General features: G+C 36.1%; 5 protein-coding genes and 1 pseudogene across 24 annotated transcripts; 3 read left to right on the top strand and 3 right to left on the bottom strand.

Annotated features, from left to right (window-relative positions):
• Nucleotides 1–2,766: 2,766 nt before the first annotated feature.
• On the top strand, nucleotides 2,767–4,789 carry LOC147486324 (uncharacterized). The gene is made up of 5 exons (XM_086573710.1): nucleotides 2,767–2,938; nucleotides 3,017–3,394; nucleotides 3,523–3,539; nucleotides 3,630–4,410; nucleotides 4,506–4,789. Exons 1-5 carry the CDS (start codon nucleotides 2,767–2,769, stop codon nucleotides 4,787–4,789), a joined length of 1,632 nt encoding a protein of 543 aa, XP_086429836.1.
• A 5,414-nt stretch (nucleotides 4,790–10,203) lies between these two features.
• LOC147486323 (PIF1 helicase) lies at nucleotides 10,204–11,101 on the top strand. Its single transcript, XM_086570997.1, is given in 3 exon segments — nucleotides 10,204–10,426; nucleotides 10,504–10,713; nucleotides 10,782–11,101. Coding segments are annotated over 3 exon segments (753 nt in total).
• Nucleotides 11,102–18,639: 7,538 nt separating this feature from the next.
• LOC147486322 (uncharacterized) lies at nucleotides 18,640–22,426 on the bottom strand (annotated as a pseudogene).
• Nucleotides 22,427–31,423: 8,997 nt separating this feature from the next.
• On the top strand, nucleotides 31,424–34,840 carry LOC147486321 (valine--tRNA ligase, mitochondrial 1-like). The gene is made up of 2 exons (XM_086571084.1): nucleotides 31,424–31,904; nucleotides 31,992–34,840. The coding sequence occupies exons 1-2, from the start codon at nucleotides 31,497–31,499 to the stop codon at nucleotides 34,707–34,709; spliced, it is 3,126 nt and encodes a 1,041-aa protein (XP_086427210.1). The 5' UTR covers nucleotides 31,424–31,496; the 3' UTR covers nucleotides 34,710–34,840.
• A 441-nt stretch (nucleotides 34,841–35,281) lies between these two features.
• On the bottom strand, nucleotides 35,282–43,264 carry PHS2 (alpha-glucan phosphorylase 2). The gene is made up of 15 exons (XM_086571085.1): nucleotides 42,663–43,264; nucleotides 42,329–42,508; nucleotides 41,828–42,004; nucleotides 41,611–41,696; nucleotides 41,228–41,417; nucleotides 40,764–40,856; nucleotides 39,867–40,051; nucleotides 39,596–39,713; nucleotides 39,384–39,515; nucleotides 38,368–38,586; nucleotides 37,997–38,200; nucleotides 37,460–37,618; nucleotides 36,980–37,243; nucleotides 36,220–36,410; nucleotides 35,282–35,581 (listed from the first exon to the last, which is right to left on the bottom strand). Exons 1-15 carry the CDS (start codon nucleotides 42,870–42,872, stop codon nucleotides 35,455–35,457), a joined length of 2,535 nt encoding a protein of 844 aa, XP_086427211.1. The 5' UTR covers nucleotides 42,873–43,264; the 3' UTR covers nucleotides 35,282–35,454.
• Nucleotides 43,265–49,708: 6,444 nt separating this feature from the next.
• Nucleotides 49,709–56,144, bottom strand: LOC147486319 (uncharacterized). Of its 20 annotated transcripts, none has more exons than XM_086573218.1 (7): nucleotides 55,743–56,144; nucleotides 55,536–55,653; nucleotides 55,398–55,444; nucleotides 53,689–53,889; nucleotides 53,052–53,156; nucleotides 52,601–52,951; nucleotides 49,709–50,034 (listed from the first exon to the last, which is right to left on the bottom strand). In XM_086573218.1, the coding sequence occupies exons 4-7, from the start codon at nucleotides 53,839–53,841 to the stop codon at nucleotides 49,843–49,845; spliced, it is 801 nt and encodes a 266-aa protein (XP_086429344.1). In that variant the 5' UTR covers nucleotides 53,842–53,889; nucleotides 55,398–55,444; nucleotides 55,536–55,653; nucleotides 55,743–56,144; the 3' UTR covers nucleotides 49,709–49,842. The 20 variants fall into 20 exon arrangements, with proteins under 20 accessions (XP_086429344.1, XP_086429343.1, XP_086429342.1 ...); XM_086573217.1 differs by having other exon boundaries at nucleotides 55,536–55,703; nucleotides 55,834–56,144; XM_086573216.1 differs by having other exon boundaries at nucleotides 55,398–55,470; nucleotides 55,834–56,144.
• Nucleotides 56,145–61,256: the final 5,112 nt, after the last annotated feature.

Raw genomic sequence — 61,256 nt, 5'->3', positions numbered from 1 at the left:
AATCAACTTGGGTAGGGAACAAATTCATCCTAAGGCAGCAAGAATGTACGGTAGCTGTTCTTACTGATGAATTTTGCATCCCAAGGCTATAAATGGATAATTATTATGCAAAACTTGAATGTAAAGTGTTCTCACAAACTAATGGATATCAGATTTGCAGGCATAGCCAATACCCAATGATTCAAAAAAGAAAAATCGTGAAACGAGACTAGAGATAGAGAATGAAATCATCCTCCCAATATTGGACAGAACAAGATATAATCCATCTCTATCTGAGTTGGATCATGCACTTCAGATGATTAAAAGATTGGAATGGGAATTTCTCCGCGTAGCGTAGGACTTGAGACAGCCTACATCACACCCCCTCGGACCATTTTGTTGATTTTTTACTAGCATATTCATCAATGCAACATCTGTATGATGAAAATGAGCACACATACGTAAATAGACTAGAGATAGAGAATGAAATCATCCTCCCAATATTGGACAGAACAAGATATAATCCATCTCTATTTTTTTTGTTTTGAAATAGCAATCTAAATTTTGAAATTTTCCGAGTTGGATCATGCACTTCAGATGATTAAAAGATTGGAATGGGCATTTCTCCGCGTAGCGTAGGACTTGAGACAGCCTACATCACACCCTGGACCAGTTTACTAGCATATTCATCAATGCAACATTTGTATGATGAAACCGAGCACACATATTGCATCGAAAAACCCTCAGCAGCTCATTTTTGCTCAACTCCAAGCGCAATCCTCAAAGTACTGAATAAAACTCCTCAAGTTCCTCTACAAATTTGAATCATCAGAAACTAATATTCAATGGAATTTTTTCTGAAGGATTCGATGTCACGGGTTTGATTACCACTCAATTTCATACTACACAGTCACAATGACACACCAGAACCACGGGGAGGTTTGTATAAATTAAGTGGAAGTTTAATGAAGGATCGGATGTCACATGTTCGATAGCCATTGAAGCTCCCAATAAAACACACGTACAAACTTAGACCCCTTTAGTAACACAAATATATATAGGGAGCAAGAGGGGGAGGTACCATTCGTAGGCGTCAGAGTATTTGGTTATAGTCAATTGTCACATCTATTTAACCAAAACGCTGAGTGGTTGCGCATAATATCTGTCACAAGGTATTGTAGAATCTACAGACCAATTGGATCTTCACTCGACTAGATGAATAAAACATGCAAGACCAACCAACTTACATTCCGAGGGAAAGGTGGGTCAAAAGGAACAAATATCAACCGATGGATGCGGGACAAATCAACCTATGCCGCTATTCAGTACTAACGTTTTCAGTATCTTAATGTTAAGATAATTAGTATGAACATCACACAATAGTTTGTCGCTAGGCGAAGCGAAACAAAGCAGATCTTTCAAAGATAACAAGTCCAGTTATCTATGTTTTTTTTCATGCTTAAAAGTTTAAATATAGTTCATAGGAAATGTATAATGTGCATAAATTCAACACTTTTTTTCCGTTCTCAAATTCCACAATACATACATTAAGTTCAAGGATAACCTCCATTACCTTTGCGTCATCAATATCTTGAAGCAAGGTTCGCTCACATGCCAAATTCACCCTTTGGGCTTGATAAAAAATAGCTCCTTCTTTCCTATTTGATAACAGAATAGTATTTAATTGAATCAATTAGTAACGACTATATGACATTGCATGTTTATATCAATTATTACAGGTTCCAAAACACACGTACAAACTTAACTTCTTATTTTTTAAAACTCTACGAATCCTAATAAAACAAAATTCCTAAAACCTAATAAACCAAAAACTCCACTTATTATTTCTTAAAACTGTCAAACCTAGCAGCTGAGTTAGATTTTGAATTCCTAAAACCTACTAAACCAAAAACTCAACTTCTTATATCAAACTCAACTTTCTAAAAACTCTCAATTGTATAGCTTCAATGGTATCAAAAGGAACACCAAAGCGTGCTTCAACCCGATGGTAGAGCATTAAAAATAGAGCAAAACCTAGAGCAAAGAAGAAGGACAAGAATAAAATCAAAGGAAAAATAGGTATTGTTTCAATCTTAATACCTATATTCACTCTGTGGGGGGGAAAGGTATGCAGCAGTAAGGTATTTCAAGCACAAACATGCCTAGAATTTAACATGTTGTTGCCTTTTGAGTCTGCGAAAACCTTTGAAGTCTTTGGATAAGCACACACAATGATAATAACAATAATAATCACAACTACTAATATATTATGAAAGTAAATGTCGAAAAAGCGATTAGCTTGCTATTTTTCAATATAAACTATTAGATTGTTTTATTTTATTTTTATTTAGTTTTCCGGTATGAAAGTTTTAAGTTTAAATCAACTGAATTGGAAATGGAATGATTTTATAATAATTATTATGCTATACAGTATACCAAATCTTTGCGTTTTTATGAGGTATATTCTGTTCTCTGTGGTTGTGGTTAAAATGACCTACACCTCCACTCTTTCAAGTGGACTTTTCCCTGTGGTTGTGAAGTTGTCATGGTACCCAATACCTCATGATATCAGTTCATATACCCTCTCCTCTTTGTTGAGTTATGTTGTACACTAGCATAAATATTGCAGTAGAAAAACACTAATTGATTGATTTTGCAGGCACTTATCCAGTTTTAAGCAAAGTAGAATGTAAACTTAATCGATCTAATCGAATGAGTTATTTAGCGGAAAAAAGGAAAAGGCCTCTTGGTGTTGAGTGTATGCAAAATCAGGAAATAAATGAATTAATGAAAACAATTTCCAAACAAAAAAGAGCTGACCTGAATAAGAAGAGGAAAAAATCCGTTGTTGCTGAGTTTAATGAGTCTGTATCATTAGACGAAGATTATTATTCACAAATGATGAGTAGTGAATCAGATGGTGATGAAGAAGACATATCAAATGGAACTGAACATAAAAGTAAGATTTTCCATATATTTTAATTTTGTATTATGATAAAAATTCCTAAAGAAATTTATATGTTTGTGTTTAACACAGGAAATTGTCAAGAAGCCTGGAATTTTGGAGAGCCAAAGTCTATGTGTTTGTTTTGTGGAGCAATACTTTGGTATGAAGAAAGGGTTGGTAGAACAAAGCAGACCAAGAAACCAAAGTTTGGAATATGCTGCCTCCATGGAAAAGTTCAGCTTCCTCTTTTAGCTGATGCACCTCCATTCCTAAACCAGCTACTAGATTCTGAAGGTGGTTCAATGTCTATAAATTACAGAGAAAACATGAGGGCATATAACTCGATGTTTGCTTTCACATCAACTGGGGGAGTGGCTGATAAAAAAATAAACAATGGTAAGGGACCATATGTTTTTAAGATTAGCGGACAAAATCACCACAAAATTGGTTCCCTGCTACCAATTCCAGGTACACCTCCTAAATTTGGGCAATTATACATATATGATACAGCCAATGAACTACAATACCCTCTTGAAAATATTTCAAAATATTAGATTCTTAGATATTAGGATATTAGATTTTTTTTTATTGGCTAGGATATTACATTTTTTACGTAGATATGATTTTCTTCAATGAAAAATGGAGCAAATAATTAGCCATTTGAATTTTCATAATTATTTTGTTTTTACATGTTCTTTACTAGTTAATTTGGTTTTTTCCCTTTGTGTCAGGCCAGACTCCTAAATTTGGGCAGTTATACATATATGATACAGGCAACGAAGTGCAAAACAGATTGAACTCTTTTAGTAAGAAGATTGAAAAGAAGAAACCGTTGGATCCAAACATTATAGCAGGACTCATTAGCATGTTAAATGAAAACAACATAATAGCTGAGACTTACAGAATGGCGAGAGATCGTTTTGAAGAATCTGAAACCGCTGATGTTAGTATAAGACTCATTAGCAGAAGAGTAACTGATGGAAGGCTCTACAACTTGCCAACTTCTAATGAGGTAGCTGCTCTCATTGTTGGTAATGGAGATGAATCTCAAGGTCACCGTGACATTATTGTTGACAAGAAAGGATACGGCTTAAAGAGAATTGATGAAACTTTTCCAAGTTTTATGTCAATGCAATACCCTCTCTTATTTCCTGACGGAGCAGATGGATATGTGCCTGAAACCAAGTACAGAAATGGTAGTAAAGTGGGTAAAAGACAACATGTTACCATGAGAGAGTACTATGAATTTAGAATGCAAATGAGAGGAAATGAAGGGCTAACAATATTCAAAAGTAAACGATTGAAGTTACAGTTTTGGGTAGATGTATACACTGCTGTTGAGGAGATGAGGCTTTCATGGGTTAGAAATAACCAACATACTATACGTGCAGAATTGTACCAAGGTTTGGTTGATGCTGTTGTTTCTGGGGACGCTAAACCTGCATCTGTTGGTAGGCGATTAGTTTTACCATCATCTTTTACAGGTAATTAAGTCTATTGAAATCCCTAAACCTCACTTACAAGTTTTAAAAATTAATTTATAATGATAAATGATTAGTTTTACCATTGTCTTTTACAGGTGGTCCAAGATATATGGTACAAAATTATCAGGATTCCATAGCCATTTCCAGATGGGCTGTAACTCCTGACATTTTCACCACATTTACTTGCAACCCCAAGTGGCCTGAAATTCAAATAGCATTGGACAAGGTTTCTAAGGGACTAAAACCTGAAGATGCCCCTGATATTGTTGCTCGGGTATTTGAAATAAAACTACACGAGTTAATGACTGATTTGCAATGGCGTAAACATTTTGGTAAAGCTTGGGCAGGTCAGTCTTTATATTTAAATGTTTTCACATAAGTTTTAAATGTCAATGACCCTACTTTTGAAAAGTTAAACAATAAATATGTCCTAACTCAAACACATTTAGTCAAGCTCCTGCACTATCCCGACTTAGCATAGAAAACAACATAAATAACCATGGACTTAGCATTCATGTAGCGCCACACACACACACACCAACTAAACACAAAACAGTACAATGTTTTCTTTATTTCTTTTTTACTTTTTACCTGTTGCACATGTTCTTTGCAATGTTTGTTGCCATAATTTAGGAAATGTTATAGTGGATTTAGTTTGTGTTTACCAGTCACTTAAATGGGAATGCCTTATTTTTACCAAAATCAAATTCCTTAGGATTATAGTGAGCAATGGGAATCAAATAAATAGGGAAAAAGAAAAATCTTCAACTTGAACAAATGAACAACATTTGTTGAATTCTTTTATATTCTCTGCTATAATTACCTTAGCACACGCCTTTGCTAACCCATCAAATGTGACATATTTATCTCTAGAGATATTGAAAATTTGATTGCTTGCTTTCTCATTACCAAGAACCTGAATAAAGGCAGTGGCCAAATCCTGTAACAATTAAATAAAAATAAAATAAGAAGTAGTTATAGCTGTAAATTTGAATTGTACATTATACTTGAGATAAAGATTTTAATCTTTTAACTTTAACATGGCCAAGTTGCGTTATTTGAACCCCTGAATTCGGGACTGGAATTGGATGACCAGCTTTCAATCTTTCTGGAATAGTAAAATAATGTCCTGAAAGCATGTCTTCTGCCATAGATTGCATCTAAGCAGGACAACTGTGATTGTTAAGGGATATTTCCCTAACGTAAAGGCTTTTTAGTGTATCTATTGAAAGCTGAAATATGAGAGTTGTCCATTTTGCCTAGGACTTACTTTGTATTATCATACTCAAAATAGATGCTATACTAAAATCCATACTTTCCTCAATCTTTCTGAAACAGTAAAATAATGTCTTGAAAGCATGTCTTCTGCCATAGATTGCATCTGAGCAGGACAACTGTGATTGTTAAGGGATATTTCCCTAACGTAAAGGCTCTTTAGTGTATCTATTGAAAGCTGAAATATGAGAGTTGTCCATTTTGCCTAGGACTTACTTTGCAGTATCATACTCAAAATAGATGCTATACTAAAATCCATACTTTCCTATAGTTTCCAAAAAAAATGTTTTTTTGCATAATTTGGTAGTTAATGCCCTGTTTGATTTAATGATCTTTTCTTATACAAAAAGCTTACCTTATATTCTTTTATTGTCTTTTCTTTGTTTTTGCAGCAATATACACAATAGAGTTTCAGAAAAGAGGATTACCTCATGCTCATATATTGCTTTTCTTGGATAATGGTTCCAAGCCCAAAACTCCTGCTCAGATAAATAAGTTAATATCAGCCGAGCTTCCTGACCAAGAAGATAAAGTTGCGTATGCAGCAGTTACACAGTTTATGATACACGGACCCTGCGGAGATAAAAATCCAAGCTCACCATGTATGTTGGAAAATAAATGTTCTAAACACTATCCGAAGGCTTTCAGCAGTGATACTACAATTGATCACAATGACTTCACCGTTTATATGAGAAGAAACAACGGTCGTAAAGTCACGGTTAAAGTGTTTGATAAGACTGAGGAACTGGACAATAGGTGGGTAATACCACATAATGTCGATTTGTGTGTTAAATTTCAAGCACACATAAATGTTGAGCATTGTAATAAGGCAAGGTCGATAAAGTATCTTTTCAAATATATTAACAAGGGCAAAGATAGAGCCACTGCTTTTATTGTTGAGAATGTCGCAAATGATGTAGACACGGGGAAGCAAATCATTCGAGATGTGGGCCGAAGTTGGGCGTTTTCTTGATTGTCGTTATCTTTCTCGCTACGAAGCATGTTGGAGATTATTGAACTTTGAAATTCAATACAGAGACCCAAGCGTAGAGAGGTTGCCATTTCATCTTGAAGGAGAACAAATTGTCTACTACAGTGACAATGATTTACCAGAAGAAGTCATCAAACGCGAGAAAGTTTCAAAAACAAAATTTACAGAATGGTTTAAAGCCAATGCCATGTATCCATCTGCTAGAGAACTTACTTATATGGAATTTCCCACTAAATGGGTTTGGCAAGTCAATGACAGAGTGTGGACTCCTAGACGGGGAAAGGGTAAAAGAAAGATCGGCCGTGTTTATTATGCTCACCTTACATCAGGGGAGAGATTTTACTTACGGATGTTTCTTAATATTGTCAAAGGTCCTAGAAGTTTTGAAGAAATCAGAACAGTCAATGGAACTATTTATCCTACTTTCAAAGCAACGTGTGAGGTAACTTATGAAATTTTGTTTTCGTTTATCATTATAATTGTTGAATCTTGGGAAGTTAAACAACATAACCATGTCAACACATAGTTATTTCTAGATGAATATAATTTAAATGTCATTTTTACCATGCTATATTGTTGAATTACTGTTTATCAAAATATAATTTAACTGTTTACCACACACACACCCATTGACTCATTGTACTAATATAAGCTTTTACATCTTCTAAATACTCAAAAGGGGAGACAACACAATTGCATCGGCTTTAAGTGGTTCGACTTGAAAGCCACATTACCGAGATGAACCCCATAGCTGGGGTATTAATTGAGGAGTCTAAGCCAATCGCACATTATCAAATGAATATCCTAATACATAAACTTAGTATCTAGGCCTGAATTAATTAGAGTCTTCTGTCTTCACAATGAGAAATATATAAAAAGAATGTAAAGAAGAAAAAAATAAAAGACTCACCGGAACATATGAAGGTTGCAACTTGGATGTAGTCAAATACCTCCTAAAGTAAGGAAAAGTGGAAGTGAAAGCCATTTCAGTCGATACTCTCCAGGTTGCCTCCATTCCTGTCTCATGTAAACCATGGTCTTACAGGCTATTCAAAAGTACTAGAGAGAATGTTTTGCACATTACATACATAAAGTTCTTATTTCAATATAGAGAGAACAACATTCATATATAATGCAAAATAATTGCATGAGAAGTAGCGAGGATTCTAAATCAATCACCGCCAGGTGCATCTTGGGATTCATGCACTCACAATGAACATGATATCGTGAAGAAACCAAAGCAAGTATGGCCTGACATATATGTGGAAGTAAGTTAGTAGTGTTCATCCATACCCGGTTTGGAGTCATTGATTGGCCCTGTGACAAGATGAAGGCCTACCCCCAAATTCCGCTTTTGTAAGAAGATTTAGCAAGGTTTTTGGATTATATGTGTTTGCATTGGTGGGGGTGATGTCTGTGGGTTTCTAGAACTTACCCTACCTTTAACCTAAACCTCAGGCAAGTTAAGGTTGAACTTAGAAAGGCATCCATCCGCTCATTAGGTCATCACTCATCACTAAGTATCCTGTTGCTTCCTTTGGCGACAACACATTTCTTTTAGCGGTGGAGTCATGACAACAAAGTAAAATAAAGTAAAAGGAATAGATATGACAAAAAAACATGGTAAATCATGTTTAGCTGAATTTAGTAACAGAAAATAGGATTTCTTGCAAGCAAAAAAAATTCAAGTAGAACGGGTCACAAATGTAAGTCTATTTATAGGCGGAAACTGACAAATGTGTGTATTAATAGGGAAAAAAGGAAATAGTTTTTCATTACTTATTGCTTGATTAGCAATAACCCGAGCACATGATGTCTTCCCTAAGGAAATAGTGTTTGGTTACTTACTGCTTGATTAGCGATAACCCGAGTACATGATGTCTTCCCTGTCCCTACAAGTCACATTTCCAAGCTTAAGCTACTTTAGACGCTAGATAACTAGAAGGAAAATTTTAAATATATATAGATTACTGTTAAAACATGAAGTTTAAATTAAACTGGCAGCACTTTGCTAAGAGAGTAGGGTAACAATTACAAAACATTTGCTAAGAGACTTTCGTGCCAAGATTTAGATCTCAAGAGTGTGGATAGGTTGGTTGAGACGGTGGAAGCATTTTTGGAGGAGCATACTTAATCCGACAATAAAGAAAAGGGACTCTCCTAAAACTTTTACAAATAAACTTAGGAAACACATACACACTTAGATTTGTTTTTTCCTGTTATCTATTTTGAAAAACTCCTGAAGTTAATATATGCTGAATTTTAATTTTAAACTATAAATATTTAATTGTTCAATTAAATTTACCTGCCAGGCACTAGGTTTGCTCGATGATGACAAAGAGTGGGATGATGCACTAAAAGAAGCTAGCGGATGGTTATGTCCTAAAGCATTGCGAGAGCTGTTTGTGACGTTAATGTTGATGTGTGAGATATCATTTCCTGAAAAACTATGGGAGAAACATCACCAAGCACTAGGAGATGACATGTTATTTCAGTATAGAAGAATCAATGGAAATCGGACATTGATTTTATCGAGAGGAAAAATAAAGAACTACACTCTATGCGAGATTGAAAAAATCATGCTCAGAAGAGGTAAAACTTTAGCAAAGGTCAATGACTTCCCATTTCCAAATATGAAAGACCAGATGCCAACTAGTAATAGACTGATCGCAGGAGAACTTGACTATGATTGTCGTTCACTACATGATGAATACGTTAGAATGCATGAAGTTCTTAATACTGAGCAGCATGAAGTATTCCAGTTAGTCACCCAAGCAGTATATTCACAGAATGGAGGTATATTTTTTGTTTACGGCAGTGGAGGAACCGGAAAGATGTATCTATACAAAACTATCATCTCAAAGCTAAGATCTGAAGGTAAAATTGTTCTTGCAGTTGCCTCTTTTGGAATAGCATCACTACTCCTACCAGGTGGGCGAACAGCACATTCTAGGTTCAATATTGAAATTCCTACTAGTGAAGAGTCGACATGCAAAATCTCAAAACATGAAGAACTTGAGAAGCTAATACAAAAAGCAGATCTTATTTTATGGGATGAAGCTCCAATGACTCATAGGCACATATTCGAAGCTGTCGATAGAACTTTAAAAGACATAATGGATGAAAATAACAAATATTTTGGCGGAAAAACATTTTTAATGGGTGGAGACTTCAGACAGATTTTGCCAGTTATTCCAAGGGGTAAAAGAGGTGACATTGTTGACGCTTCAATAAACATGTACCATTTTGAATATATCAAACAATCTTAATTTTATCAAATAATTCATTTAGTAACCTTGAACAATTATTAATTTTGCCATTTTTAATTCTATTTGACAGGTCTAAAATCTGGGGAAAATGTAAAGTTTTTCATCGACTCAAAACATGAGATTAAAAGTGACAATGTTGATCCGAAACAACTAGCTCTATAGAAGATTTCAAGAAATGGGTTTTAGATCTAGGAGACGGAAAGTTGCCAACAATTTCTATGGAGAACGATATCGAGCCAACATGGATACAAATTCGAGATGATCTTCTTATTCCCCGATCGAGAAGACTCAATTAAAGATATTGTTTCAAATATTTATCCTGATTTTGCAAACAATCACAGTTCTGTAAAGTACCTCAAGGAAAGAAGCATCTTGGCCCCCAAGAATGAAACAGTTGATGAAATCAACTCATACATTATTTCATCACTTCCAGGAGATTTACAGAGTTACTTGAGTGCAGACACACTTTGTCCTATAGAAGGTTAGCACGTTAAAAAAAGTAGTTATATAAATAATTGTTTTTAACTTTTATTATCTTATTACTTCGTTGTTTTACAGGAAAGTCTGCTGAACAGGACGTTCTCTTTCCTACAAAATTTTTGAATACTCTTTAGTTTTATGGATTACCAAACCATAACATTGAGCTGAAAGTTGGTGTTCCTATAATGTTAATGCGGAATTTGAATCAGAGTATGGGGCTTTGCAATGGAACTAGGTTGATTGTGACAAGGATGGGATCCAAAGTTATTGAAGCAAAAATTATAACAGGTAAGAAAATACGTGATCCAATAAATATTTGGAACTTTACAATCATATAAGCAAATTCATAATTACAGGTACAAACATAGGTGAACCTGTCTATATTCCAAGAATTGTCCTATCTCCAACTGACACAAAGTGGCCATTTGTCTTCAAGAGGAAACAATTCCCCATCAAAGTGTGTTACGCAATGACAGTAAACAAGAGTCAAGGACAAACTTTCAACCATGTTGGTGTTTATTTACCACGTCCAATTTTCACACATGGGCAGTTATATGTTGCTATTTCGAGAACGACATCTAGACAGGGGCTAAAATTTCTAATCAAAAGGGAAGATGACGAGCCAAAAGGATATACACAAAACATTGTGTATAAAGAAGTTTTTCAAGCAATCTAAGGAAGGTACTATATTTCAAACAAAAAATACTTTATGGTGTTTTTTAACTTTTTAATAACTTATCCTTACTATGCTTTTGGTCTTCTTTAATGCAGGAGAACCTTATAGGGGATATTAGGTAGTTGATTTAGTCCAAGAAAGTTCATTACAACTTCTATGTTGCTTTAAGTGGTGTAGCATTTTTACTTGGTTTTCTATATGAATTTTGAATCTACTATTATTATGAATTTAACTATTTTGGTGTTTATATTCTTTGTATTTCCATTTTTTTGTTTTCCCAGTGGTTTTTTTGGTCTGTTGGAGACGATGATATATTTAATTATCAATGTTTCTTAACCTAAACAAGAAACACAAAAGGATTGTCTTAGTTGCTTAATGACCAGGTCTTAGGTGATTCCACATTAGATGTTGCAGTTGGAAGACTTGGAGGTGGTGGAGAAAAATTAGGATTTGGAAGCTTGGTTGATTGCTAACCTGTAGAAACAAGACAACTTAAAATAGAAAGAGATGCCAACATTTTAGGACTTGACATCCGAATAGAAACAAGGCATCTTAAAATAGAAAGAGATGCCAACATTTTAGGACTTGACATCCGAATTCTGCTGTTGAAATGTTCAGTATCAAATTATTGACGAGATGTGATTCATCCAAGAGTAGAAAATGTAATTTACCGACAGAGCAAAAGGAAGAAACTTCGTTTAAAGGACATCACAGAGCATGATAGCACCAAGGCCATATTTATGACAGTCCAGCAAAAGAGAGCAAAGAAGAATTTTTGGTTTGAACCAACAGGTTTTAATTAGTACATGGAGCAGCAGCCTTTAGGAAGAAAAAGCTAGAGGCTGAGAGGAAGCAAGAGAGGTTGTTATACTATTGGCTCAAACCTTACAACTGGCAGCAAGTATGAATACGGCACAAATAACACCTGAATGTCCAACTTTATCAGACTCGGACACAAAATTATAACCAATAGAATCTCTAACTAAATCTTACAGTAAGACTCTATTATTGTTAATGTTTTTTTTAGGACTCTTACTACTAATGTTTACCTGAATCTCTAACTAATGAATACGGCACATCACACCTGGATGTCCAACTTTATCAGACTCGGACACAAAATTATATTCAATAGAATCTCTAACTAAATCTTATCGCCACAAAGTGGAGATTATTTTGTTGATTGGCAACAAAATCTCTAACTAAATCTTACAATTTTAATAGGACTCTATTACTGTTAATGTTGTTTTTTAGTAGGACTCTATTACTATTAATGTTTATCTGTTTTTCTACTCAATCGGTTCAATAAATCAACTTAATACTAAACCTATATAAATCCATCACGATTATATAACATAAAGCACTAAAAAAAAAGGAGCCTACCTTACAAATTCAAAGGTAAATTCTGAACTATTCAAAAGTACCCTACAGTAAATCCTACTCGATTGAATGCTTGAATTTCAAATAGTAGCAGTACTTACAAGTTTATTTAGCAACACTAAGTTCGTATATCTTATAATGATTGTTTATATTTTTCCAAAATTTGATTGTCTAAGCAATTAGTTACATTCTAGAATCAGTAAAAGTGGATGACGGTGGATTGATACCAGTGAAAATGCAAAGTCATCATGAATTATTTTCATAATTATTGATTTTGGTTCCTTTATTTTGTTTAGATATCGAGTTGCGGAAGAGGCGAGCACGTTAGCAGAATATTGCAAAAGGTATGATAATGGGTTCTTTTGATCCTGTAACTGATTTATGATTTAGTAGTCAAGAATTTATTTTCATGCAATTAATTGTATGAATATATATTACACGGTTTTATTGACTACAGTTACAATCACAACTCTGAATTAACTTTATATTATATATGAAATTCATGCTTCCATTCAACATAAGATTAGAAAACTATTAATGGGAAGCAACATAAGGCACATACACAAGTTATTTCAAAGACACCATATATTGTCAAATAGTGTTGATTAACAATAGGTTCATGCCTTTATGGTTTATCAGATTGTTAGCTTTGAATATTAGGTTCATTTTTTCCACTTTGAAACGTCTGATTTGTTACACAAATGTGTCTCAAGAGCCAATATTGATTATGCATGTACAACGGTCAGCGAGCAAGTTTACTCTTTCGACATGATCATCTCAAATCTGCATATCTGATTGTTTGTTGATGTACATGTAAAGATGCTTGCACAATAGTTCTAATTATTTCTAAGTTAATCACTCCAGTATACAAGGGTAATGGATGTACATGTTAGTATATTCTTCAAGCGTAATGCAAGCATCCATTACAGTTAATCACTCCACCTGTGAAAGAATTTTGTGTGTTTACTATGCTAGAAAACTTTGGTTGAAGTTAAACATTATTGAAGAATATTTATTGTTTTGTGTAGCACCTTTCAAGTAAGGTTCTACTGTCTATTTTCCACTGACATTTTTTATGTTGTTATTGTTTATTATATTAAAATATGTAGAATCGTTAAATATATTTGTCCACACAATGCACATAATGTTAATTGGTGTGTGTGTGTGTGTGTGTGTGTCATTGGTAGCTTTATATTTTTCACTAAGTTTGGTTTAAGTTTTTACACTTTATAAGACAACGGCCTAAGAATGGAAGCATCTGATGTATATTGGTCGTGTTCACGGTATGTAGCTGATAATATATATATTTTTTTATATTTTTCATATTTGTTTCGGCTATGTTATATTTGTTTAATATGCTCAATTTTGGGTTTCACCACTTTGTTATTTGGCCGGGGTATATAAGAATATGAGTATATTATCTAATCGGATCTGTGATTATTTATTGGTATAACGTGACTAAATAATGATACATATATATATATCCATGTATACTTCTCAATAACTTGAGCTATGTTTGAAAAAACACATGGATGAAAGGACTAATGTAGAAGCACTTTTTATGCTATAGAGATTAGACGATATGGCGAGGAAGTTCAAGACTTTGGACGAGCTTAACCTTTACTCACCATCTTGCAAAATAATAACACGAGTAAGCAGAATGTGGATAGCAAGGTATAAAGAAAAAGTTTTTGGAATTGAGATGATATTGATTGATGAAAAGGTAAAAGTTATTTGATCTAATTTTACTATTAGAGTCAAGTCATGATATGCTTTCAATATATTATTGTTTGCAATTTATTGTCATTTTTGAACATAAACAGTTTACTATCTCTCTTAAATTTTATCCATAAATATTCAATTAATAGCATGTTTTTTTCCCCTGTATTGTCTAACATATTTGGAAAATCAAATTCACGCTAAAATCGACAAGGAAATCCAAAACTCCTTTGAAAAAATAATCAAACAAGGAGAAATTTATTGTTTTGAAAATTTTGAGGTTAAGGCAGCAAAATTTCAATATGAACCGGTGAGGGCCAACTTCACCATTTCCTTTAAAAAAGATACAGTTGTAACCGTTTCAAAGGAAGATGGAAAAAAATTCAGACAATACAAGTTTTCATTTGTTGATTTTGAAGAATTCATGCAAAAAAAAGAAGACTACGTCAATGCATTCAACACAGTTGGTATGTTACTGATTGAATAATGTTATTTTCCAAAAAAAAAATCTGTACTAATATTAATTTGAAAAAACCAGATTTTATCGGACTTTTGACAAAAGTTTCAGCACAAAGCCCGTATGGTTTCAGGGAAGTCACACTAATGAATGAAAGGTAACACACAATGTTTTTTAATTTAAAAAATAATTTTTAAACATAATTACTTTATTTTTTTTGCAAAGTGACTATGAATTCTAATTACTAATTATTTTTACAGAACTATGAAATCAAGATTGCTTTATGGGGTGAAGACTCCAAAAGATTTGCAAACCCTAAAAAATTGGATGGAATTGTCATTGTTATTTTATCATCATTATATATGAAAAGAATCGGAAGTATGCAAATATTTTTATATCCAATTTGATCTATTTAAATGATTTATTACTAACTATTATCTAATCTTATTATTTCTTTATATATGTGTTCGCAGGGCTTTTTAAAAGCAACAGTCACATCTGCAACTCAAATATACTTGAATTTGGATATACCTCAATCAAATGAGATGAAAAAGCGGTAAAATATTATAAAAAGCTGGCTTAAGATTTGTGAATGCATACTATATTACCTTACTAATTTTTTCTCATCATCATGCATATATAATTTGAGTTTGAAAAGAGAAATTAAGGTTTAGAAGCTAAAGTTATGAGTTATTGCTTATGAAGCTAAATGCTTTTAAAATGGCCTGTATATTCATATACCAATAGCTCGAATAGTGAATAAGCTGTTTTTTTTTTACTTCTTTTAGTAATATTTATGCAAACTAACTGTTTTGATGCAGCTTTGATACCGGTAAATTTAAAGTACAGTTTGAGGTAGACAAAGAGGGTGAACCTACTACAATTTCTGAACTACTTAGTAAAGACAGGATAACCATATCTGACCTAATTCAATTAGGCAGAAATAGATGCAACCATGTTAGTCTTAAATAAAGATTCTGGAAGAGATTTAAAAAAAAAATAGTATTTTATGTTTTTTATACTGATACATAAGTCATTTTATTTGTAGCATAAGTCATTTACTTGCAAAGCAAAATTTATAAAGCTTTTTGGAAATCGTTGGAATTACAAATCTTGCCAATTCTGTACTGTCAAACATGTGGAAAACGGGGATGAGCCATACTGCAAAGATTGTAAAACTACTTACAATAAACCATCTGAGAGGTAAACAAATTGAAATTTTAAAATCAAATTATGTTTATATGTTACTAATATGATCAATTATGTTCTCTTTATACACAGGTACTATCTTAAACTTTGTATGCAAGATGAAACAAATCAAACAACATTTGTTGTTTTTGGAAATAAAGCAGAAGACATAGTGCAGCAACCATTTGACAAAATTAAAAAGATGAGTTTAAAGGCGAGTATATATACAATTTTTTATTGATACCAAGTAATTTTTTTTTAGAAATTTATATTAATGCATTTTTATTTCTACAATCCAGGGCAATAGTTGGGATGAAATTAAAGAAGAATTAGAGAAAAACACTGGAAAGACATATGTCTTCAAAGTTGTGATAAATGAGTACAGTATGCATGAAATCTATCCAACATTCAGTGTAAACAATATCTTGAAAGAAAAAATGGATAAGGAAAACATAGAAGAAACTGACACAACAGACATTCAAATCATCGAGCAGGTATTTATCTTTTAAACTAACTTCCCTTACAACCATTGGTCAAATATTTTCATATTTAAATTTGTACATTCTAAAAATACAGGAAAATGGAGTAAATAAAAAGAAAAATAAAAACAAGAATCCTACAGATGAGGTCTCTCCAAGCAAAAAAAATCGGAAAACTCCAGAATCAAAGGTATTGTGTTCAAAATATTATTTAAACAATTTGATGTAACTTTTAAATTACAAAATAACTTACTTTGAAAAACTTTTCATTCAATATGCAGAACAATGATTTGGAATAGATGCCAACAATTTAGTTTGATGCAACATGATTCGTAGCCAATATGTTATTCGAATAACGGCCAACAATTCAGTTGGAAGATATTAGATTGTTTTCGTATGTATGACTTTCTTCAATGAACAATGGAGAAAATAAGTTGACATTTGAATTTTCTTAATAATTCTGTTTTTATATCTCCTTTACGAGTTAATTTGGTTTTTATTCATTATGTGAATGCTATTATGATTTCAAACTTATTTATGTAAATACTATTACGATTTCAGATATTTAATAGTTGGAATAAATGAAAAAACAATAAAAAAAGGATAAATCAAATCGGATAATGGAATGATAAAGAACAACAGAATTCAGACTAGAAGCGTCTCCTTGACCACCACCACCATGATGACAATACTTTAACAGTGGAAAAATAAAGAAAAGGGGTTAGTTAGAATTACCTTATCCATCAGTACATTGCCTATGTTGCATCCTCTGGCTTTCTAAGCTATTCTAGATTTCCTTTTTAGAATTTCTCCATTTTCTTATGCTTGGATCCTAACTTGCATTCATGGCGACGAAAAAAGAAGCCATCATACAAATTATTGACAGCCACCACAACATTTTCCTTGATTGCTTTTTTTAGCATTAAAAAAACCTGCACAATGTCCACATTATTAGATACAAACACAACACCACACACACACACATAGAACACAATTATGGTGGGATCCAATCATGTGGCCCTCATCCACCAATTGGAACATTACAGAGCGCACCGCCTTTAGTCCAAGATCTCTCCTACATGTCTTACGTATGTATGGCGTGGCTGAGTGAGATTGTAGTTGTTGTAGTAGCAAAACTTGGTGTTGGTTGAATAACATCTTAGACACCTCAAATTTTTTACAGAAGTCGTTGCAGTAGTAATAGTGATGTTATTGGTAGTGGTAGGTGTAGATGAACAAGTAGATGGTGATGGTGTAGAAGAAGATATTCCTCCCAAAACTGCACCATGGAAAGACAACTTTCTCTTTCCATTTTGTAACATCCACTGGCACCTTTATCGATACCTCATGACAAAGATTGAGGATCTGTACAGTTAACGGTTACACATACCTCAAAAGTCTCGAATCATTATAAACACATGGGCAATAGGACATGATCCAAGCATGTTTAGATATATTTGGCACCATTGCTACAAATGCTCTTTTTGCACTAATTGCTTCGCATCACAATAGCTAAATCTAAATTCAGATGTTCAATCATGCATGTAATCTAATATTTGTGCTGATACAACATGACAACCTAGGAAACCGGCATAAGTCTAATCCCCAACTTAAGAAGTTAGATTACGCATAATGCCCATTCTGAGTAAGGCAAATTTGAGTGGCAAAAATGAAAAAATAATTGCGGGATGTGTGATCTGATGAGTGCTTTACCAAGTACACAGGAAAAATAGAGGGAAATAAATAGTACATATAATCAAATATATTAATATTATTTACAAATTTATTACTCCCAAGTCATAAACATATATGAAACACTTTAAAATAATTTTAACAACACATTAGTATTTTGTTATTTCCTGAACCTACCAAACCCAAAAATCGGGAAACAAAAATAAAACCTCTCCAACATCTCCAAAGAAGATACTATAGCCCCAATTGAAAGTAATCTTTACTTATAGTTTCCATCCAAGTGTAGTATACTACCATGCCTGACCATAATAAAACTGTATTGAAGTTTTACAAATATAAATGCAAAAGGCATGACCATGCTCCAACACGTGACGTTATTATTGTGACACCAGACGTCCAGACAACAAAATTTATTTACATTTCAGCTACATTTGTGAAGGGAAATGAGGTTTTATCCCATTGAAGCTATTGTTGTGTTATGCCCAGACTACAGAGTGGCCAAGGATAACACCAAATGGCTAATTTCTATATTAACTTTATATGCAGCAATCCGCAAAAGAACGACAAGAAAAATATGTAAAACACCAACTAAAATTTAGAAATCAATAAAATGGTGCAACTAAAAACTAATGAAATGGTAAAAGCACAAACTCTGGCAATGCAAAGATTGGCATTTTGTCGTGCTGATTTTTCCCCGACCATCGAACAACATCCATAATTACATCCCATAGAATCGTCACGACCTCAACGTCGAGGCGACTTAGCATCCTTAACACATTGCTTCACGGTGTCAATGACTTCAGATATGTCAGTCTCTCCTCTATATCCGGGTGGTCAATGCAGATTTCATTTCCTTGAGTTTGATCTCAAATATTTTCTTCTCATTGTATTCGACCAACCTAGTCAGGCCTTCCTTGCTGAATAGAAATAGACATAACGCAACATAAAGCACAATTAAAACTCAGTAAATCCAATACCACTACAACATCACATGAATAAATTACTCCATAAACTTATTAATTTTCATCTCATTGGCTATTCCCTAATTTCATCATTTTATGCATATAAATGGTATTCTGAAATGCACTACTTAAAACAAAGATATGCTTTAATCTTGAAAGGAACACTCACGTGAAATGCTCGGAGAAACCTTCGAGAGCTTTTATGGAAGGAAAAAATCAAGGAGATTGTCCTCCATCTTACCCCACTTCCGTGAGTGTAATCAAATCATCAACATCTTTATCAATCGGTACTCCTTGAAGAAGTCTGGTATGAATGTAAGCACTAGCCCCTTTCCCCAAGATTATCCTTGAGTAGCGGTTGCATAACTGTCTCCTGGAAGTCCGGACAACTTCTGGGAGAATGTAAGGGCTGTGAAAATAGCAAGATTCTTTCTTTCATTCTCTTCAAAAAGCTCCAATGACTGCAGGAATCATAGCATAACATTTTCGAGATTCTTTATGAGGAAAGGCCTCCTGCACAAGATCTTCAGTAGGTAAAGAAACGAAAGGCAAAATAGCTTCACGTGTTGGCTCACAATCTATGACAGAATAGGTATGTCGCTCCCCCTCATCAGATTTTGTTGTGCCATGCTGTGTTTGGCCTCCTATGAAAACCACCTGCAGTGTCAAAACCATTAGATCCTAATACCACAATAACAATAAGAAACCATCAGCCCTTTAATAAAATTGCAAGATAAGAGAACAACATGTCCCCTGTGCTAATATGAGATCAAATAAATACTTAAGAGTCTTTTCTACTCTGTAAATATACCTCTTACTTGACCTAGCAACTAGGTAGGATTACATAATCAAGACTACAAAGAGCTTCTATATAAAAGGACAAGAAAAGAGACTTGACTGTTTTTGTAGATATCTCAAAGAGGTGACATATCTACAGTGCTCATATAGAAAGCTCTTACACTTGATTTTCTTAATTACTTTTTCTATTTATAAACTTTGTGTTTTCCAGAAATAATCAGTGCCTGACCTTATGAACCAGATATATCTGGACCACTGCATCTGCAAATGCGGCAGGGTCTAGAGGAGCTGCTATATTCTGTTTGCGGGTCTTGATCCGCGTGCCACTAAATATACAGGAAAAAAAACACAGCAAATCATTACCTAATTTGAAGAACGAAAACATATAAAGAACAACCAAAAAACATTAATATAGTCACTCCTATCTACAGTTTACATATTATTCAAAGTGGACCAATCTGACATTTCAATCTAATTGGCCCAAACGAATTGCTATAATGTGGCTACCACCGTCCGTAAACAATGATCTATATAACACCGTTTCATTGTTAACAGTAAAGTCGGTCTTCAAGGTCATCCATTAAACTGGAACCTAATCCTTTGGAATGGAAATTGCTTCTTGAAGTCTAACAAGGGAATTAAATTATACGAAGATTTTTCACCAAACAAAACTGTGTCATTATATCGAAACATAAAACATATTAAGGCGGTGTCCAAAGGAGAAGTTTCTAGAGTTGCAGTTAATTAAAAGTATCCAGTAGAACAAGTAACAAGGGAAAAGGAAGAGGAGAAAACGAGTATTCTCTCAAAATTTCAACTCTTAACTCATTAAGTGTTCATGTGTTATTGTTATGCATAATAAGGTACCTCAAATTAAAATTTTCAGCAGGACTACAGACTTCAAGATATCTTCTATACACAATACACTTGACCAAAAAAGCCTTTGAGTTACAATGCATAAACATTTACATCTCATCCTTACATAACACAAGTATTTTAGAAGTAACAGGTTATGAGTCATCCGAAGTACTTGAGAAGAAATAATATTATATACCTAGAACAAGTTCTTAAAGATTTGCTAGGACCTGGATAATATAAAATGGCTGAAAAGGGTATTCCCGACTTCAAGTTGGTTGGAGAAGGACTTGGATTATGATGACGATCAATCCATTCCTAGCATACAATTCGCATCATGCTTGGGTAGAAAGAAGCATGAATAACGAGCTAAAATTTGATAAAAACCTACGTAGATTTTCAATATCTAAAAGTTTATTTGATTACACGGAAGATATGGGAAGTAGCATATCGAAGTTTCACTTGCCCCGATTATTATATTCTAAAATGCTTCACATCTACCAAAAATATCCAACGAAGTGGGATTAACCCATGAAATTTGCAAATATTCAATAAAAAAGCGCCCGGCTATTATTGGAAACCGGATCCAAGAATTAGCTAGAAAAGATACCTTAAATTACACATGGCATCCGTGATCTTGAAAAGTTAAGGTCGAAGCTTTGGATGCAGATCTTTTGCATTGGATTTCTCCTCCCGAAACGAAAAGGCGATTAGATATAAGAATGAAACTGGAACTAAATGACAAAGTTATATCAAGAGCTGATGGTGACCGATACAAAAATATGTACAAATCTTGGACTACCACACACTCAAGGACGGACTTACCAAACATCCGAAAGTACCGTATCCGGAACCCTAAATACGTTCCATAACCACCCAAAGAAAAAAGCACAACGGCCTGAAAAAGGAAAGTGGAAGAACGCATTACCAATTAGGTGGTATAAATTTAACTTTCGTATATCAAAGAGGACCAAGGGCTATTGTTCATCTATTTTCAGTATATCAATTAAAAATAGTTATATCAGTTAAAATCAGAATAATAGGAACTCACCAAATCACCACCATTATCCAGATATACCTGGACCACTGCATCCAAAAAATATCCAACGAAGTGGGATTAACCCATGAAATTTGCAAATATACCTAATTTGAAAAACAAAAACATATAAAGAACAACCGAAAAACATTAATATAGTCACTTCTATCTACTCCGACTCATGCCATAACTCTAACCATGGGACATATCATTATTGAGAAGCAACAGAAGACTCACCATTAGATTGTTCTGAATCTAAAATATCTTCAGTTTCATGGGTACTATCTCTATTGTCTGGGAATTGTCGTCTATTGCATATAGCTTAGGTTTTTGTATTGAGTTTTGAATTGGTGTGGTATATTAAGCTTCTTTTGGTATTGCAAGATGAATGGGTATTGGGTGCATCTTCTAAGTGAAATGACACCAAATATTGGTTGTACTCTCAAGTCTCAACAACATCATTTGGCACATAGTCAAAATCGACATGAACATAGGTATTTCTCCAAAACTTTAGTTTATTGTTTTGTCCTGATGCTACTAAAAATATATGATGAATAATAACAAATACCTTCTGGAGACGAAGGGAACTACTCCAAATGTCACCCACAAGCGGCTTGAACAAACAAAGAAAAAGCAATCATCATAGTTCTTGAAGCCTCCAAAGGTGGTCACTCTACCAAGCAACACACAAAGTAGACCTCCAATTGTTTGCACCACCTAGAGGCTCCAGAGCCTACCTCTCATCCCATACCTCTTAGCCATCATATCGAGATTAATCCTCCACCGTGGTCAAGAAATGAAATTAAGCTAGACCAAAACTTGCTGCAATGATTCCGCAGTTTGAGCTTTAGATTGAACTGTCATAAAAGTATTGTGCAATTATGTTGTCCACCGTCGATTCCACTCCAAAACAATACCCATAAGTCAAGGCCAAAATCCACCCTCTGTAATTGGTGACCCCCGGTTGAACACCTGCGACTATTTATCTTTTGGTCTCTCTCGACTTCGGAGCGGCTTGAATCTGTAACCGCATGTTCAAAGAATATCCTAGCAGCTGAGGATCCCGATCCTCACCTTCACTACAAATCTATCACCACTCTGGTAGAGCACAAAACAATGTCGAGAGAGAGCAGTTAGCATCGGTAATTCTGATGCTAACAAAGATGGTATGATGTTTAAAGCATTACTCTTAAGGGTCCAAGAAACTTCAATGACATTTATGATAATGCCAAAGCTTCATTACAGGCAATTGCATCTGCGCTTTTGAAAGGAAGCTGCGTGGGAAAAACAGATAGTGATTTAAATTTGAATTTAATTTTAGATTCAATACCCGCAATTTGTTCGGCCCAGGCCCAACAATAATAGTATACTTATGGGTTTCTAAACCCAATAGCTTCTACCTAATTAAAAAAAATATATCTAATTTAAAATAAGGTGATTTAGCTTTAGGACGTCCCAATAATATGGGTATTTGCGTTGGACCCAAAGTTTTACGTTTTTGAGCTTTAGGTAACCCTATCGTTAGTTAACGATTCATTTACCAAGTTTGACCGTCTATTGTGGTGTGTCTGGTGTTATGCCATTTCAAAATGCAACAATTACCCCTCACACGTTTTGCACGTGCCCACACCATAAAACTCAAAAATTATTTAACTAATTATTTCATTCTTCCTCTTCTCTATTATTTACAATTATTTATTGACTTCATTTTATTATATATATTGCAGATAATGGCGTATGAAAATTACAGCTTACGTAAAAAAAAATGCTAAAGGAAATTCTAGAAGCAGGACTTAACATTCAACAAGATCCAGTCTACAACACAGAATTAGAGAGCGGACAATTCAAAAGCACTGTGACATTAAAGGTACCAAAAGACTTATTCTTTAACAGTGAAGACATCATAGTTAAAGAAATTGATGGAAGCCCAACATATTCTATTGCAAAAGCAGAGGATTCAAAGAGCTTTTCAATGAATCTGAGTTTATAAAGGATGAGCGTGATATAGAAATTGAAGACTTCAATTTCAAAGAACTTATGAAGAAAAGAATAGAAGTTGAAGAAAAGCGAGAATCAACTTCGATATCCTCAAAAATATTATGCTAGATTGTTTGGTTGATGATAAACACAACAAAGATAAAATATATTATCTTGAAGAAAAATTAAAGGAATGAAAGGCATGTAGAGTTCCATAATAAAGAAAAAAACCATGAGGATTAGTACTTTAATACCAAAACTTTATTATGTTGGTCACATATTATTTTTTTAATGGCTGAGGTTTAACGCTTTTTATTTATGAAAGTTTGTAACTATTGAGTCCGTTAATTTTTAGTTTAAATTTATAATATTAGCACACTTTCGCTTTTTCAAATCGACTACTTCAAGTTATATTGTGTTCGATATCGAAAAAATATAAGTCATTTGTCACCTTTGGAGTAGGTATTAGTATCATAGCATTGTTTAGTTTTGGTCGACCTTCTAAAAGAAGTGAGTAATTGTAAATAAGTGGATGCACTTTGAACATTCAACAATGTAAATCTGGATAGTGTCTTCCAAATATTAATGAGATAGTGAGTTCCTCCTTCAGTATTCTAATGCCAAATACCAGATGAACTTTTAAAAAAAAACACACCATTGGTAGTGCGAAATAATTAGGCAGTCAGCAACATTCTCAGATGTCCAGATTTTTTTAGTATTATCGAGGCAGTTTTGCAACTCCATTATATAAACTCTCCTAAATCACCACAAATTACCACAAGAGCACAATCAATTATGAAAATGGTGAGCTAGAAAGCATTCTTATTATAATAGCTTTGACCAAAACTGAAAGATACTTAATAAACTTGGATCAGGTTTTGACACACTTAAGTTGTGACAGGAACTGCTCTATTCTGTACTCACTGAATTATCATCAAAATGTCTACTGCATGCATTAGGGCTCATCTTTGCTAATAACATGTGGCAGAGACAGTTTTGCTTTAGTTCTGCATAACAATGTGGTCAATATATTTGATCTCCCATTTCAACATGAACATTGGTTAAATAGCCATTCTTGCTCTTTATACTCCCTCTACATTGCCCAAAATCCATTTCCACAACCTTGACATTGTCTTCAATGTGTCTATCAATGTACATGCAGAAAAATCATATTGCTGATTAAAGGGCGAATAATTTGTATTTCTTTTATTTATAAGAGAGATTCTCCCATCATAATAGTGGATATGCTCTTAAGTAGTGCAAACTATTTTCAGTAGGATGCATGTGGTCATTTTATTTATATAGAAATAATTTCATATCTGTGTTATAATTTCATATATGAGAAACGCCAAAAATAAATTCATATCTGTGTTATAATTACAAAGCAAATACAAGAGCTTCACCTTCGTTTACAGCAGTACAGTCCATATCCACATCTGTATTTAATTTAAGAGATTTAGATGTGAAATCAAGTGGTATGTTGAAATAACCCTTTCTCAAGCAAAAGTGATAGACCGGTTAATTGAACCCCAAGCATTCTTATAGCAGATATAGCAGCAATTCCAAAATTTGCTGAAATTTGGGAAACAAGAACTAAGAAAGATCAAGAAATATACTGATCTAGCACAAAAAAGCTACTTCGACACAAATTTTCATACATTTAAAGACATCAGTAGGTTAAAAATCCACAACAAGTTAAAAATTTAGTTTAACCAGTGAAAACACGAAGATATCAATAGATGCCACAGGTCTATATAGTCAATCTGAGTTTTTAACCGGTCCAAAATCAGAGTTACCAACAGGAAGATACAAAACTTCAAAACAACACAACTTGCTTTATTCTCTCCTATACGCAGACCACTTCAATAAGTTGGTATTGTATTCTGCACTTCCTAAACTCTAAAGTTGAGAAACCATCTGTTCGTTGCCAGCTCTCAATATATTGCGGACCATACCTACCTCGACTGTTTGCTTTATTCTCTCCTATACGCAGACCACTTCAATAAGTTGGTATTGTATTATGCACTTCCTAAACTCTGAAGTTGAGAAACCATCTGTTTGTTGCCAGCTCTCAATATATTGCTATGAATCAGCATGAGTACCTAGGTGTAAGACATTTCAATATCTCCATAAGAGGTAGCAACTCAAATTTGAATTGAATTGAGATACAATACCCACTTAAAACATATGTTATACTTAGAGGTTTCTAAACCCAATAGATTCTACCTAATTAAAAAAAATAAAAAAATCTAATTTAAAATAAAATATGGGTATTTGCGTTGGACCCAAAGTTTTACATTTCTTAGCTTTAGGTAATCCTATCGTTAGTTAACGATTCATTTACCAAGTTTGACCGTCTATTGTGGTGTGTCTGGTGTTATGCCATTTCAAAATGCAACAAATACCCCTCACACATTTTGCACGTGCCCACACCATAAAACTCAAAATCCAAATTTCAAATTACCCGACACGTGTCATAATCCATGCTCCTAATAGAGTGGTGGCTGCAAAAAAGGAGAAGCTCGCTGTTCCAAAATATCAAAATTTAAGAGATATATAAAACTAAAAACCTAGGAAAAGTGAACTTCCAATCACTTAGTAAAACATAATCTATTAACCTAAAAAAAAACAATTTAACTACACATATCGAAAAACAAGGTAAACTATTTTCTTCCTCTTCACCATTATTTACAATAATTTATTGACTTCATTTTATTATGTATATTGCAGATAATGGCGTATGAAAATTGCAGCTTATGTAAAAAAAAAAATGTTAAAGAAAATTCTAGAAGGACTTAACATTCAACAAGATCCCGTTTACAACACAGAATTAGAGAGCGGACGACTCAAAAACACTGTAACATTAAAGGTGAAAACGTCATAGTTAAAGAAATTAATGGAAGACCAACATATTCTGTTGCAAAAGCAGAGGATTCAACAGCTTTTAACACAATACAGTTTATAAATGATGAACGTGATATGGAAATTGAAGACTTCAATTTCAAAGAACTTATGAAGAAAACAATACAAGTTGAAGAGAAACAAAATCAACTCGACATCCTCAAAAATATTATACTAGATTGTTTGGTTGATGATAATAAACATAACAAAGATAAAATTAAAGGAATGAAGGACACGGAGAGTTCCATAATAAAGAAAAGAAAACCATGAGGATTAGTACTTTAATACCAAAATTTTAGTATGTTAATCACATAGTATTTTTTTAATGGCCGAGGTTTAACACTTCTTATTTATGAAAGTTTGTCACTATTAAGTCCTTTAATTTTTAGTTTAAATTTATAATATTAGCACGCTCACTTTTCCAATTCGACTAATTCAAGTTATATTGTGTTCGATATTGAAAAAAAAAAGTTATTTGTTACCTTTGGAGTAGGTATTCGTATCATAGCATTGTTTCGTTTGCTGACCTTAAAAAACAAGTGAGTAAATGTAATTATTACCTATCCTCCCTTACTATTATTACAAACAAATTTAGCAAAATAAGATAACAATTAACAAATATTGATAAAAAAATAAGTAAAGAATAATAGGTAATCAGCTATTTCCATACTGCAATAAGTCGATGCCCTGAACATTCTACAATGTAAATACTGGACAGTGTCTTCCAAATATTAATGAGATAGTGAGTTTCTACTTCAGTATTCTACTGCCAAATACAAGATGATCTTTTAATTTATTGTCTGAGTGAATATAGTTTGGAAGTAAGATTTTTGATACATAATAATAAAGTGAAAAAAAAAATTATATAACACAGCTTGAGCACATTTACTCGGAATGAGTCGTTAGGGGAATCTAACTACAATCAAATGGCATCTCTACCCAAGGACCAAACTATTAATTAAAATTTCAACTATTATGGTCTATGGCCAAATTGATAGAGTCCAATAAGTTTTATCAATGTAATTACAAACTTCAAAAGCCACTCTCCAACAAAAAATCTCATTCATAGCTACAGCTGTAGCAGCAGCACTCGCCCCACTTGACCCCAAACCACTCTCCCACCAAAAATCTCATTAACAGCTCAGCAGCACTCGCCGCACTAGACCCCAAACCACTCTCCCACCAATAACTCTCCCACCAAAAATCTCATTCACTACTACAGCTACAACGGCAGCACTCGCCACACTCGAACCCAAACCACTCCTTAACGGCAACCCTTTCTCAAGCGAAAGCAAGCACTTTCTTCGAACACTGCTAGGTAAATTTGTAAAGGAACACACTCACTCTCTCAAGTATAGATCGAGAGTAAGACCAAATTGAAAGGAAACCTATTGTTAAGGCATATGCATTTTGTTAAGTGGGTTTCAATGGTCACAAATACGTATCCTGCAACCACAGAAGTTTAAACTGAGGGGTTGGGGAAAAGACATTGCTCGAGCTACCAGTTCAAACAATACTTTCGGAGGAATCAAAACACGAGGAAACGGAAACAGCTCAGTATGAGAAGAAATAGCATAGTTATATCATCGGAAAAAAAAAAAAAAGGTAACATTCGAAACTGACACCTCACAAACGGTTTCATCAACTTTTTACCACCTCTCAGAAAAACGATGCTTACAGTTCTCATGAAGATAAGCAATTCCACGAGCTGAACAAGCAGCAACTTTAGACGTGGTTCACCATTCCATAACAGGCCTCCCCTAGCCTGAAAAATGTGAATGACAAAATTAACAGAAAAGCTAAAGATAAAATTCTTCAGAACACATCCACATAATCAGATACATATCTTAACAAGAAGACTAGAGCAATTTAGTTGAAAGGAAGCTGCGTGGGAAAAAGAGATAGCAATTCAAATTTGAATTGAATTTTAGATTCAATACCCGCAATTTGTTCGGCCCAGGCCCAACAGTAATAGTATACTTATGGGTTTCTAAACCCAATAGCTTCTACCTAATTAAAAAATATATATCTAATTTAAAATAAGGTGATTTAGCTTTAGGTCATCCCAATAATATGGGTATTTGCATTGGACCAAAGTTTTACGTTTCTTGGCTTTAGATAACCCTATCGTTAGTTAACGATTCATTTACCAAGTTTGACCGTCTATTGTGGTGTGTCTGGTGTTATGCTCTTTCAAAATGCAACAATTACCCCTCACACGTTTTGCACGTGCCCACACCATAAAACTCAAAAACCAAATTTCAAAATACCCGACATGTGTCATAATCCATGCTCCTAATAAAGTGGAGGCTGCAAAAAAGGAGAACCTCGATGTTCCAAAATATCAAAATTTAAGAGATATACAAACTAAAAACCTACAAAAAGTGAACTTCCAATCACTTAGTAAAACATAATCTATTAACCTAAAAAAAACAATTTAACTACACATATCCAAAAACCAGGTAGCCTACTTTCTTCCTCTTCTCTATTATTTACAATTATTTATTGACTTCATTTTATTATGTATATTGCAGATAATGGCGTATGAAAATTACAGCTTATGTAAAAAAAAAATGTTAAAGGAAATTCTAGAAGCAGGACTTAACATTCAACAAGATCCGGTCTACAATACAGAATTAGAGAGCGGACGATTCAAAAGCACTGTGACATTAAAGGTACCAAAAGACTTATTCTTCAATAGTGAAGACGTCATAATTAAACAAATTTATGGAAGCCCAACATATTCTGTTGCATAAGCAGAGGATTCAGCAGCTTTTCACGCAATACAATTTATAAAGGATGAACGTGATATGGTAATGGCCGAGGTTTAACGCTTTTTATTTATGAAAGTTTGTAACTATTGAGTTTGTTAATTTTTAGTTTAAATTTATAATATTAGCACACTCGCTTTTCAAATTCGACTATTTCAAGTTATATTGTGTTCGATGCTCGAAAAAATATAAGTCATTTGTCACCTTTGGAGTAGGTATTCGTATCATAGCATTGTTTTGTTTGCTGACCTTCTAAAAGAAGTGAGTAATTGTAAATAAGTGGATGCACTGAACATTCAACAATGTAAATACTAGACAGTGTCTTCCAAATATTAATGAGATAGTGAGGTCCTCCTTCAGTATTCTAATGCCAAATACCAGATGAACTTTAAAAAAAAAAACACACCATTGGTAGTGCGAAAGAATTAGGCAGTCAGCAACATTCTTAGATATCTAGATTTTTTTAGTATTATCGGGACAGTTTTGCAATTCTATTATATAAACTCTCCTAAATCACCACAAATTACCATAAGAGCACAATCGATTATGAAAATGGTGAGCTAGAAAGCATTCTTATTATAATAGCTTTGACCAAAACTGAAAGATACTTAATAAACTTGGATCGGGTTTTGACACACTTAAGTTGTGGCGAGAACTGCTCATTATGTACTCACCTGAATTATCATCAAAATGTCTATTGCAAGCATTAGGGCTCATCTTTGCTAATAACATGTGGCGAGACAGTTTTGCTTTAGTTACTCATATAATAATGTCTTTGAATATCTTTGATCTCCCCTTTCAACATGAACATTGGTTAAATAACCATTCCTGCTCTTTGTACTCCCTCTACATTGCCCAAAATCCATTTCCATAACCTTGACATTGTCTTCAATGTGTCTATCAATGTACATGCAGAAAAATCATATTGTTGATTAAAGGGTGAATAATTTGTATTTCTTTTATTTATAAGAGAGATTCTCCCATCATAATAGTAGATATGCTCTTAAGTAGTGCAAACTTATAATTTCATATCTGAGAAACGACAAAAATAAGTTCATATATGTGTTATAATTACAAAGCAAATACAAGAGCTTCACCTTTGTTTACAAAGACAAAGATCCCATATCCACATCTCAGATTTAATTTAAGAGATTTAGACGTGAAATCAAGTGGTATGTTGAAATAACCAACCTCAAACATGAAAAAGAAAATAAAATCCTCAAGTCTATACGTGAAAAATATAATGGGCTTAAGCCCAAGTTAAATACACCAAACCATATTTGCAACATTAATCGAATAGTACAATTATAGATATACATGAAGTTAGAATAATAAACAAACTAAACTTCTAATCAAATAGGTAACCCTAATCAATTTAAATCTGAAGCAGTAGACTATAACTATGAAGAAATAGAAGAAATTTGGAACAAACTTAAGATTGCAGAAAAGAACGACATGCTTAGAAATCAGTGCATACAAATTCAGGAAAAAAAAATTCACAGTCTGAAAAAAAAAATATTAATTATCTAAAGGCAATTATAAATAGGGAATGATAGAGTTATGATTCTCTCTACATAACCAAAATTCTTTACATAACCAAAATTCTTTGTTAGTTATCCGAGTTTTGCTTTTATTTTTGTCTGCATAAGCTTTTAGACTATCAAATGGTTAACTATCAAGGTAGTAGATTGAATATTTATAGAAATTTGTGTTTTTATCAAAATTTTAATTATTATAATATTCTATAGTGAAAACTTTTTAGTATATAATAATTCAAAAATTAAATTTATAAAATATTAAAAATAAATTAAATTAATTAGATGAAAACGGTCATTATAATATTCTATAGTTAAAACATTTTAGTACATAATAATTCAAAAATTAAATTTATAAAATATTAAAAATATATATGAAAACGGTCTCCGTTCGTTGAACGGGCTCAAAAACTAGTGTTTGTTAATTTTAGGAGACGGAATGTGTAAAGTGTAAAGCCTAAACAGACAGTCAAACATAGAGAAGAGTCTTTGAAGAGTTTGGGCCAAATTTAGAGCCCAATGTAAGCAAAGCCCGAAATCTAATTAGTAACCTACCTATCGTATGCAATCCTAGACGGTGATACTTTTCATTCTTCTAAGAAACTAAAACAAAAAACTAGTAACGCCGTACCTTCTTCTCATCGAAGCATGGCTGAAGATGATATTGGTCCTACAAAGGCCACCCTCGAGAGAAAGAAGAAAAAGGAAGAGAAGGAAGCAAAGAGACTCAAGGCAATACTGAAACAGCAAAAAGCATCCAATGTTTTGAAAAAGAATAAAGTTGTAACAAAAAGAAGGGGTGGAGATGAGGATGAAAGCCCAATCCCTGAAGACGACCCTGTGACTTGTTGTGGTGAGAAGAAACAAGTATCTTCTCATATGGCAAAACAGTATAACCCTGGCCCTGTGGAGAAGTCATGGTACCAGTGGTGGGAGAATTCAGGCTTCTTCGTGGCAGATGCTAACAGCTCCAAACCTCCATTTGTTGTTATTCTGCCGCCGCCTAATGTGACTGGGGCTCTTCACATAGGCCATGCCCTTACTGCTGCAATTCAGGTGATGAGCCTTATAAGCTATTCTTGTTTATTATTTCCGGCCCAATATATATACAAATTGATTTATTTGATTTGGTGTTTTCTGCAGGACACAATAGTCCGTTGGCGGAGAATGTCAGGTTATAATACTTTGTGGGTGCCTGGAATGGACCATGCTGGGATTGCCACCCAGGTGGTTGTGGAGAAGAAAATTATGCGCGAGACAAAATTAACCAGGCATGATATCGGTCGGGAGAGATTTGTGTCCGAAGTGTGGAAGTGGAAAGACGAGTATGGAGGCACAATTTTAGATCAGAAACGTCGGCTGGGTGCTTCTCTTGATTGGTCCCGTCAGTGCTTTACTATGGACGAGACAAGGTCAAAGGCTGTGACAGAAGCTTTTGTTCGACTACACAGAGAGGGTCTTATCTATAGGGATTATCGGCTTGTTAATTGGGATTGTGTCTTGCGAACAGCTATATCTGACATCGAGGTAGACCACAAGGACATAAAGCCAAGAACCGTGCTAGAGGTTCCTGGGTATGCAGACCCTGTGGAATTCGGTGTGTTGACATCGTTTGCGTACCCTTTAGAGGGAGACTTGGGTGAGATAGTTGTTGCCACGACACGAGTAGAAACAATGCTTGGGGATACAGCAATTGCTGTACATCCTGAGCACGACAAATATACTCATCTTCATGGGAAGTTCGCAATTCATCCATTCAATGGAAGAAAGCTGAAGATAATATGTGATGAAATAGCTGATAGAGATTTTGGAACCGGTGCTGTTAAGATTACCCCTGCTCATGATCCAAATGATTTTGAGGTTGGAAAGCGTCATAATCTTGAATTTATTAACATTTTCACTGATGATGGGAAAATAAATAGCAATGGTGGCTCTGAGTTTGAGGGGATGCCACGGTTTAAAGCTCGTGCAGCTGTGATCGAAGCATTACAAAAGAAGGGACTATATAGAGGTGCTGAAGATAATGAGATGAGCCTTGGAGTTTGTTCAAGGAGTAATGATGTTATGGAACCTTTGATAAAGCCACAGTGGTATGTGAACTGTACCGACATGGCCAAGGAAGCGCTGGATGCTGTTTTTGATGATGATAAGAGGAAGATTGAGATCATCCCCAAGAAGTATTGTGCTGAGTGGAGGAGATGGATGGAGAATATTCGGGATTGGTGTATCTCACGACAGCTCTGGTGGGGCCACCGCATTCCAGCATGGTATGTTACGCTTGAGGACGACCAACTAAAAGAGTTCGGTGCGTACAATGACCATTGGGCGGTTGGAAGAAATGAGGAAGAAGCTCAATGGCAGGCAAACAAAATTTTTGCTGGAAAGAAATTCCAATTGGCCCAAGATCCCGATGTGCTAGACACCTGGTTTTCGTCTGCACTGTTTCCATTGTCTGTACTGGGTTGGCCAGAGAATACCGAAGATTTTAGGGAATTTTATCCAACGTCGGTTCTTGAAACTGGACATGACATTATTTTTTTCTGGGTTGCTCGGATGGTGATGCTAGGAATGAAACTCGGAGGTGATGTACCTTTTAGAAAGGTTTATTTGCACCCAATGATCCGTGATGCTCAAGGTAAAAAAATGTCAAAGTCCAAGGGGAATGTTGTCGATCCTTTAGAAGTAATAAATGGCATATCCTTGGAAGGTCTCCAGAAAAGGTTGGAAGAGGGTAACCTGGACCCTAATGAGTTGGATCTTGCCAGAAAACAACAAGAAGTTGATTTTCCTGGGGGTATACCTGAATGTGGTGCAGACGCTCTGCGTTTTGCCCTTGTCTCGTACACAGCTCAGTCTGAAAATATTAATTTGGATATCAAACGAGTAGTTGGTTATCGTCAGATGTGTAACAAATTGTGGAATGCTGTACGGTTTGCCATGATCAAACTGGGAGATAATTACATCCCTTGTACGGATCTTGTGCTGGAAACTATGCCTTTCAGCTGCAGATGGATTCTATCAGTCTTGAACAAAGCCATATCCAAAACCGTGTCCTCACTCTATTCATATGAGTTCGCAGAGGCATCTACTGCAGTATATCATTGGTGGCAATTCCAGTTGTGTGATGTTTTTATCGAAGTGATCAAACCATACTTTGCTGGAGCTGATCCAAAGTTCGATTCAACGAGGAGTGCTGCATGTGACACTCTGTGGATTTGTCTGGACAACGGGTTGCGTCTGCTTCATCCATTTATGCCTTTCGTTACAGAAGAACTTTGGCAACGACTTCCTAAGACATCTGGGAGTTACTTAAAGGAATCGATTATGATATCCGAGTATCCATCAGTTACAAAGAAATGGACAAACGAAACGACTGAATCTCATATGAATCTTGTTGATGGTATTGTAACGTCTCTTAGATCACTCCGTTCTCCAAACGAGAGACATCAAAGGCGACCGGCATTTGTGGTTTGCCGGACTGATAAATCAGAGATCATAAAGACCCATGAATTGGAGATTTCGACTCTTGCCTCTTTATCTTCGCTGGACGTTTTGGGTGAGTATGATACGAGGCTAGCTAAATGTAGTTCGAAAGTTGTGAAGGATGAAGCGATTACAGTTTACTTAGAGGGAGCTCTGAATACAGAGGCTGAACTTGAAAAACTAAGAAAAAGGAGAGAGGAACTACAAAAACAGCACGACAACTTAAAGCAGATGATGAGTGCTGCTGGTTACAAGCAAAAGGTTGCGGAGCATCGTCAAAACGAGGATGTTGCCAAGTTGGAAAAGCTCATGCGAGAACTTAATGTTATTGAAGAAACAGCCAGCAACTTGGAGAGAGCGATTGCTGGCGGAAGATGAAGGATACAAATGATTTTCAGAAGCTGATGAACACCTAATTGCGTAGATACTGCCTTTTGAAAACGAAAACTTGTTTGTCCTAGTGCTTCGTTTTTGTTTCACGTACTCAACTCTAACTGAAAGGGAGTCTTTAATCATTTTTGTACTCACTTCCTGTCCATTTAAGGGTAATTCGTATTGTCCATTTTTTCTGGTTCAGGCTGTGGTAATTCTGCAGAGCTGATTAAAGCGTCCAATGTCTATGTCCAAACTAGAATCTAGAAGTTCAACCTTTGAGCTTAATATTTGTTCCTTTCCCCCTTCTCTGTTCATATCTGCAGTGTAAATATACTTTAACAAAAGCTGAAAAAGAATTATGAGTTTGTTTTTGTTAATAGTGGTTTAAAATAATCCAATTTTAAACAAAGATATTAATGAATTGAATTGCGCGTTTGGTATTAATGAAGGATTTATGCTTAAGCCAATCCCAATGATATTTGTGCTGTGGTTGTGAGAGCCCAGTCAACCACCCTACTGTGAAGAGCTTAGATCCAGACGGTACATGCATAGTATAACTAACTAAAACGATTGGATAGAGCATTGCCCATGGGAAATTGATTGAGAAATACCAAAGGAAAAGGTTGGACATGGAAAACTGCATGAAATATGCAAATATTTTTCACACAGGAATTTTTATCTTTTATGGTACTATTTATAGTCCCCTATTTATTTATATTATCTGGCAGACTTGCTGTCGATTTTGAACTTATGGTACAGGGCAGGCCTCTATGTTCCAGATTTCCTTGGCGTACTGAGCAATTGTACGATCGCTGCTGAATTTACCGCTACCAGCTGTACTCAAAATAGACATCTTTAGCCATCTTTTTTGATCTCTGCAATACATAATAAGAAAACAGTTGGTAAAAAATATACCTAAAAATCAGGTCTATTTTTTTTTTTCTTTTCAGCATAACAATGAGTGGATGTTCTAGACAACACAGGATTAGGGCAAATGGAGTTAATAATTCACAAGGCACTCCAGACTACTGGGATCAATTAAGTGGTTCTTTGCTTCATGTAAGACGTGCTTGAAATATGCCACCAGCAGTGCCATTTTACCAAGAAAATGGGAAAAGATATTTTGAAGTATCAAGACCAACCTGGGGAACTCTAGGAAGAGAAAACAACAAACCACTAGAGAGGCTAGATTTTTGTCAAAGACAATACTCCTTGACAACTGGGAATTGAAAAGGACCAAGAATGATAAAAAATTGAAAACCTTTTCAAGCAAGGAAGACGGATATGTGTGTCCGCATCCGACACGGCGAAATATAAAAAATTGAGGCATATCACATACAATATGTGTCTGTAGCCACAAACACATGGATACGTATCCGACAGATTATTTTTAGAATATGGCGCGTCCATGTAGCATAGGAAGATACTAATGCATTATGCATGTCTTAGCATCAGCACTGATGAGCATATTTGGTGCAAGTAGAAATATAAGTAATTCTGAAAATCATCTTACTTGTAAGCTTCGTCCACCTTGGCCTGAGCATCCATATAGGCAGGAAAGTCGTGACCAACCAGGAAATAATCACCACGCCCATAACCAGTGTCTCCCTCCAGAGAATCAAGGAGCGGATTGTAGTCATAAGTTCCAAATGCACCACTCCTGATAAATTGTTTGGCCTCTTCGAACCGTGGATCTGGCTTAAACTGTAGGATGAGCAAGAAGGATTCATGTCAGATGGGTAAACTGTAGTCTTAATCGCTTAAGTTCATTAGTCTGTGCGCATCCTAAAGTGGATACATGAAGTGATATTTGTCTTGCTTCAGTTATGAAAGCTAAAAGATTCATAGAACACACTTCTTAAGGATAATTATAAGGGGAATTAAGAGGAAGTAAACTTTTTAAAGGTATAGAAGATCATGCACAAACACATTTTGACTTTGAAAAGCTTTCATGGATAGCCACATTGACAGTGTCTAATTACAGAAACCACATCTAGACACCAGAAACACTTGTCGACCACATATGAACAGGAGCTGCACGAATTTGCATCTGTTTGATATGAGACTAAATATTTCTGTTTTTAAGGGATTCTTTTTCTTCTCACTGAATCTTTCTATGTAATTGGAAGCATGTTGTGAACTTGCTCGAAAAGTAATTTTTAACTATGTAAACGATGAGAAATAATCTATAGAAAACAACTCACACTTCAGAGAAGAATAGGTTTTCCATATTTCAGATCAAGAAGAAACAGGTATAAGTTCGAGTTAATTACCAGTCCATTCTCTCTATCCTTGCGCAGCTTGGGAACTTCATCAGCTTCTGCACCAAACAGGAAAAAGTTTTCCTCCCCGATTTCTTCTCTGATTTCCACGTTAGCTCCGTCCAAAGTTCCAATTATGAGGCAACCATTTAAAGCAAATTTCATGTTGCTCGTACCACTTGCCTCCATACCTGCAGTGCTGATATGCTGAGATAGCTCACTCCCAGGAATGAGCATTTCCGCCACAGATACATTGTAATTTGGTACAAACACAACCTGAATATATGGGAGCAACATAATGGTTACTTAAGGAAAATGTTTCAGGGAAACAAGCAGGTATGGTGTAGATGTTTGTTGTTCTGTGAGTCAGTGAAAATTCCAATTCTCTCGGAAGCAAAAATCTAAATTCGATATGTTGCTCCATGAGCAAAGAAGAAGTTGTTAGATAACTGGAATAATTTTAATCCAAAAATTTGGTTAAACTGTATATACCTTCAAGTAGTTATTGACCTCGGGGTCAGTGTACACAACAGCACTGACATCATTTACCAGCTTGACTATTCTTTTTGCATTCGTATAAGTTGCAAATGCTTTTCCTCCAATCATGATTGTACGTGGTGTAGTCTTTGCTCGTTCATCAGGGCTCATTTCCTGATAAATATCAATTTCAAAGTAATTTCAGATAAACAACATTCAACCTCTTGTTCTTACTAGTCTATTACTGACCTTTTCAGCAGTCATTTTTAGATAAGATTTTCAAAATAAAATAATTGGATCAGAGGAAAAACCACGGTAAAATTGATATACTATCTGAAGTTACTCGGCTCACGTTTCCTTGTCCATATTATTATTACTCACATGCTTAACACTATCGTATAATGTGACTTCTGGATATCATAATTCTATTAGTATGGCTAACGGTGCTTTGCTTGCCATGACAAATATAAACTTTATTGGTATGGCTTAGACTATAAAACAAATTTAACTGTTAATTAATAACCATAAATATTAGAGCTAAATCCTCCATACCTTTAATTTCTTGTACCTATATATTGCTCCCAGTATATTCAAAAGCTGTCTCTTATATTCATGGATGCGCTTGACTTGTATGTCAAACAGGCTATTAGGGTCAATGCTCAAACCAGTCTCTTGCAATATATACTGTGCCAGACGTTTCTTGTTAGCCATTTTGGCAGCTGCCCACTCAGCTTGCAAGTCCTCATTGTCAGCAAACTGTTGGATGGAGGGTCAGTAGAAGCATAACTTACACTTGCAATTCCAGAAAACAAAGAGAACAACAACAGCAACAAGAAAACAACAAAAACAGCAAAAAAAAACACTAATATAGAAATAATCCGAGAACAAAACCATAGGGATAGAATACATATCCAAGTACATACCTGACGGAGTTCAGTGAGGAGGTCAAGGTTGCTAACCCAAGTATCTGTTTTCAGCCATTTGGAGATTATGCTGCTCAGCTCAGGGCTGCAAAAACGAAGCCATCGGCGAGGAGTGATACCGTTGGTTTTATTTTGGAACTTGGTGGGCCATATGGAGACGTAGTCTGCAAATAACTCTGATTTCAATATGTCACTGTGTAGTTGGGCAACACCATTTACCTACAAATATGTGCAATAAGATATTCATTTAAGTTGCATATAACTGGAAGCATGGTGGGAAGAAAAACAATCAAAAGGAAAAAAATAAAGTGAACGTGGTAAGTTAAGTGCTACATTTGACACTGTCATCCACTCATTCATTGTCTGATCATTCTTTTTGGCAAGAATAATGTTATTTGGCGGTTTCGTTCTTTCTAAAGAGTTCTGGATATAAATAAGATTTTGTACTTACGAAGTTGTTTGATACACCCCAAGATATAGCAATCCTTGGGAAGCTTTTGACTGTATCTTTCCTAGTTTTCCCTGGTACCCATTAGCACCAGGTCATCACTTCATTAATTGGTAAAATATTCAAGGTAATAAAATCATCAAGTGAATGCTATTTTATTGTTATTTACAGGAAATTGGTCATGCAAACTAGGTTGTAACACAATGACGTGCGTAACAAGTGCACTATGATTGCAAGTCTAACACAAACAACAAAAATGATAATCTCGAACTGTTTGAGTATGGTTTACGTTAAACCATATCTTACTGCTCTGTGGCTGCTTGAACAATGCACATTTTCATTTTCAAAGATATAAAGGCACAATAGTTACATGGAAAATACTTTTTTTTTTGCGAGAGCAACTAAGTTCACAACCTTTTTGTTGCGTTTCCACAGATTTTAATATCATATAAAATTCTAGCATAACCTAGCATCAACATAATTGGGAAGCTAAAAATCTTCAAACACTTCAGAACATTTGATTGACGTAGTTACCATGTTCACAAGTTTGAGTAAAAAAGAGACTCACCGTATGAGCAGTCACCACACACAAATTTGCCATTCGCACAACTGACTTCTGAGGATTGGAGTTATCCACGATGCACAAGCTGGGGAGCTTACCCTCAAGGTCGGTTCGGGTTGAACGTATTATTGCCATAAACTGCATAGTTTTTAAGATACTTAATCTCTATTTAATTGGTCAAAGATATACACGAAATTAGAGAAGCATAAAGGAAATACCCGCTTATCAATTTCTTCTATGATTTCCACATGTCGAGGGAGAAGCTTTCTCATAACTGCTAGTGACCATTTTTCCAATGCTTCGGGAAGAACTGTGTGATTGGTATATGCAATGGTACTGAATCGCCAAAAACAAAGTCATATTTTAGGAGGTATAACATAGCAATAACAATATCAAGAAAATTTCAGAGCGGATCCAAGGGATGATACTGGTATCATATACTCAGTGAATCAAAATTTGAACTAAAAGACTGGAAGAATTAATGTGTACCTTGACGTAACAGCCCAAGCTTCATCCCATCCAAGACCTTCCTCATCCATCAAAAGTCGCATCAATTCTGGAATTGCAAGAGTGGGATGTGTATCGTTTAGCTGAACTGCGACCTTGCTGGGAAATTCAGACCACTGCCAAGAGCCTTTTCCATCTCTCCTCTCCTTGAACCTAAAGATGATATCCTACAGAGAATCTCGAGTAAGGAACCAAAGATGTGATTTTACATAATAACTGTCAGATTGCCAATTTCTCTATAAGCTCGAACTTATGTAGAGGGGCAAATTTTATGACTATGAGAGGAGGCTCAAGGAGAGAACATAGGTGGGACACACCTAGACATTGGGGTGGAATAATCTCAACAATAACAAACTCATGGTGATTATTATTAATAGTTCATGACAATTTGGGTCCTAATAATAGCTTAAGCACCAGGATCACCAAGATATATAATCAGTCTTAACTGCTATCGAGAATGTCAAGTGTGCACAACTTTCCTATGGAATCTGCTAATCCAGCCAGCTGGGTGCTGCCATTTCATCCAAACTGTGAATTGGCCAAGGAGAATGGCTTACCCACCTCTAAAGGCCTTCTACTATGATTTCTGGCGTTCAATCCTCTAGGCAGTTGGTCCCTACAAGTTTACAAGGGAAAACAAACACAACTTGCAGTAAAAGTGTAAGCAAACTAGTAGGCACACACCCTGCTCTTATTAAAAGGTTATGTTAGCATCATTGAAACCACAAAATTCCAAATACTCATAAACTTGTGCAGCTAGCATCAATGAAAAATACTTGGTAAGTATCTGTCGGTTTCCAGGAATAAAAAGAATGGAATGGAAGGAACTCCATGCAGATAAAAAAAAAATGTCTGAAGGATACAGGAAGACCAAATTACCTGAAGCGAAGCACTGCAAAGGAAAAACTGTTGCTTCAGTCGTAGAAGCTTTCCATCTTCAGTAGCATCGCCAGGATACAGAACTGCACAAATCTGCAATAAACATGTTGACATTATATCAGGCATCCAATACTAAACAAGCTGATGGACTTTTCAGGGCCGTTTTTTAGGTGGGCAGATTGTCAACTTAACATGAGAAGAGTTGAGACAAGTATTGTTTGAATTGGCCATTGAATCTCAAAAGAAACGATTCCATGCCTTGAATGTTCATAGTAATAATAGTCATTTTAACTTAAAAGGTCCAGATGGCTACAAAGTCCTCTTGGACCACGATAATTTACTGGGCACTGGGCCGGCAGCATGGTTTGTTAGAACTTTTTATTTGTTGGATCTGTCAAATAGGCTCATTAATTCTGTAAGTTGCACATTCACTACTTAAACATTGTATCTGGAATGGATGATACCTGTTGGGCTTTAGAATGAAGCTGTGAAGCAGATTCATACTGTCCATCATTGAACTGAAATAAGTTGACATCCTGAGAAACAGCTTTCGCTTCCCAAAGGCGAAGGCTAATAGTATTTTTGGTCTTGTATCCTGGAATGGGAACATCGTAAGCCAGTGCTTGGATAACTTCTCCCTCAACCCATTTTCGTCTGCCAAAGATACGAGAAGAATAATCGTAAAGGGAGGAAGCATAGAGCACTTAATGATGGTCATGGAATGGTAAGACTACACAAGACATCAGCCAATGCAAGACTAGGAATAACAGTTATGACTCTGCTACCAGGACATGTGAAAATACAAATACTAAAACAAAACTACACAACTTTTGAGCTTTACACTTACGATCCTGTAGGATCAATCTCAACACGACCGAAAAATCTGACAGGATATATCACATCATGCCTGACAACTTCCCAAGGGCTGAACTTCTGCACCATACAAACATACAACTATGAGGAATGGAACCAAAGAACACAAAAGTGACGTATTGACAAAAACTTCAGTACAAACATTCAACGAATTCAATGATGTAGAACAGGAATTTTGGTTCAAACCAGACCTCGAGCCAATCCTCAGCAGTTTCTTCTTGGCCTTCCTTTGTGATTTTCTGCTTAAAGAGTCCATATCTGTACCGTAATCCGTAACCCCATGCAGGCAAGTTTAATGTTGCCATAGAATCCAGAAAGCATGATGCTAGCCTTCCCAAACCACCATTTCCTAGAGCTGCATCTTTCTCCTACAAAGGGTCAATCCTCAGAAATCAGAACTAACAGCCTCTTGAAAAATCAATTGTCATCCCTTAATGGTGCAAGAATAAACATCTCAATAAAGGGACTGGAAGACTTGCGCAAAACACAAGAGTAGAGTTACGGTAGGATTCCAAGTGAGAAACAACAAACTGAAACAAACTGGGGGGGGATTCTTTATTAGTAACCATAATGCATACCATGTTTAAGCAAAATCAGAAAAAGCTCTAGAATGTATCTGAACATCAGACGGAAAACAACTATTGTAAACACATGCTAGTCCAAACTCAGCAGTAAGTTATTAACTGTCATACCTGTTCAGTAATGTCCTCAAGTTCATGTCCCAATTTATTTAAAGCATCAGCATATGCATCTTGGATGTCAAGATTTCCTATTGCATTGGTTAGAGCTCTTCCCTGTAGATACTCCATCGACAAGTAATAGGTTTGCTTTGGATCCATTTTATGGAAATGATAATATGTTTCATTCCATTGCTGCAGTATTTAACCAACAAATATCACATATAAGGCAAACAAAGGTTGCTGACAATTCTCCTATGGTAAATATCTTGCATTTAAAGTTATCTATATGCCATAACTGAAAACATCACATCAGCCCATCAGTAAACAATGATTAAACAATATATACCTGAACAAGACGATCACGAACACTTTCAGCAGTAGCATAATAAGCTTGCTCTGGCTGAAACTTAAAAGGTGAAAAATGAGGAGTAAATCTTGCATGGTAATGAATGTTCGACGCGATTTCAGATGGTTTATCTGCTAATGGATGTGCTTCAGCTGGAACTTTACTAGTTTTATCAAGAACAGAAGAACCATTTGGTTCTTTAGTAGCCATACCACCCTCTCAAACTGCTTATTTTGCAAAAAAAATATTGAAAGAACGAGAATTTGATGCAAAAGAAGAGGTTGGTATTGAGAAAAGGAGATTACTGAGTGAAGATAAGGTGATTTAAGATCTGTACTGAGAGAAATACAAGGAAGGAAGGAGCAAGAAAGAGTGGAGATTATAAAAGCAGGGGAAATTGGTTAAGTCACGTGAGGAAGCAAAGAAAAAGTAGAAAGTAACGCCAACGGTGCACTTTTGTTTGTGATTTTTTTATTTATTTAGAGAACAGAGAAGAGATATTTGTGGAATAGTGGCTATGTGTGATGAATGAGATATGGTCAGAAAAATGAAATGGACGGGTTGGAGTTTTTCTGAATTAAAATTCTGACTTTGATGAGATCGAGCAATTAATAATTAGCTAGTGACAGTGTTAAGAGATCTGGGATGGATGCACGTGTAATTTTAGTCGGTATTAAAAGATTCCCATAGTTAGTCATCACCAAAATTATACATCAGCGTTTGGTGAATCCGTACACAAAAACCCAAAATGTTGGTGAAACTTTGCAATGCCATATATGAAATACCTTAAAGTCCATGGAAGTTTTGAAGCACTTTTTTCTCAATATTAGCAGAATTCGTGATCCTACACAGCTTTTCAAAACGAATTGAAGATATTTGAGCTGAACTTTTGGAGCAATGTGGCAGTTGATGAGCGCAATGGGATTGTGGTCGTCAACATAAAATCACCTTCAAAAATAGCATATATGGTAATCAATTAGATTAAAAGTGGCATTGCGTTGAGAGATTGGAGTCTAGTGCAAGTCAGTCTCAGGCATTTTGGTTCACGGAGGCACCCTTTACATTATTTTCAATGGGCCATACGTACTCCACAGGTTGGGTTGATGTGATCTTTGTAGCTAACTAGTTCCTTAGAAAGACAAACAGTATTCAATCACACACAAAAACATACCGTGAGATATACTTTTTAAGATCATCAAAACATACCGTGAGATATACTTTTTAAGATCATCAAATTGTGCTGCAACCTAAAGCATAGTACAAAATATTAGGATATGGGTATCTATCGATTTCTGATTTATGGATATGTATCGTGGATGTATCTCCCTCTTTGGAGATATTTAATATTGTTTCACATGCAAATATCGTGGATATATCTAAAATATCGATAAATATCATGAATATTGTAGATATTTCTTAATATATCATGATACATTATTTATATTTATTTGAAATATAATAGTAAATATTAAATAAAACTGTTACATATATAAAATATCGCCAAATATCTCCAAATATCGCAAAATATTTCCAAATATCATTAAATATCATTGAAATATCATTTTGCGATATATTCTCAACATATCGAGATATTTATATATCTTTTGAAATGAAGATAGATATCGACAAATATCCATGGATATCTTGTACTATGACCTTTAGTGTATGCCATCTCTACACTATATGATAGTCGTCAACATAAACCACACTTTTCAAAACGAATTTTTAGAAGATATTTTAATCTCTCAATTTTAAGATTTTAGAACCACCTCCCACGTTTATTTAAATTATATCTCTCCCATTTATTAATTACAATTGGCTCCCCTAATCTATATTAAAATTGAACTACCACCTTCTTCAATAATTTTAGGATAGTCTTCTTAATTTAAAAGCTAAAATTTATGTATAGAAATTGTATATCTTCCCCATTTTTAGAAAATTGTTTCTCTTTTCTTTAAGGATTCACAAAAATTGTTTCTCTTTAGTTTTTTTCAATTTTCATTTTAGTTCTTTACAACTTGGGTTGATGTGGGATCATTAGTAGAGCTACAAAGATCCTTAGAAAGACAAAACATAGGTCAATATCTTAATAACAGATTCAAAAAATATTGTTTCTCTTTAGTTTTTAACAATTTTCATTTTAATTCTTTACAACCTAAATCGTATAGTGTACATGCTATAGAGCTACAAAGATACAGGAGCAATAACATAGGTCAATATGCTTCTAATCGCCAAGTCCATCTATGTAATAGTGGGGGGCTACATCCATATGGTTTTCGATTACTAGAATTTTTTTTCCATGTGGCTGTTCTAGTTGTGTATTGATGTTGCACCGAAGTCACATTTTCCTCTTATTGTTCTGGTCATCTAGTTCATAGACATGGAGAAAGTTTGATGTCTAATAGTTACCATCCGGGTTTAACTTTGGAACTCTGTTTTGTTTTAAATCCTTCTTGGTGTTGCTGGATGGAGGATTTTGCTTGCAGAGAGTTCTCATTGATGGAGTAGGAGTGACCACTAACTTTGAAGCTTGAAGCTTGAAGTGCGTTGGTACTTCTCTCATGTCAACAGGTTTCTCTCTGTGTTTAACAAAGTGGCTAGAGTTCAACTAGGTGTGTTTGTTAAATTTTAACTCATGGAAAGGAAATGAAATAAAATGGGTGGTCCACTATGGAATGGAATGGAAAGGAAATAATTTTAAATGGTTTGTGTTTCAGCCCAAAGGAATAAACATGTTTGTTTGCGCTGGAAAGGAATAATTGTATTGATAGGCTGGCGGCCGGTAGTAAGTCCCTATTTATCTATTTCGCTTTTTCCTTTCAGTTTATATGCAATTTTAGTTACACCAAAACACAAAACCTTTTCCATTTGTTTCCTGCTGGAAAAACCATTTCGATTGCAATTTTAACAAATATGAAAAAAAAGGAACCATTAGTATTTTCCTTTGTTTTTTTTTTGGGTCCTTTTTTCCATCATAACAAACGCACACTAGGATTGAACATTTGAACTTAACTTGAACTCTTTTGTGTATCTGAAATAGATAGACTAATCATTATGGTTTTGACATTCAGCCCAACTCACTCAGACGCTGGGAATCTGGGATAGGCTGGCGGCCGGTAGGGTGCTCTTTCGCTTTAGGAGCAGTATATATGCAAGCTAGTTACACCAAAACAAGCTAGATGCATGCTACACTGCTAGACATTACGATTGCAATTTTAGCTATGAATTTAAGGAAATTAGTATATAGTTTGTATATTTTTGTGGGTGAAATTTATAACTGAGAATACTGATGGATCACACAATATCCGTTTTGGTCATATAACAACATCCAACACCACTCCTGAAAATATATCCAACCTCAGCACAAGGAGCTCAAGGTCTGGTGACCATATACAGGCCGGATTTAATATGCTTTAGTTTACCCCTGTAGTCTCTACAATGAATGATAAGCCTGCAGTAGCTTTAGATAAAGAGCAGAAAATAAATTCTCTTATATACCGGTGTCAGTTTCTTTTAGCGCAATGCTCCAAAGGCGGCCACTTTATCAACAACCAGAGTTTTGGTTTTTAAACATCATATTATGGTGTTCTCTACAAGCCTCAAATTTCCGGTCTTGACATCATAAACACCAGACCTGTGAACAAGATCATCTAAGTTGCTAAGTACTCCATTCTTTAAATAATTGTCCAGGAGACCAGGAAGCAAATCGATTTTAACCAATATATGAACGTAAGACGAACAGAACAAAACGACCATGGTCTCTACAGAAAAAAACTTCAGACATTCATCTATAGAAGACTGTTCACATGACTAACATAAGGACCGTAGACCATACCACAGTTCTCCAAAACAAGCGTCCACTGTTTGGTCTTTACATCATAAGCAGCCAGATCCCCCCTAATGTCCTTAAAGACGATTACTTCTCCATTGTTTAAACTCCCTATAACATGAAAAGGAAAATATTTTTTTTGGCCCAAACACACGTGCTTTCTGTCAATACTGAACAGTTTTACCCATTCCCCTGTATCAATGCCTTACAAAATCCATTTATTGATCGGTATGGTTTCGTCAATATCATAACTTAAGTCTAAAATTGATAGGAAACCATCCACCTGGATTAGATAACAATCCCATCCAATGATGCTATTAATGGGCCCTTGTAACAAGTGAAATAGTTCCTTACTGACATCGAACGAAACAATATGCAAGCCTGTATAATAAATCCAATACAAATACCCCGTTAAACGAAACATGATGTTGGCTGCATTTCTTTTTTTCAGTTTCAAATTCTGGTACTTGAATCAGTCTTGAGAAGCCATCAAAAGTTCGCACGTGAAGTGCAATAATTCTGTCGTAGTTTGTATGGCTCAACAATTCTACTACTTTGTACTCCTTGGTAGAAGGAACAAATACTAGTTCATGCCAAAGTAATTCATGTTCACATGGAGGAAATTCGATGATCACTTTCTTTGTTACAGGATTTACAACATATAAGTATTGAGTAGTCCATTGTTCTACCAAGAGCAAACCGTTACACGATGATATTATATCGAAACCTATCTCATCATAAGTGTATAATAAACACCTTACCTCAATTCGTTCTGGTTCTTCGAACTCAATAAACTTCAATTCATATTTGTCATTCTCGACTTTCTTGAATATCAAACCTTCTTTTGAATAAAGAATGTTGGCGTCGATAAATTCTTGATCAGATATCATGTTACACCATTGTTTACATTGGTACATGAAATTCCTTCTAAGCACATCGGCAGTAATTCTTTTGAGGATATTGATGAGAATATCATCGGTGAGTTATGGCATGCTACCCTTGTGCTTACGTTTTTTTGGACCATTGTGTTGGTCACCCTTGATATGTATTTTTGTATCACCCTTCGACATGCTCATTATACTGTCTATTGATTGATTGTTATTAAGCTCTAAGAAAGCTATAAACGAGAGAATGAAATAAGGCTGTTTTACTAGGGTTAACTAAGTAATGCTATCCACTTATTTGACCTACTATCGCACCACTCCGGTTAAACTCCTTAAGTATCTGTGCACGGTAATAAATTAGTATTTCTGGTTTAATATAGAAAGAAAAAGGTATTTGTGTAAAATTCGGCATTTCGGCTAAGTGAGAACAAGATCTCGTCCCACGGACCTATGAATCAATGATTCACTTTCTATTTTTTTCTTTTGTGTGCGTGTGCGTCTGTGCATGTGTTTAGGGAAAACTACATGCTTACGGGACCCCTTTGCTTACCACTCCTCTCTAGCTTAGTAAACTTTGGAGCAGTCAATTGATATGGTATGGCGTGTGGCAATAACTCTATTAATCTACAAATATGCATACCGGCACCAACTTTTCTAAGTCTTCAATTTCAAATCGGGGTTTATCATCTAGGTAGTCTCGCTAATTGAATTCTTATTCTAATCTAGAAATTGGTTATTTTGATTCTTATTCTAATTAAAATCTAGTATCAACCGCTCTTCACGTACAAACACTCCATGGTTGCTCAAGGCCGATCATCCGAGTACCAAACATTAAAACCCAATGGGGCGAGTGGAACCAAACCAAAGTTTCTCTTAACGGGGTCTTCATAGTCTGCAGTGAATATATAAATTGCTTTGATCACTGCATGGACACGTTCAGACACTGCATGGACACGTTCAGAATGTTAAGGCAGCCAGTTGGGAAGATTGATAGTTTTTGTTATAGAGTGAAACTCATGAAGCTGGAATTCTTATCCATTGTAGAATTTATTTATGATTAGGAGGAAGACATTCTAGTTATTTGGGTTAACGCATTCGTCTTGAACAGTTTTAAGTTTTAACAATAGGCTGGGACAATTGTGGTTTGTGTATATTTACCTGACAATGATATAGGTGGGTACCAAAGAAGAATTGCTCATTGTTATAGTCCTTAGTGACGATGAAAGAAGCTTTGGTGCTTATAATGTGAAGAAATGTGTCCATGAAAGGCCAAACAACAATACTTTTTTCCTCGTGCCAATAGTCTTTTATCATTGAAAACCTGTAATTTTGTTTCTTTTTTATCTAAGTGATGATTGTGATCATACTACGTAATAAACTACTGCACAAACGAAGTAGGTAAGTATTCACTAGGGTGCATCCATCAAGACTATAAACTTTGTCAGCAATTTATCAAACTTTTTTAACAACACTAATTCAATCACAGCAGCCAATAAAATCATATACAATTAGTGACGGAGTCAGAATTTTAAACCAGGAGTGCAAGATTATGTGCACACCACTATGTTTTTATTTCAATTCACAAGACTAGAGTATGTTGATTACTAAAAATTTAATATTGACTAACGAAATTAACTACGTAAGCACTTAAGCCATTAATTTATACTACTATGTATATATATATTTACATAATCTAGTCCACAAGTCTACAACAATTCAACAAATTGTTAACTTCCTATAATGCTATAAGTCTATATAATCCTACTATTATGTAGAAAACTATAAAAGATTAACATTGAAAGTAAAAAATTATCTTGTTTTTGTTTTTGTTTTGTTTGTTTTTTTAATTTTTTTTAAGTGGAAATTTTATTGATAATGATAACGCGAGTTTTATAAATAATTAGGACAAGCGTGCAAGTGTGCAACAAGCTGCACCGTAAGTCTTTTCCGAATTTGTTTTTTGGTTTTTGTTTTTTTTAGGTTTAGATTTCATGCTTGTTTAAAAATTGAGAGTGAAAAAAAGGATGGAGAGCCGACGGATTTTGTTATGGGTGATTAGAATTACACAAATTGACCGATTGGGCTTTGGGCATTTGGCTATTTGTTTTAGTTTCATTAACCCTTCAAACATTCAAAGAAACATTTGTCCATCTTTAATGGTTTTGGACTCAAAATAAATGATAAATGATAATTTTGTAAGGGCAAAAAGAAAAGTTAAAAAACGTTCGTTTATTGGAATGTTTTTTACTATTTTAAAATTGTGTGTGTGTGGGGGGGGGCATTATAGCATAAAGTAGAATGCCCATCTCCGAGTCACGGTAAAAGGAAAACAAGTCAACAAACAACACAATCATCTCCAAGAAAAATGCATATTCCCAATTCCACAGCTGAAAACCAAAAATGGTGGACAAGTGTTTGCTCCTAAACTTGGGAGTATTCTTTAACAAATTCAAAATTTGTTCTCAAATCAAGTAGCACGTACCTCTTTATTTATGTCATTCCATGTATTTAGTACCAACTTCACAACAGATTCATTTTCCTCAAATTTTGTCTCACTGCAACACATAACCCTTGCCGAAAGTTGCTTCACACTTTCTTGGATAACTTCCTTAATCTTCCGGAAATAATTATATGTTCGATCCTTCGTAGATATTCCCAACTCTAAAGTTGTTGAAAAAAACAAAACAAAAAACAGTCTTGTAAAACTTGTAAACAACCGTCTATATTGAATAAAAATCATAACCATTTGATAATAAAATTCTTAAACTTATTAATAACTTTATATGCAGAACAACCATCTTACAATTTTTTTTTTTCTCTAATCAAGTCTTTATGAGACAGAAAGAAAACAAAGATGATATAAGGACAAATAGTTAAAATGTATATTAGCAGTGAATAACACAGAATATGACCTTAATTTGTTTATGATCTCTATATCACATATGAAACACAGGAAAAGTACTATAAAGTGGCATGACTCTCCTTAGGGGGATCTAAAGACTTTGCAAGTGCAATTAGGACCAGGTTACTTTTAACTCCAACAAAATAGTTAGGGAAACCGGGAAGGGCTAGGGTAAGGAACTACAACAAATGGAACTTTTTGCGACGTTTATAAGTGTAGCAATAGAATCCAAAAGTCTTGCCAAAGATTATCAACAATGGTTTTAAAATGTCGATGTGCCGTTGTTGTTGATGCCGACGCAGAAGATAACTAATGACCCTACAAAGTGTAGCAAAAGGCAATCATTGTCAACTACGAGCTTAAGAGTTCTTGATGCTATAAAAGCGTCGTTGGTTATTTTATTTTTTTATTTTGATAATTTCCATTAAAAATGTTTACCGACGCTTATAAGGGTTGCAAAAGCTTAACTAATTGCAACACTTTTGTGTTGATTGTTTAGTTTGGCTACAATTTGAAAGCGTTGCTGATGTTATACTACTTGCTACGTTTTTTTATCGTTGGTGAAGTACTATTATTTACAACCCTTGTCAGAGTTGGAAAAGTGCTATTTGCATGTGAGAAAGTGTTAGCAACGCTTGTAAGGGTGGTAAACGGACCATTTGCAAGTATAACTATTTATGCATTTACAACGCTTAGCAATCACTCTTTTATATTTGCAACCATTTGAATGTGTTGCAGAAGATCTTTTCTTTTTCACTGTATAATTTCCTAATTGTAGTTTTCATACATTCATTTAATAAAATTAGCCTAAATAAAACTTTATATACTAAAAACATTTTACTAGCAAAAGATTTAATTTCATAAGTTCCAAATGTAGAAAAGTGTCCCAACATCCAAAATAATTTCCATATAGCCTTGCTAGGGATAAAAGCTTACAATAATCGCATCCTTTCTAAGCTTACAAAATTCAGGGGTTAAGTATTGCATTTATGATTGTCTTCCAAACTTTTCAACCCCAACAGTCCACTTTTGCAAAGTACTCATGAAGTTGAACCATTTTGCAATTCCAAAAAAGAAAAATGGTTATATATGAGGACCCCAAACCCCAAGACACGATAAATAGAGTTTAAGTGACTATCAATTCAACATGTCTAAGTTAATACATGTGCACCTACAATATATACATTCAAAAATGATTTTCAATTCCATATAACTTATGTTATTGTTGAGAAACTTCAATTCTATTGGTTTTCTTAGCATTGCATGCACTTGAGAGTAAAAAAAACAGGTTGAATAGTTCAATGCTAGAAGTGCTAATAATTATGGCATAGATATTACACATTCACATGTACAATACAGGTCAAGACAATGGCACTGCTGCCTAATCCATTCAACCACTACTTTGCACTAAAGACTAATGTACAACGATATCTAACTAACTCAAGAGGTTCCAAAATTCAAACCTCCTGTTAGATGCAAAAGAAAAGGTGCAGTGGTGACACCTAGGATTAAATTTGCACTTTTAGGGCTCATAGACATGTATAACTCAGGTGGAGCAATCGAACGGTTAAGGTATGAGGTTAAATGCGGCACTTTACTCTTAGAATTGGGAAATGGTTGTAATAGTGAAACATATGGTAGTTCTTAGTTTAGAATAGACTAAATTCATATATATGAATTGTTTTGGTTTGTACTTCTTAGTAATATACTTTGTTCCCAATAATGTATGAGCTCCCTGAATCAGTCTTGAGACCTTCAAATAGCATGCATTTTCAGCTTCAGAACTCAGGGTCTCTGGTTAACCTGATATGATGTCCCATACTCCCACCATTAACCATCTATACTTTTCAAACACAACCTAGTACCTACAAGTCACAAGCAACCCACTCAGGCCGAGCTTATAATCTCTTATAAAAGTTTGCAAGTCCATCAGACCCATAGAGCAAACATTCAAACAACCCAGGAGTACAATAATCTTTCAATGTACCACATCCTACACAATTATTTTTGGCCCGAAGTGCAAACATTCAAAGCTCCAATTCATGTACCAGATCCTACACAATTTAATTTTACCCATAAAACAATTAATACTATTATAAAATCAATTTGACAGAGGGTAACCCTACAACCCATCCTCCAAGTAGATTCCATCATAATACATCCATCACTTTATATTACATTATACTCTAGTATTAATCCAAGGGAAGTGCAAAAAAAAATATCAAAAAATTTCCAAACAAAAACCAACAGACATAAAACTTTAGATACTTTCATACCACATATAAAGATAGAGATGAACATATTATAATATGTAAATACATACCACAGCAAAGTTAGCTCCAATGTGCGCCATGATAAAGTTCAATTTAGCTTCAGATGTTGCTTTCCAGTTTTGTAAATTCTCAACCTTGTCCTCGTTTTCATGTAAACGAGTTGTGAGCTCTTGCGCCTGTCTCTCATACTCCTCAGCTTGTGTCTCAGTTGCCTCAACTCTCCTCCTAAGTTCCTCAACTTCTGGATAACAGTAAGAGGAGAATGACATTGGATCAACGCCGTGACCAAGACCACCGATGTAACCTAGTTTTGCACCTAAGACTTTATTAGCAATGTCTTCCTCAGTCATGGCAGTAGAATCTTCTTCTAGGGACTCAGCCTGCATCTCCACCATCTTATCCTGTAATTTTAAATAAGAGGCAAGTATCACACAAAAATAATATTTTACATGACAAACCGTAATTACAGACAAGAAAGAGGAAAGAAAACTTGATCCTCACATAATTTTCTTGAGCAATAAAGCCTCTCCAGCCTTTGCTCGGACTATAATACATCATGCAATAAAATCCAATCCTGCCGGACTCTTGTTGAGTTTGTACATCACACTATAACATGTTCAACTAAACATATTATATGGAATGAGGAATATAATTGATGCTAAAACCATAAAATCACATTTTGATGGTCAGTTAAGCGTTCTGTAATGAGTACATACTAAAAAAAAATGCAGACAATGAATACTATAGAAGCCTAAATCATAGCCTGTGTAACATGCTATAAAAACTCCCCCTAAACCAATGCAACTCCCCCTTAACCAAACCTACCTAGACCTCCATAAAATATCTCAGCAAAGCTCAAACATTTTTAGCACTGAGGGATGCCTGGAGTCGTTAGAAATGATTTATTGGAAATGAAATTGGGACAGCAAAGGAACGACACTTGCAAGTGTCTAAACACCACCAAACATATCTTAACAACGCCCTAGTAGTGAGAACAAGCAAGAACATGTCTGAAAATGCATAAACACAATGGAACAAGAGCTTAGTCATATGAACCAGATTAAACATTTCTCAAAACTGAAAACAAAAAATACTACAGTCTAAAAAATACCTAAAACTTAGCAGGCACAATTAGTACCTTTAGAAAGCTAGAGATGTCTTCTTTTAAGAACAACAAACTGTTCAAAAAACTGATATCTACGGAGAAAGTTACACTCCTTTTACCAACATGGCAGAACGATCCCACGTAGTAGTCAATAAAATTGAATGGGATGACATTTACGTGAATCATCACAGCATAATTATAATCCAGAGCGGAGCTTAGATGTTGATAATCTTTCTGTATATAAAAACAGGTTTTAGTCAATATGCCTTATTTATTTAATGACAATACATTGCCACCCACAAAAGATGTTGCTCAGGCGTTCATCATACTTGAGCATAGTAAAATTGTATTGTTGTTATTGGAGTATTGAAGATGAAGTTTGGAGAGAAAAGAGGAGGAAGGGTGCCCCCGGGGTGTGGTTTGTTCAGTATCATAGGAGTAGCTAACACTAAAATATCCTGACTCTGCCCTATCTACATTAGTTTATATTGTCAGTCTTATGATTTTGGCAGATGTCTTTTACTTAATTTTTCTCATTCAAAGAGTTTCTAAGTAGTTGACCGTTATAATAGAAGATTAACCTGATGAAAACTACTTGTGATCTTTGTGAACCTCGGTGATAACATAGCATACAATGGAGTTGTTTACAACATAAAGCGTACAAAGATTAGTGTGCACGTCTTATACTATGCATGTCTTATGAGTATATGATCAATGCATCATCATCAGACTTTCTATTTTCTTTCTCAAGCTTCACTTGGTAATCTATAACTGGAAAAGAACAACTCAGAGGTGTTGGTAAAAAGCTAAATCCTGTAATACAAAAATGTCCTAGTAATCTAAAACCCACATCAATGAAATAGTAACAGATTTCCAGGAGATGTGCTAAGTACTAGTAGTCACAAATCTGAGCTACACGGAGGTTTCTATTGGTTATAGGTTTGACAATTCTCCGTTGGGCATTGTAAATTAAGTTCTTTCCTAAGTCTTTCCTAAGGTGTCTATATGTCGGTGTCATGTCTGAAAAAAAGATTATCATCACGTAGACAAGAAGACACGACATGAAGAGGTCAGAGACAAGGCAAAGACCCCTCAGAGCCAAAACAGGTACCATACCTAGACACAAAGCATTTACATAACCTGGACTAATACCTTGGACTCCTCGAGACGTCGAGAGGTGACCATAAATCTAGGATATAATTTTATGGGCTAAGCTATAAAAAGGTTAAAATAGGGCTTAGGCTGATCACTTAGGAATAGAAATTAACATGGATTGAAAATGAAAAAAAATTTGCAAATATATGCAGGATTCCGACCCACAGCCTATAAGGAGTACTGATTAGGACTCACTGTTTTCAGACAGAATAGGCTTGAGCTATATCGGTTAAGATTATTTTTTCCAGAAAGAGTAAACCGGTGAACTTGATTTATGATTTAGCATTCATCTTCACCTACTTACCTATCTGATGGATAACAAAGTGCTCATCCTAAACTGTTTTACGCCCAACAACTATAAAGTGTAACAAATATACATTATGGAAGTGTCGTGCACCCTGTCTTCGGTAAACTACACAATAGCTATAAGAGTGTTTTCACAGTTGTCTAACATATGGGTGAAAAATGTTGTCCATTAAAAATTTCCTTGAAAATAAAGATTTGCTATTGTTAAAGTGTAAGATCAGTCTGGGAATAGAAAACATACAATAGAGTGGAAATTGTTTGTGTAGGAAGGTATTGCTTACCTTGATTGATAACTGCGAAAAGTGTCCACGATCAGCAAACAGAGCTTCTGAACTTACAAGAATGGAAAGAGAACTGAGAAAAGAAATGGATAATGAGAAGGTGCAAGTAAAGATTCTGCTCGTATATACAATTAGTACCTGCTATGACATCCACCCTCTACTTTTTGTCTTCTTCAAAAATTTATACATGTAATAGGGAGATAGTGCTTGATATACTTGCGGATTCCAGTGAAAAATATTATATACACCGATCGAGCTGATGCATAAAAGCCATGTTATGACAATTGGAGCAAACAAGAAGCCCACCTGGTGAGTTCCGTAATGTTGGAGGGCAAACAAACATACCAATATGACACAGTCACCATGAAGCTCTACATCTACAAAATTGATGAACTTTAGCTAGGAGATAGAGTATTGAGCTAGACAAATACAATACCTTCAAACACCAGCTGATTAGTAGACACACTAGAGTCAAATTTTTTGACAAGGAAATTTAAGAAAGGGGAAATGGTCATTTTATGTGGAAGTTATCGAAGTTGTTACATTTGATAGATTAATTAGCCTGACAGAGAGCATACTATTTAGAAACAATGAGTCACTAAGATAGTGACAGTCCTTTTGAGGGTTAGCAGTGTAAATGGGTGTTTAGGTTTTTCTTCAGATGCGATGAAGAGAGGGAAATGGGTTGAGGTTTTCTGGAGAGACCAAGTTCGCTGAGGAGCGAGCTGCCTACGTATCCTCTCTTGGTTTTTCAGGGGAGAGAGGAATCAGGTCTCACGTAGTTCAAGTAGGTGGTATTTATAGGCCTATAGAAGTGTCGATCCTAGAGACACGTGTACCTTTGCACACGTGTAGGGTGGAGATTGTGAATGAGTGTTGGGCTGGTTTTAGTATAAGTCGTGTGCTGATTGGGAGTTGGCGCGGTAGTCCCTATTTCCCGGTGGTGGGAAGTACAAGTAAGATTTTGGTAATGATTACACCTGGTGGTGACTTTATCTGAGGCGTTTTGTCTCTGGCCGTTTGTTCGTACTGAGACATCCTTGATCGAGCTTAAACATACCACCTACATGAAGGGAGCTGCTCACAGATCGGTCTTGGAGGTCGATGTCTTGGGTTCGCCTATGGTGCGCGCGTGTGCAATATTCCTTGATGAGGATATTACTCTTCTTCACCAGGGAGCTGCTCACAGATCGGTCTTGGAGGTCGATGTCCTAAGTTCGCTTATGCTTCACGCGTGTGCGATATTCCTTAATGAGGATATTACTCCCCTACACAGCCCCCTCTAAGTAGATTGTTTATGTCCCTGGAAACGATCTGCTGAGAGAAAAACGGAAGAACGTGTGGAGCATGAGCGAGCTGTGGTGGACGATCCGACTGGGATGCCGTAAATTTTGAATCATGTGGCATGATGATTTGGCGGGAAAGGGAAGTTGGTCCGTGATTGGCACGTGACAGAATCGTAGCAGTTGGTAAAGAAACGTGTCGCCGCGTTATTCGGAACTCTTGAAAAGATAGGTCCTTGGAACACGTGTGCGGGCTAGGGCATAGGCTGTAATCATAACTTCTTGGTAATTGAACGGACGGTTTGTACAAAATCAAATTTGGGACAATCAAAAAGGTATTTCCTATTTCCTTCTTCCGCAAAAACGCAAGCTAGGGTTTCTCAGGTGAGTGCTTCTGTTGCTGTTACCTTTTCATTTTCAATTTGCTTTCCTCTCGTTCAAGTGCGATTTGTTAAGTAGGTATGTCAGTGTTAGGTTGGGTTTAAGCTTGAGTAATTGATAAAAAGGAAACGTTATAATGTCTGATTCTGATGATACTCGATCGGAAGAGGTTCGTAAGATTTCATTAAGTTATGGAGAGTATGAGGATGATAATGAAGAATCAGTGAGTGTTGGCATTCAGACTGAGTTGGATGAGGAAGTTAGGGTAGATGAGGGTAATACTCGATCTGGGTCAGAAGGTGCCATGGCCAGTACGTCAGGTCGAGGGGAGATGTCGTCATCAAGTGAGTTGCCCCTCAGAGCGGTAGATCGTCGTGCTGCGAGCTCGTTCCCCGAACTGAGGGCAGCTTATGGGATCAACATTCCCGACCTGGAGATATATGAGCCATGGTTGAGTGAAAATGTAATGTGAGGAGTACAACCCGCCGAATGGTGGGGTAATCATCTGTGAGGGCCAGCTGAGAGCGTTTATGCAAATACCGTTCTCGAAACTGGTGTGTGACTTCTTGGCTCACTGTTGGAAGTCTCCTTGTCAGTTTGTTGGTAACACTTGGCGATTGTTTAAGGTGTTTGACCTGTTGAATGCGAGTGGGGAATACGACATAGGGTATCCGACATAGTTGAGCATTATGTTGTGAAGCGATCTGGTAATTTGAACTTTAGTTTGCAAACGATGACGACGCGTTCTGCTGTGATCGACGGTGTAAGCAATGAGGCCTAGACAAAGAGGCCGTTGCTGCTAGTTGGCAACTACTGTTGTGTTAGCGGATGTAGGTTGCAAACTAGGATTTGTAACATATATGGTGGGTAGGAATGTTTTTCTTTTGTCGCTTTACTTAATGATTGACAGTTGTTCTAACATGCCCATGTTTTTGCTTTGTCTGTAGATTTTTCTGTGAAGACGCGAACTGATCGTGGGGAGATAGAGAGGTTCGCACGGCTAACTCGAGCAGAAAAACAAGCGAAGTTGCTCATTTCTTTGTGGGCCTGCGATCCGGGAAAAAAGAAAAGCTCAAAAGGACCGAGCTCGAGGTCAGACAAGGCGAGAGGTGATGGAGACGCGTACGAGTGACTTGGTAACGCGGGAAGATAGGAATCGGGCTTGTGGAGGCTCGAGACGACCTGTTGGAGGTGGTGCCTCAGGGGCTGGTGGGTCGAGCTCCCGACCTGAAGGGGGGTCGATCGATGCTCCTGCAGAGTTGGAGACGGTGGTCTTCAACCCTCGTGCAAAGAGCAGGTCGGAGAAGAGACGACATGACGCCTCTGAGCAAGACGTTGCCCGAGTTGCCAAAGTAACACGACACGCTCTTGGGGAAAGCTCTAGCGCGGGGGGCGGTTCTGGTGGTGGTCCGGCTGGTGCTACGGTTGCTCGTCGGAGTCGGGTGTGACCGGAGCAGGTCATGGACTTGGCCACCTTTGGGGCGGGGTCTAGTCCGTCTTGACTGGGGCGTGAACCCAGTCCGCTGGCAAAAGCGAAGGCTCCCCGCAAAGCGAGTGGAAAAGCTGTTATGGTAGCTGATGACTTAGAGTCACAGTTTGTGTATTTAGACGACAACGGGTTTAACGCACTGTGAGGCGAAGTGATTGTAGCTTTAGGTCGAGTAAGGTAGCGGCCTGTCTGCTAGAACATATAGCTCTGGACGGCAACCGTAAGGAGCTGGATGAGAGAGGGCTGGCTGATAACCTAAAGCGGATGGAAGTCGCAATGTCTGGTACGTGGATTTGTTCCCTTTGATGTATTTGTTCACCTCTGTATGCTGGGGTGACTTGGTTATTAACATATGTGTGTAATTGCAGCTTGAAAGTGGGTTTTAGAAGTTAAAGGAGATTGCTCAGTTTGCGGAGGCAGATAGAGAAGCTGTGGTGAAGCTGTCCGACGAGCTGAAAAATGTTCAAGACGCCGCGAAGATGGAACGTGAGGAGCTGGAAGACCTGAAGAAAGCACATCAAGCTCTGAGGTCTGCCAAGATGCTGAAAGATACCGAAGCAGAAGATCTGAGGCAAAAACTACAGGGAGCTGAAGAGAATGTTCCGTAGCGCATCGGGGAAATTGGTAGGTCAACGAAAGTATGCCTTACACTGCAAGAAGGTTGCTCAAGACGCTACAAAGTCCTATGATGACCTGGATGCTGACTTTGTTGACCTGGAAGTGGACTATAAGGCTCTGAAGGAGGAGCAAGCACGCTGGATGTCTCGTACCTCAGTGGAACAGGTGGAAGGAGATGTTGGTGGCGTTCTTGCTTCTTCAGTGGTCATGCCAGAGGCTGTGATACCGCGAACTAAAGCTGCTGCGTCTGATGTGCTCATGAGTTTGAACTTGGATGGAGTATCTGTTGTGGTGGATGGGAGGGATGCTGAAATTGATGAGTCGCTCGTGCCTGGAGAGTTAACTGTTGTGCCTAGAGATGGTGAGTTGTAAGTTTGTTTTGTTATGCTGTCAGCTTATAAGCTGTGATACAATAGAGCTGGTTTCTTGGGGTAACCTGGGTAGTTCGCCTTTCTTGCGTGGATGTGCTATTACTTTGAACGAGCTGGTATCCCGTACTGGTTTGGGGTAACCATGTGATGACGAATATTGTTTAGCCGGGTTAGATTTCCTGAGTAGTCTTAACAACTCGGCTAAAGAATGAACTGTGGTTCAGGTCTGTTGGAACAGGTCGTTGTTTGCTTATATGCTATGCTTGTTGTTTGTTTCCCAACTGTGTGTGTGTCGCTTGCTTGATTGTGTTTACAAATGATGATACTGCTATAACTATGCATGGCGGTTGTACTGCGGTGATAACTGCCCTGCAAATGACCGGTAAGCTTGCATGAGCGTCTTGTCGTTAACTTGTCTTCAGCTGTTTGGTGTCACTCGTAATGATGTCACCAGATCGCTGGGCTCTCGTACATAGAGCAGGACGAATTGTGTTGTGTTCAGTGCCGCAAACGGCAGTATTCCCTCATGTGCATGACACGTGTAGGAAAACGAGCGGTTCAAGGAACATAATGATGGCGGGCAGATGGCGTCTCAAGGTAATTATGAAGCGCTTAGGGAAAAAACGTTACATATTACATAAACTGTTCGTAGAATACCAAAAAGGTATTTGTTTGGCTTCTTGTCTTAGCTCTTCTCTGCCCTATCGCTGTGCACTACCTTTGTCGCTGCTTCTACAGGTATGTTTATTTTCATTTGTGAATGCTACTCCGTTGAGAAGGATTTGGTGTATAACTTTAGCTCATGCAATAGTATCTCTGTTCATAGGTTTGCCCATGGCAAGGTGTCGCCCATATGTGAGAGGAGAAGGGAGTATGAGGGAGATGTCGCCTCTGATAATGGAGGAGATGGAGTTCGATCCTCATGTGCATGGTGATCGTGGTAAGAGGAAGGTTGCTGCTGTAGGAGCCAAGGGTCACAAACGACCTAGGAGAGCTGGTCGTCCGACTGGCGGCATTGTGTTTAGGTCGCCACAGCGGGTAGGCTTAAACCGCCGTCATCTTTGTCAGAGATGAGCGACTGAGGACAAAAGGTCGCCAAGTCGCTGGTGAGAGTTCGTCCCCGCTGATGGGGGATGTGGGAGCGAATTCTACTACCGGGAAGACGGGAAGAAGCGTTATGGTTAAACGCCGGATCAGAAGCTTCCACTCGGCACCCATAAATACTAAGCGCTTTGAAGGGGATCGTGTTGGATGGTGACAAGGCAGAGGTGAAAGATGAGGACATGGAGACGCTGTTGGGGACGATGGATATGGCCGCTTGTTTGGTGAGTTCATGACACGCTAAGTTGTTGTGTCTGTTTCCAGGGCAGTCTGGATCTTTAACTTCGTTCGTGTAGTTTCTTGCAGGGTATGATAAACTAAAAGATGCTGTGCAAAACACCGAGACTGATGATAACCATCACGTCGAGCTGGGATGTATGCGAGCTGCGTGGGGGGTTGACAAGAGGAAGCTAGAAGTGATGACCAAGAAGTATCAGAATGCTGTGGCCGAATGTTGCATTGGTAACTGATATGACTGCTCTAGAGGGGGAATTAGCTGAGGTGACTGCCTATGCCAAAAAATATCAAAGGGTAGCGCCATAAAAGCACGTATAGGCGATACCAAAGCCTCGTGGTCGCGATATGCCACTCTGACGAGAAGTATGGCGCTCAAGAA

This window comes from Coptis chinensis, chromosome 7 (assembly GCF_015680905.1).
Source record: "Coptis chinensis isolate HL-2020 chromosome 7, ASM1568090v1, whole genome shotgun sequence".
Classification (NCBI taxonomy): Eukaryota; Viridiplantae; Streptophyta; class Magnoliopsida; order Ranunculales; family Ranunculaceae; genus Coptis; species Coptis chinensis.
This window is presented reverse-complemented; position numbering and strand designations above follow the sequence as displayed.

Excerpts from the sequence above, each read along its gene's own strand:
- LOC147486324 (XM_086573710.1), top strand. The coding sequence starts at position 2,767 with ATGAAAACAATTTCCAAACAAAAAAGAGCTGACCTGAATAAGAAGAGG. Across the intron at positions 2,939-3,016 it reads AAATGGAACTGAACATAAAA|GAAATTGTCAAGAAGCCTGG; the intron begins GTAAGATTTTCC and ends TGTTTAACACAG. Across the intron at positions 4,411-4,505 it reads TTTACCATCATCTTTTACAG|GTGGTCCAAGATATATGGTA; the intron begins GTAATTAAGTCT and ends TGTCTTTTACAG.
- LOC147486321 (XM_086571084.1), top strand. The coding sequence starts at position 31,497 with ATGGCTGAAGATGATATTGGTCCTACAAAGGCCACCCTCGAGAGAAAG. Across the intron at positions 31,905-31,991 it reads CCCTTACTGCTGCAATTCAG|GACACAATAGTCCGTTGGCG; the intron begins GTGATGAGCCTT and ends TGTTTTCTGCAG.
- PHS2 (XM_086571085.1), bottom strand. The coding sequence starts at position 42,872 with ATGGCTACTAAAGAACCAAATGGTTCTTCTGTTCTTGATAAAACTAGT. Across the intron at positions 39,714-39,866 it reads GCTTGGGCTGTTACGTCAAG|TACCATTGCATATACCAATC; the intron begins GTACACATTAAT and ends TTGGCGATTCAG. Across the intron at positions 37,244-37,459 it reads AGGTCAATAACTACTTGAAG|GTTGTGTTTGTACCAAATTA; the intron begins GTATATACAGTT and ends CCATATATTCAG.
- LOC147486319 (XM_086573213.1), bottom strand. The coding sequence starts at position 53,841 with ATGATTCACGTAAATGTCATCCCATTCAATTTTATTGACTACTACGTG. Across the intron at positions 53,157-53,688 it reads ACATCTCTAGCTTTCTAAAG|TGTGATGTACAAACTCAACA; the intron begins GTACTAATTGTG and ends AACATGTTATAG. Across the intron at positions 50,035-52,600 it reads TTGGAGCTAACTTTGCTGTG|TTGGGAATATCTACGAAGGA; the intron begins GTATGTATTTAC and ends ACAACTTTAGAG.